We start from the raw sequence: 72,089 nt of genomic DNA on the forward strand, positions 1-72,089 counted from the left end.
CACTTACTAAATATCAGGCATACATGATAGGTTTCTATTTATGTATTTGATTTGATTTAAATAACAATGAGCCAGCTAGCTAGGAACTTGTGCTTGACTGTTAACAGAGCACAGAAAATCTTAGCCCACCTGTGACAGCATCAACACTTGAAAGCTCAGTTGGCATTTATTTTTCACTTGGAGGAGAGCATTAGAGAGTTCAGAAGATTATCCCTCCAGGATTTGAAATATGTCAAAGAAAGAGCAACTCAATGAAAAACACCTACGCTGTCTGTGGAGGAGAGTAAAGTAAAAGCGTTTGGTAAAAAAAATAAAATAAAAAAGCATTCTCCAACAGGTAACAAAGAGTCTGCTGAAACTTTGCTTTGTCCAAGTCATTAAAACTAAAGTTGCTGGGTCTGCTGGCTAGTTTTTGTTCTGCATTCACTCCTAGCCCCCTGCTTGACCATCCCTGACCTTTTGGGTAGAGCTGCAGGCATGGCACTTGGGCTGTGAAGTGCCCGGGAGAGGAGATGGGGTTGGTCCCTGCTGCTGGTGTAGAAATGACACCCTCACCTAGACAATCCTTTTTCAGCCCTTCTTTCAGTCTCTTACTCTGTGACCATTATTCAACCCGAAGGTAGCTTTGATCCAGCTGGCCTCCATGCACAGCTTCTGGAGCCATTCTAGAAATTGTTGTTAGCCTAATTTTACTTGAGTAAAAATGTCGATGAGTAGGGAGAATGGTGTTGCTGTTCTGATACATTTTCCCAGAAAGTTCTAAGTCTTCCTCATCCTTGAGGGCCAAGGGGGAAGGAGCTGTGCACACATCACAGGAACTGGTTGACAGTTTCCCTTCATTACTTTTATTCTATTTTAAGCTTTTCTATCCTAGGTGGAAAGTTAGTCATTTTTGTTCAGCTAAACTGGGGTAGTACATAGGAGAACTTTTGGGCCTTTATATTTATTTAGAGCTCTTTATTTTGCATATGAGGCCTGGACTTCCTAAGTTAGTGCTTATGGATTTTTTTAATCAATAACTGATTAGGAAATCTTAAAAAAAAAAAGCCAGAAAAATGAGAAGTGCACACACACACACACACACACACACACACACACCCCTCAAGTGGGCGAGGTCCAATAAAATAACAAAATAATAAAATTCAAAGAATGTAAGAAATCCTAGGAGAGAGAGAAAGCATTTTTTATGCATATAAGAGTCAAGATCATCTCTGTTCCTCGGAGCATACATGGAGTGAGCGAGAAAAAAGGTTTGGGGAGGAGAGAGGCTGAGAAGCATAAACACTCCTGTGAGCTCTGTATCAGCAGTCTGTTATGAATTAGCTGCATATCCCTGGAAAAGTCACTGCCTTGGTCCAGTTTTCTTGTTTGTAAAAAGATTATGTGACCTTTAAGATTTCTCCTAGCCTTGGTAATAATGAGAATAGTAATGCATAATAATAACTATTATTTACTGAGATCTACTGTATTATTTGAAATAATTCTCTCAAGCAGCAATCATTGTCCTGATAAACAGAATGAACAGATTGTAGTTAAAGACATCTGGTGCTTATCCACAGTCCTAAATTTTATGTTTTTAACAAGATGCAAAAAGTTAAGAGGAATGCATAACAACTAATAATTAGAAATCCATGAATTATTTCTATATTTAAAATTTGTTGCCTAATCTTATTTTAATAAGTGTTTACTTATGAGGTAGTCATTCAGCAAACATTAAAGTAGCGTGGTGTAAAGCCCTAGACTGGCAACAAAGAGATCTTTCCAGGAATGCTGGGCAGCTCACTCCACCTCTGGGGGCTATTTCATCATCTCTGTGCTAGACCAGAGTTTTTTAATACACACTACAAAGACAGAGTTTGTGAAACTCCAGCTATATTAGATTTTATAAAAGTTTGTGTATGCTTTGTGGAGATATATCTGATATTCTGAGGAGAGAGCTCAAAACTTTCACCAATGTCTAACACAGTGGTTTTTCAGCAATAAAAGTTGAGTACCACGATTTCAGCTGACCTTGAAGGAACTTTCCCTCTGCCTTGGGCAGAGGTATGCAGATTGTCCTGGTTCTCCGGGCTTTGGTTTCTATTTGTGAGCTCTATTCTTCTGAGAGGCATTTTTTTCCAACTCCCTGTGTACAGTGGTTCACCTGGAGGGCACTGTTACCTGGAATTTCAGAAACATTCTTCTAAGTCTTTTTGTAACACTCTTTACAAGCCCACCTGATCTCTATCACAAAGACTTTAGATCAAAGAGGTAAACAAGAACATGCCAACTATCAAGTCTCCTACAAGAGAGAGTACGGCCCACTCAGACAACCTGGTCCTTGTTCCTAGCACAGGGATGAACCATGAGGCACACTCTAGAGACTAGTTATAGAATTGTGTAAAGCACAGAACCTACTTCCATTTTTTAAAAAGACATGGATAAATAAAACTCCCAAGATGGGCGTGTAGCATACCTAGCATATTTGACAATCAGAAGAGATAATTTTAAAACAAACTCTCCTCTATATGGCAAAATGATTTTCAGTAATAATAATGTAATGAAACAAATAATAGAAATAATTTCCAGGAAAAATATTCATTACAAAAAAATAATTAAATGTTAAGTGCAAAAAGGAAAAAGAAAAAGTGATGGGTTAATAATATTTAATGACATTAATGTCTTCTTTGAAAAGAAAAGAGAGAGATGCAAACAAAAAAAAACGTTTCCCAAAGGGTGAAATCTTGAAGGTTAAGAAAATGATTTGCATGTGGCTAACAGGTTTGAAAAACCACACTTTCTAATTTTTTCATCTTTACAACCACTGTAATATCATAGCTTATTTCCAACTACCGCTTAAAAGCGGAAATGGGTAGTACCACAAGGGCTAGAGATATGAATGGAGCCCAAAACAAGTCTGAATAATTCTGATCCCCGACAAACTTATCCTTGTATTGAAAGTGTGTAGCTGAGTCTTAAAGGAAAAGTGTATAATTGGGAATTCTCTATTATCATTTAGTAAAATCTGTCTTAGAATAGATAAGTAATGAAAGTAATAAGTATTAAATAATAATAAATAATAAATATTACTTATTGCAATAAGTATCACAAATAATAAAAACATGCTAACTTGAACTTTACAGATATATTAGTAAACTCAATTGTAGCTATAGTAATTGTTTGAACATAAACCATCACAGTCTTTTTTCACTGCAGAGTATTTTATCACCCACAATGCTTAGCATTGATGGTGCATGGTGATAATAAAAAGCAGACCAATCTTTTGTTTGCTTTATTATTTTAAACTTACTGCAGTCGATGCACCCCTTTAGTTCCTATAAACAGTGTGGACCAATGCCTGCCCTTGATATGCCACCAGGGTAGGAGGAAGAAATTACTCTCAGTTCTTTATAATAAATTACCTTTACCTTAAAAAGGAACATATCATCAATAATGTTCCCAGATTTCTCTTATGCTACCCATGATGCTGGCTTTATGAAGGCTTTTCCAGGAGGAGAATCTATGAAAAGCTTTTGACTTGCTTCCAATGAATATATGGTGAATGTTCTCCTGGATGTCCGAGTAGCTGATTTTGTAGCAGACAATCAATTCCTGCTGTTTAAGGAGGTATCAGATGGAAGTCACAACCATGCCTAACACTGTTCCTGTAGCTTCTCTAAGCCATGGTATTGCAGGCAGTAGACAGAACATTATGCTTTTCTTCTCCTTTTAGGTTTAGAGTTAAAATGAAAACGTATGCTGTGCTGAGCACTTTCTTCTGTTCCATTGAATTAACTAAATGAGGGAGATTAGGTGGGATGAGGGAGGTTAAGAATCCAAGCAGTAAAATTGAGAGACAGCAGAGAACAGCTGCATTAATGGAAACTGTACAATCTGACATTAGTTATGTTTTCGTTAAGTATGTGGTAAGTAATTTAGTGCTGTTCCAGCGCTTAAACCAAAAGATATTACCATGAGTTGTACTGAGACAGTTTTGCCTCTGCCCACACCAATCTCTCCTGAAAAAACAGAATTTCTACCACTGCATTAAAGACCAGAACATAGCTCTTACTCTGACACTTTGAAAAAAGGCCGTTTCAAGCTTTTGCTTGAAGTAGGTTAATAACTGAAGTCTTTGTGGGTTTGGGGAGTCTGAACTATTCAGATGCTTGTTCGTTGTTGTTTTTTGTAATGGCTACCTAGCAAAAACATACCTTAAACTATTTGGAATATTTTAATAGTTTCGATTAATTAGACTGCATAATCACAAGGTGAACACCACAAACAGTTTGTGTGAATCTGAAACATAGAGTGCACCAAGTCTTTCTTTTTGTGAGAGGCTGTATTGTAAGATGGTCTATTCTGTCTGCAGGAAACATGAGTTACATGCAGAAGGATTTCCAAGAGCAAGGAATTTAGGCAATATTGAATTTTTTTTAGGGTAACAATTTTCTTTCCCTCTGATGTTACTCATATCCTTCAATATGTTAATTTGCATTCAATATGCTAATTGCATCTGAGAGGGGGATATGGTATAATGTGTTTCCAAATTAACTACAGAATTCTTTCCCCCCCCACAAAATATCCTTTGGAACTTAGCATTCCATAACCTGCGTGGAGAAACTCCTGTCTCTCTTCACTAGGTCTCAGGTGGAAATCAGGGGAACATGGCAGGTTTCTGCCCCTGAGATCTCTCTGTTCCCCTATGTCCGATTCCAGATTTTCTGGTTAGAAACTTGGGTCCCACATTTTTCTGAGACCACCAGACATCATCTCTCTGCTTGGATCAGATAGCCTCTAAGATGCTCCCTGAGGAAATGTGAGGCTGTGGGAAGACGTGAGCTCGAAATAACATTCAGATGCCTTCGTTTGCTTGTCACACCACAGACACATTGTGAATGTTAGTCTGGTCCTCTCCCCAATTATCTGTTGGAAAACTGCCGGGGCCCGCCGGCAGAGTCGAAGGGTCCTGAGGAAGGGGTGAGGATGAAGAAAAGACAGACACAAAAAAGATGGGATCGGGAGGGCTGCAGCTCGTGCCTGTTGCAGCTGCCAGCCCCGAGTTTATTTTCCCAGCTCAATTTACACAGACACTGTTAATTTTGCTGACTAGCACCCCGCTCCGCATTCCTACCCCTTGAGTAGTTCCTTCAAGGCCCTTGAATGCTGTCTCAGAGTAAACACCCTGCCTCTTGCAGGAGCTCTGACGTTGGTGCCTGTCTTTGTTTCGGCTTCTAATGGGAACGTGCGGGGAGGATTGAGTCCTTGGCTTGGTATGTGGCTTGACTGTCCTTTAACCCTTCAGGCCGGGACCAATATCCTGATAAGCTTTTCTGGAACTTAAGGCCACAAGCTAAATTAGTATTGCTTTGGTGCCTCAAGGACTGGGTCAGGGAGCAGGAGAGCACCTCTGCAGCTCACCCAGGCAGCTCCTCTGTGCCTGGGGCCACAGCAGCTCACCCACATCTCCCAGGGAGCAGGAGAGCACCTCTGCAGCTCACCCAGGCAGCTCCTCTGTGCCTGGGGCCACAGCAGCTCACCCACATCTCCCAGGGAGCAGGAGAGCACCTCTGCAGCTCACCCAGGCAGCTCCTCTGTGCCTGGGGCCACAGCAGCTCACCCACATCTCCCCGGGAGCAGGGGAGCACATCAGCAGCTCATCCAGGCAGCTCCTCTGTGCCTGGGGCCACAGCAGCTCACCCACATCTCCCCGGGAGCAGGGGAGCACATCCGCAGCTCACCCAGGCACTGTGCCTGGGGCCACAGCAGCTCACCCACATCTCCCTGGGAGCAGGGGAGCACATCAGCAGCTCACCCAGGTAGCTCCTCCATGCCTGGGGCCACAGCGGCTCCCCACAGAAAACTAAAGAATTTTTTATGTTGAATTTGCTTCAAACAGAGTAGATATTGATTACAATCCTAGATCCTCACTAAATGATAATTTTTCTTTCGTATTAGATGAAGACATAGTAAAATGATTCTGTAACAAGACATTCTCATTTACAAGGCAAAAGCATTCAACAGGCATACAACAGCCAATAATACCCATGAAAACTGTTAGCACTAGCTAAAGGGGTGACTCACAAGAGAGATTTTGAAATAATAGGTGACAATTTGACTTAGTCTTCATTGTCTTGCATAGGACACAATTATAGACAATCTATTTGAAGCTAGGACATTTAAAAGAAAAATCATGTTATTCAAAAATTATGAATGGCTTACTTATTTGCTGCATGTGTGTTATGTTTCTAGTTTTTACTCAAAACCTACACCCTGGAATTTTGATGAGCATGGCATTTGGGTTTGTCCCAAGCTTTAAGAGGGCTACCCTATTGTGACTAGCATAGGACAGAGCTTGGGAAGTTACACCAGCTATGTATCTCCCACATACGAGGAACATATATGTTCTCTCATTCAACCCTAACAGCAGCCTTAGAAAGGCCTGTTAGTATCCCAGCTTTACAAACTTGGGCCCATGGAGGTTTAAGTAAAATGCCCAAGGTTACTTGGGTATTATGTCTGGGCAGAATCAGGATTGTGAAGCTAGACCTGTTCCCTCCAAAATTCATATCTTTTTCATCAGTAAGTGGTTTTGAAGTAAAAATAGGATTTTATTTAACAAGATACTTTTGATAGTATTAAAAATAGCAAATTTCCAAGTGAATTTAAAATAAGTCATTGCTACGCTGCAAAGTCCATATCCTTTCCATCAATACATGGTCTTTGGAACTGGTTAAAATTGTTAACTTAATTTTACTTGAATAAAAATGTTGATGGGTTAGGGAAAAGACATGCTACGCTTCTAATGCCTTTGCCCGGGGAAGTTCTAAGACCTGGGGGGGGGGGGGGGGCTGTGCACACTTCTTAGAAATTGGGTGACAGTTTTGCCTTATTTGTTTTATTCTGTCTTAAGCTTTCCTGGCCTAGGCAGAATTTTCCAAGTGACCCTTAGATAACTCGTGCTAAGACTGTTATACTTCAGATGGCAGAATCACTGCCAAATTCTTGTTCTTTTTTTAACTTTAATTTTTTTCTATTATAGTTTACATTCAATATTATTCTGTATTAGTTTCAGGTGTACAGCATGGTGGTTAGACAATCATATACTTTACAAAGTGATCCCCCCATATTCCAGGTACCCACCTGGCACCATACACAGTTATCATAATGTTATTGACCATGTTCCCTATGCTGTTCTTTTTGATCCCCCAAATTATGGACGATCAACACATATTTCCATAACAGTCCACAGATAATGGCCACAATGATGGGCCCAAGTGCTGTGTTTGAACATACTTGCCTCTGGCTGATTTGTGTTTTCATTATCTGATGTATTTTATGTTTGCTGATTGAAGGTGACCAAATGAGTGTTATATGAAACCCTCACTAATGGAGAGTGTGGCAGGCTTCAGTTTACTTAGTGTTCATTCTTGCTTTTTTCCCGGGGCCTTCACACGGCATTTTCCTTTCTTTCATCATATTTCCATATCTCAGAAAAAGATTTCTCTTAATTTAAGAACTTATTTCTAGCAACTTGAGAGTTTTATTACGTGAAATAAAAAGGGGAGACAAGAATTATGTACTACAAGAACAAACAGGAATGCTTGTTTAGTGAATCAGAAACAAATTGAAGTAAATAGAGAACATAGAAAATAAAGCAGCATTTTTACAGCACATACAGTGTTCCATATATTTCTGTCACTTTGAAAAATGACTTTTAAAATTTGCTAATAATGTTTCCAGATTGCTAAATTGATTGCAATTTAGTAGGCAAGTAATAGTAATAATAAAAACCTTGCTCACTTTGCAATGCTTACTCGAAGCAAAAGAGAAAAGGAAAAGCTATGCGGATCACCTCTCCTGACGTAAGAATGGCCAAGGAGAAAATATAGTGTCTACTTTCTACCAGCCTGACCTGAAAGAAACTGGTTTACAATTTCTTTGAATAGAAAATAGAAGCATGTGTTCTCTTATTAATACACAAATGCTAAATTAAACATTAATGTGAAGTTATATAAATCATAAAAAAGAAAATATACTGTAATTTTATTAAAACAAGAATGTAATATTATCATATTTTTTTCCATTCTAACTGACAATTTTTTCATACTTTAATATCTCTGAAGTCAAACTTTAATACCAAAAACTGTGGAAAGATCAGATATAGAGTTAGTTCTTATTTGTGTTACTACAGGACTAAGATTGGACAAAGACATGCAGCAGGAATATAATAAGAACTCTAAATCAGTCAAGATTTTCAGCTCTGACATTTAAGAAATGTCAATTTTATTCTCTACTTGTGCTTCTCTAGCTAAGGTGCTAATGTTCTTGAAACTCCTCACTCGTGGAAGTGTCTGTCCTTACTCTCTTGATCTGCCCAAGAATCAGCTTCCATAGGACTTTATCGTCAAGATCCAACTCAAGGGCTCACATACCCACTCATCTGTGATCATTAAGAGCTTCGGCATTTGGCTAAGTCTTCATCTTTTCCCCACTCACCCACATTTTCACTGACCGTGTGGACCAACCACCCTACATCCTTGCCAATGATTTTTGCTTTTACTCCACCCCAGTCACCCACAACCACTCTATTGACATTGCTCTTTCCAAGTCTTTTCACTTTTGAAGGCTTAAACATCTTTCTCTCTGTCAATAACCTTTTGTCATTCCATTTCTCTCATATTTTTGCTCACACTATACCTATTGTTTGATTTCATTTAAACTTCATTCCTTCTTTTTCTCCCAATTAGTCAGTTTCTTACCAGGTTCACTTTTTGATGTGAAATAAAGCCAAGACTTTATCTTGCATATCTTCAATATTTTAGTTGCTAATACTCTCAAATCCCTTATTCCCTGTTCTTTCATTGGCTAATACTATAACTCTGGTTCAATACTAATTTCCATCTTTTCTTTTTTTATATCATGACAGATGACCTCTGGAAAACAAGTCATACAAGAAGTTGGATTGATCATATCACAAACCTATGGCCTCCAACATTTGGTATATAAGTTCTTCATACTTATTCCCTCTGTGCAATTAAACTTAAAAGAGCTTTGAGAAACCTTTGACTTTCTCCTCAGCTTCTACCCCACCAGTTCCCTTTTAGTTTCAATATAACCTATTGTTTTCAATTTCACATACAAAACAGTAGGCATTAAGAAGAAACTATGAGTTTGGCATTCCACTTACAAATTTATTTTACTCCACAGAAAACTCCAAACCTATTCCCATTATCTGTGTTCTGACTCTCATGCTCATTAGGAAACATTCTCTGTTTCTACTGGTTCCTTCTCATCATTTAGATTTGATCAGGTCCCTCCACATTTCTCCTTCTATTTACAGTCAAGTTTTTTAAAACAGTGGCTCACATTAACTGTCTCTGCTTCCTTACCCTTCATTCACTCTGAAACTCAACTAAACTGTTGCTTCTGTCTACACCATTTTGGGAGAAATGTTTTGTTTTGTTTTTGTTGTTTTCTTGTTAATGCCATCGAAGATATTTAAATTCTTGTCTCAGCTGATTTACCACTGAATTAAAATGGTAGTGTTCTTTAGAATTCTCTTCTTGGATGACTTCTTGTTCTGTCTACTTTCTCCACGTGAGCTCTGACTTTCATAGCTTCAGCTGTTAGCTATATATATTAATCTATCTGTTAGACAGCTCTTCTTGAATGTCCCAAAGGACTTTCATGTTCCAAATAAAACATACAGTCTTCTCTCTAACTCAGTTATTTTTTATACAAGATGTCTCCCCAAAATGTATACACACTTTGAATGATTATAAAGTCAGTGTTTATTAACATACAGTTCATTTTCAAAATTTAAAAGAATCTACAGAAATGAATAATTTTTTTGTCAATGCCTGTTTTCAAACTGATGGCCGTTCTGGTCCAGGCACTGCTCATAACACAAAGCAATGGAATCGCAAACATCAAGAATCATTTGTTTCTGTATTTGTGCACCCTCAGTCCGTTGACTGCTGCTGGTTTTGTACCATAAACTCTATCTTTTATGTATCCCCATAAAAAAAAAAAATGTCTATTGGCACTTTAGGATAAATTTTCTTTGTTCAAAGCTTAGTCTGGCTTCACCCATTATTTCAAATCAGTTAAACCTGAAAAAGAGTGAATATTAAGTGAGTTATCAACTATTAAAGTGTGTATATTTTGGGGGGACACCCTTATTTCCTATAACTAGGTTATTAATTGAGTGACTAGATTAATGAAATCTTGTTTCCTTCACATGGTCTTAAAAACTAGAATCCACACTCCTATCCATTCTCTGAGCAGTTTTTGTATTTAGTGTCATTGTTCTTCAATTTATAGTTATTACCATTCATTCCAAGATTTGATCATTTATTATTTATAAATAGTATTATTATATGTACATATAATATTATTTTCTAAATGCTTCACATATTGAATTCCTGACTTTCCACTAAGGCACTAAACTCTTCATATTTAGGAAGAATGTCTAAAATTAACATTTATTTTGTATAGAACTAGATATGTAGTGAGTGCTTAAAAAGGCATTTTCTTATCAGAAATGAAAAGATATATTAATGCCTCAAAAAAGACAAATGATGAGCTTGAATAAATAAAATCAGTCCATTCCTGGGCAACTGAAGGTCTATTACTCAGGTACTGCTTTGCAATATCTGAACAAAAATTAATGTATTATTTATGCATTCTTTCTTCATTTGCTTAATAAAATTCAGAGCTTAGCAATGAAGTGTGTAGAGATATAAAAACTGAGGCCCTGAAAATTTTGGTTTCCCCAAGTCCTCTCAGTGAGTCGACCTGACAACCCAGACCTCCTCCCTCTGGTCTCATATTATTTCCACAATACTGCAGAATCAAGTCACAAGGATACTGGTCTCTATCGCAATCTACATGGCAGCATATCTAGCAATTTTTAAAAGACAAAAGAAAGAGAAACTCAATCAATCTCTTATTCTCTCATATTTAAAGCTTTTGAAAAATGTTACATTGTGCCAGCTACTTTTCCCACTGTATTCAGAAATGAAGTGCTGTTCCTTGCATTTGTGTTCCTACTAATATTACCGAATGGTGTTTGAGAACTTGGTAGTGAACGGGTGTAACCGCTGTGAAACATTTAAGCAGCAAACATGAAGCTTCAGTTTACCCGAATTAGGATGACATTAAAAATATTTAACCCAACTATTTATTAGATTGGTCATAAGTAGCTACCTAGACAATATTTTAAGGGTTTTTCTGATTTCCCTTGTTATGCTTTGAGTGAGGTAATATCTTTATTAGTTTAGTTATTTTTCCAAAATATTCTCTTGTCTATGAGAAATCATGTGTGTTTTCTTTCCTGCATTGATTTTCGTGTGTGTTTTTATTTCTCAACAATTATTCTTTAACTTTTTAAGCTGCACTAATAGCAGCAGTTTCAAGATCTCAGAATAAAGAGTAGAGCTTGGAGGTGGGGCTGGAGGGAGGGAATTTAGCAGTGGCCTATATTACTTCCCTGTGGAACAAGTGGCCCTCCTAACCCCTATAGTTAATAGCATATAATTTTTTTACCTAAATGATACTAGCACTTATAGAGATTTTCAAGTCTATAATATCTACCTGACAAACTTTCTCTTCCTAGCCACATTCCTCTCCTTTCTTACCCAATTAAAATAAATTTAGGTCTAAAATAATCACAACCACCATAGATTATGATATATTACAGGACAACAATTTGCTTCATAAAACGCTTTATGATTTCATTGGTAATACAAAGTCTTATTATATACTTTCAATGATTATATATTAGTGTAGTGTTTATTATCTCTTTTAGATGATAAATTCTTAGATAAGGGTTGCTTTATTTATACTTATGTTTAGTATGGTGCTTACCCTCAATTTTGGATTGATTCGATATTTGGCTCATTCATTGTAACCTTCCTTTATGCTGGTTAACTGGTTAAGGATTGTCAGCTGACGGTCGTGGGTGCAATTCCACGCCAACCAGAGCCCCCAGTTCGGGGAGGGATTTACTCAGCGTATAACCATGACGCAGCACGGCTGGGAGCGCGGCGCGGGCGTGGGACAGCTCCACGTGCGGCCGCCGTTCCCGGCAGCAGGGCCGCGACCCGCTCAGCGCCGCGGGTTCCACGCCCACGGGACGAACAGGAAGCCGTGGGCGCCCCGCCGGCCTCGGACAGGCAGGCGCCGCCCGGCCCGGTTAGGCCAGCCTCCGAGTCCTCACAGTTTGATTGGCCCGGCGGCACTGTCCTGATTGGTCAGAGCTGCCGCAGCTCGCGCGGACTGGGGGAAGCCTCAGTCCCATTGGTTGAAATCAGGCTCCGGGACCTCCGTCAGAGCGGCTCCTGGAGACGGCAGAAGCCGCGGGGCAGGTGAGGGCAGAGGCGTCCCCCTGCAGTGCGGTTTGCGTGAGAGGCCCCTGGGTAAAAATGGCGGCTGGGCTCTGCTTTTTTTTTTTTTTTAACTTTTTCATTTGAGGCCAGTTAGCCCCCGGGAGCCGTCCTCGTCCTTGGGTCCCCGGGATCAGTCTCCTCTACACGGTGAGCGGGAACTGCGCGGTCACTCGGCTGGCAGAAAGGCCGAGCTCGGGAGCGCGAGGAAAAGCGCCTCGGCTGTGTCCACGCTGTGCAGGTCGGAGCGCTGAGGCATCTTGCAGAAACGGACCGATATCTGCAGAGAGCTCTGTGACTATTTCTCGTTAACAGTGCGCAGCCCTGGGTGTAAGAGCAGCCACGGGCAAGATGTGTCCTGGGGCTCGGAGCTCGGCAGCCGCCGGGTCCGCGGTGCGGGGCTGCCACCCGCCTGCTCACCCGCCTGCGCTCCTCCAGACCACGGTCTGCTTCTGGGTATGACTGTGTCTTTTCCTCTCTTCATCCCTGTGTTTACTCCAAATGCCTGGCACCCGGTGCTTTTTTTCACAGGAGCTCTTTGGGGCTGAGTAAATGCGCAGAATGCCTGCTTACTTATGAGGAATCTCTTCTCGCGGAAACAGGTCTCGGCGGCGTGGCTGTGCCGAGGGGCGCGTGCGTGTGAGCCCGCTCGGCAATGAAAGCACGGGCGGGCATGCCGAAGATGATGCCGCTTCCCGACTTCGTCAGAACCTTCATTGCCCTTGACCTCCTCATGACCTCGGTTCCTCCTTGTTACTCCTGAATTCCATAGGCACTCATTGTAATCACACCCTTTCAACCCTCCTCATCCCATGCCTCCTCTTGGTTTCACTTGCTGAACCGCAAGCCGGGTTAAATCCATCTCCCACCCGTCCCATGACTCCACCCACACGGTTAAAGGTGGTTGGAGTAAAACGCAGAATCAGACAAATGAATTTTTCAGTGCATAGTCGTTAAGCTCCAGGGTGTCTTTCACACTATTGGGCACTCATACTCCACTTCCTCATGGTATGCACTTTCCCACTTGCTGGGATAATTATTTCACCTTTTCTCCACTCCCCTGGAACTTTCAACAGTTCTGCTCCATTCTCACTCTCAGCTGAAGGCCATGTTATTATCAACTTCCAGAGGAAATGGGAGCACCCAGAAGAGGACTTCCACAAGCTGCCACTCACCTGTCCTCAACCAACTTTTGTGACATTCACTCTTCCTCCTGTTGCTGTGGGTGAACTGTTGGTGCTGCTTACTAGAGCCCAGACTGCGCGTTCCCTTATCACTTATTCAAAAAGTGCAGCCTCAGTCTCTCATTCTCTTTCCCTCTCTAGTCATTCTCATCAAAGAAAACAAACTGTTACTTTCTCTATTTTAAAAATAACTCTTGATTCTATCTTTCCCTCCACCTCCCTCACCATTTCTGTTTCATTTTACAACAAAAGTCCTTGAAAATAAGTACAAACTTGATGCCTCCAATGTAATTCCTCCCCTACTCTCTTAAGTCACACCAATCAGGTATTTGCCTCTATCACTCCAGTGTCACAGGTGACCTCCGTGATACTAGCTCCAAAGTCAGCTCTTAATCCTCATTTTCTCTGATATTTCAACAACACTTGCCTTGGAGAATGTTGTTCACGTGGTTTTCAAGACCCCATATTTTCCTGACTTTTCTTCTGTGACACGGGCTCTTCCTTTTGTATCTCCTTTCCCAGTTCCACTTCATCTCTGACTGTTAACACTATTCATTTCCTTGGCAATTTCATCCAGTCTCGTGGCTTGAAATGCCTTGTATATGCTGATGACATCCAAAATTATACCTCCAGCTCCTTCCTCTCTCCTCTGGACACCCAATCCCTATATCTAATTCTTACCAACATCTCAGTTGGATGTCTAATAAACATCACAAAAATAGCATATCCAACACAGAATTTCTGATTTTCCTTCCAACCAAACCTGTTTAACCTATAGTCTTTCCCATCTCAGTTAACAGAGATTCCTTCCAACTTTTTTCTTTCTCTCATACTCTACTTCCAATTTGTCAGCAAATCCCGTCAGCTACACTTTCAAAACATAACCAGATATGACCAATTTTGCCTTCTCTTTTCCTTCCACTCTGGGTCCAATTCACCAAAATAGATTGCCTTGGTTACTGAGGTAGCCTCCCAACTCATCTCTCTGCTCCCATTCTTGCTTCTCTTCAGACAGTTTTCAACACAGCAGTCAAAGTGGTCTTTTAAAAATGTCATATCAATTCTCTGTTCCTTCCAGTGGCTCCCTATCTCTCACAGAGTAAAAACCAAGGTCTTTATAATGGTGTCAAAGCCCTATATCATCTGTCCCATCTTATCCCCTCATGGATCTGATATACTACCTTCTTCCAAGTTCACTTCATTCTAGCCACAATGACCTCCATGTGCTTCCTGGAACACAACAGACTTCTGTCTCAGGACCTTTTACTTAGAGCTCCTACTGCTAAGAACACCCTTCTCCATGTACCTCCTTATGGCTCACTCCCTCATTTCTTCCAGGTCACCTTGTCAGTGAGGTCTTACCTGCCTCCCTGTATGAACTGCAGTCTCCACACTCCCTATCCCTCTGCTCCTACATTACTTATCACCTTCTAATATCCCAAATACTTTTAAAAAATCACGTTGTACTTTGCCTCTTTTCTTCTAGAATATAAGCTCCATGAGGATAAGAGATTGATATCTGTTTGTAACTAGGTACTTTGAACAGTGATTGGCCTTTAGTAGATGCTTAATGCATATTTGTTGAGTAAAGGAAAGATGGCTGGCAACAGCACCAAAGAAGAAGAAAAAATAGGCCAATTCCCTGAGCACTTAAAAATATTAAAAAAAAATAGCAAATAGGGAAAAACTTATGGTAGAGAATTTATCTTCACCAGCAGGACATTTATTTTAGTTAGAGAAGTAAAAGTCACTTAATTTGTAATTGTTGCCCTTAAATGCAAAAGTTTCAGCAAATGGGGTTAATTATAAGGACAGAGCTATCCTCAAACAGCAGATCCTAACTATTTTCACCACCAATATAAAGAAAGCAAAGTGAACCACATCTAACTCTCATATGATAGGTGTTAAATAAATGTTTGTAGGTTAAAAAAAATTAAAGAATAATCAAGTAAAGCAATTTATTTGGTATCACTTCCTGGCCTTGGGGAGAAATATAATGAATAACTAAGATACACAATCTTTTCTATGCTGGCAAACCCCTAGGTAAAATTCTACTTGGATTCTTTATTTTTAAATGGTCTTTTAAAAACAATCAAAACACAATTACAAAAAGCAGATTTGGGGGGGCAACTTGTTCTTCATAGTCTCTAGGACTTGATAAGAGAAATCTTCCTTTTCTTTTATTCACACGTCAATTCTTAGTCTGGCATAAAGCTATGATAAAAACCAAAACACTGTTCTGGAAGCATCTATTACAAGTCTCATAAAGGTAAAACTTCAACAGAGCTCAGCTAGTCACTGGAATACTTTAGGCTGGATTGATGGCAATGTTATCAAAGCCTCATTTCTGGTTACATACAAGAATAATAACTTCACTGCTCATCTGGGTACAACAGCTAATCTGTTTGTATTAGTGAAAGATTTCCCCCTTTATCTTTTCCTTTATGAACAAAAACATGCCCTTTAAGCACGATCTATTTGTGAAAGTATTCTAGATTTAACAACTTTGTGAGGCCTGTGTACAAATTTTCTATTTACAAATAAAAACCAATGTATTAGATATATTGGATACTTGGGGCATCGAGCAGAATGAACTTCACTTAAATGATTAAATTTTCATGTTTCATTCATAAATGTTGATGACATAAAACTTAGCCTAAGCACTCTCCTCATGAATGAGGTTTCACTTTTAATTGAATCTTATATAACATTTATTCTCATGAAACCAATGAATGTGAGCCCCAACACCATACTCCATATACTTAGTAAAAAAGAATAGAGGTTTTGGAGGTCTTAGCAATAGAAAATTTAGTCCTATCAAAGAACTTCAGTTCAATTTAATATAAAACATTTTATTTATATTCACTAAGGAATATGTACTGAATATGTTGCTAGTAATTTATGGCCTACTTTGGAACCTTATTTCAATGTTTTGAAACTTTATAATCTTGCCTGACCCATGCAAGATTGTATGCATAAAAGAAAATCAGAATTTTGCCTCACACCATGATGAAGTAAATGTACTACTTTCCTTCCTGCCATAAGAAACTATACAACTACAAAATACATAAGACAGCTGCTCTCAGGGGTTGAGCACAGACACTCAGGACTGCTGTCATTGAGAAAAGCAAAGCAAGATGAGCATCATGGTCTGGTCTCCTGCCTGGGGAATTTTCCAGGGAACGGCTCAGGGAGGTGGGCCCAAGCAGAGACGATGGCCTTATTGAATGCAGGAGGCAGGAATAAGGGTTTGAAACTACAAAGCTGCTGGAAATGAAGGGATAGAGTACTGATGTGGAGGGATCTGTGTGGAAACGGTGCCCTGTAAATCCACACAGGAGGTTCCTGGCTGAGGGTTTGGTTGCACATGTGTGGGGAGAGATACCACTTGGCCTGGCAGAGGGTCGCTGTTCTGGGACTGAATTTTCCCACACCAGAGATTCAAAGGGTCTTGAAATGCCAGGAAACATTTGAATGCCATGCCAGCCTCACTGTGTACCTCAGTCATTTTGTTGGAGTCCCCAAAAGGCCACATCTAAGGAATAGGACTAATCTAGAGGAAGGGACACGCTTGAGAACTAAGAAAAAATAATGACCATAAATTTCAAAAATTTGGTAAAAACATCAGCTTACAGATCCAAGAAACTTTGGAACCCTCAAGCAAGATAAACATAAAGCAAACCACACCCAGGCACATCATAGTCCAATTGCTAATGGAGAGGAAAATACCAAAAGTACTCATAGAAAAAAATACATATTACATACAGACAAAGATACAAATGATGACTCAGTTTTTATCAGAAAAAATCAGGTCAGAAGAAAGTGGGATAATATATTTAAAAAGCTAAAAGAAAAACATTTACCAGAGTTCTATACACAATGAGTATGTCCATCAATGTGAGAAAGAAGTAAAGACATTTTTAGACAAGTGAAACAACAAAAATTTATCTCACACATCTGTTCGATAAGACATGCTAAGGCTAGTGGGAACTGATGCCGTATGAAACCATGAATCAATCAGAAGGAAGGAAGAGCGCTAAAAATAGTAAATATGTGGTGATCTTGCTCTTCTTAATTCCTTTAAAAGATTACTAGCTGCTTAAAATAGAAATAAAGTATATTTAATCGGGCTTATAATGTATTAAAAAGTAAAAATATGGTAACCATTGCACAAAAACCTGTGGAATAAATGGAATTGCACTCTGGTAGGATTCACACATATTACATGAAGTGGGACAGTATTAGCTCTAAGAACACTAGTTAAGTTATGGATGCACGATCTCTAGTGAAATGACTAAAAAACAGCAATACAAATGGCTTCATTCAAAGTCACATCTCAAACCTAATAAATCTGCCTCAAGGTTGTCTTGAAGATCAACTCTGGTAGGACAAGGAAAGATCAGACTGAACCAGGTACCATCATGGTGTCGCTTTATCATGAAAAGTTGATATGGGTTCCTAACCTCAAATTGTGTACGGCTTTTTTTCCATACAAAAATAGTTACGGCTTTCTAAGTTATTCCTGCAAACTGCTCTTCTTCCTAAGAGTGAAAACCATATCCAAATCAACTTAGAATGAGAAAGGGCTAAAAAGAGTTATTGACAAACAGAGCTGGGAAAGAGAAGACTCTAGATGGAGATTGAATAATAGACTGAATGGTATGTTCTAAGTGATTATGTGGATTTAACACTCTTGTTAGACTTAGAAGAATTAGGCCAGTGGTAATCATTTCTACAGTAATTTTTCTAACACCTTGAAGTATTTTATACTTTGGTGGCATAGTGCTATTTTAGATTCTCTAGTTATTTTAAATAATAGCAAGGTTCACCTTTCCTAGGGCTGTACTTGTTGACAGAATTGCAGCCTGGGAATTTGTAACATAAAAGAAGTTTGGGTATATCCATTTAACTCTGATCTTTTAGTCACATTCTTTTATGTTTTCATTTCCAGCTATTCTTTTATTTTTGCAGTGGCAATGAGAGAGATGAATGGTTAGAATAATTCTGTTAGTCAAACAGGTAAGATGACATCAGCCTTTGAGAGCAGTTTTAATCTTCTTTGTGCTGAGGTAAATGAGATGCCTGTCAAGCCAGGGCATGTTTTACAAATTCATTCACTTTTTTTCCCTTAATAGAATATGTATTGGTTTAGGCAACAAACCCTCAATTTAGAGAACTATGTCCTTCTGAAGTTCAATAAATCTTTGAATGTATTGTCACCCAAGGCAAAGAGCAGGGGTGCTTTAGAGCAGTGTTCTTCTAGACTTTTCCACTGATAAAATGAAAACATTTGCTCACCGTAATTCTTATTTATTTATTTATTTATTTATTTATTTATTTATTTATTTATTTATTATTGTTGACAGTATTATAGATATCCCCCATTCTTCATCTTTGCCCCCTCCACCCAGTCTGAGTCTGTTCACTGTAATTCTTACTTACTTGTAGGAACAAGAGAAGTTAAAAGACTCATGTTCCTCAAAAAGATTAAGTAAAACTATATTTACCAAAGCAAGGCACTAGAAGCTACCATACTGTGCAGAATCATATCAAACATAGAGAGATTCATTCACTCTTTTTTACATCCAACATGAATTTATTGCACATTGCTTGGTCTTTGATCTCAAGGATCTCACCTCCATTGCACAAGACACACATATAAACAAATAGTTACACGACAATGTGAAAAGTCAATCATCAGTACAATGCCCTGTGTGCCCAAAAAGAGATCTAACATTGGCTCTTGCCTGATAGGAGTGCCTTTGTTTGCCTGCTGGCCTTGGGAAAGTTAGATAAATAACAATGTGATTTAAGGTAGGCACTTCAGGTCACATAGTATTAAAGTTGTGTGACATAAATTCCTGAAGGACTGGAGTCAGCTATGCTTATGTGATGAAGCCCCAGTTAAAATTCTGGACACCAAGACTTGGGAGAACTTCTCTGGCTGGCAATACTCCATGTGTATGATCAGGCATCAATGCAAGGAAAGTAAAGCTGTCCATGACTCAGTGGGGAGAGGACAACTTGAAGCTCTGAGTTTGAGCCTTCCCTGGACTTTGCCCTAAGTAATTCTCCCCTTTCCTTAATCTGTACCCTTTCCCTACAATATGTCATAATGGTGATTATAACAGCTTTCAGTACGTTATCTGAATCCTTCTAGTGAATCATCAAAGCTGAGGATGGCTTCGTCAACTCCTTGAATTTGTAATTGGTCTTCGATGTGAAGGTGGTCCTGTAAACCGGGTTCCCTCTAGCTGCAATGTCTTCTCAGATCTTCACCTGGCTCTGACTGTGACCTGGCTTCTCCTGAGAACAGTTCTTCCCTGGGAACCCTCTCCACTAGAGGCTGTTTCTCTCACACTTTCTTTTAACCTCTGGACCCAGAGCCAAACTCGTACCGTTTGCCACCTGACAGCCAGTGAGTCGAGCGATATGATGTTGGGGTAAGGAAAGCGACTACACTTGGAAAGCCAACAAGTAAAGAAGTTAGTGGACTAGCATCCTAAAGAACCATTTAAGAAAATACAGAATGCAGCCTTCTTTTTTATCAAGAGAAGGGGGAAACAAGAAGGGTTTAAGGTGCCTGCAGGGGTCCGAGGAAGATTGCTTTGTTCTTATTCTGCTGTCCCTAGCTTATGTGAGTTTGGCCATGAGGTTCCTACAAATCTTTGACAAACAACATATACTTCCTTGATCTCTAGATACAAGCCTAAACAGAAGCCATTGATCCGAAGGCTTGGGAGCAAAGCACACGTGAACAAAGGGGAGGCAGAGAGGCCAAGCATTTCACTCTGTTACATGTGGTCTCCATTCTCCTCATTGCCATCTGGACCTTTTCCCTCGCTGCTTCAAGAAAGCGTCCACTTCTGAATCTCAGGCTATCACTTACTACCACCCACCACCCTTCAATGTTGGAAACATCTACCTCCCCATGCTCCAGATCACCTTCCTCTCACAGTTACTACCTGGCCAAAAGTAACTAATCACTTTAGCTTTCTCTGGAATGTGCGACTTTTGTTAGAGAACTACCATCCTGACTCCAATAATCTGCCCAACCCAGAGTCTCCTTACACCAAGTTGATGTTTCCATAGACCTAAGGTCTATTTTCTTTAATGTGATTTTTATTGAATTCTTTGGGGTTATTTGACCAGGCCACATGCCAAAGTTTTGGTTTTATAAAACTCTGCAGTTTTGGGTTTTTGTTTTGTTTTGTTTTGTTTTGTTTTACCTTTTAGTCACTTCATGAAGCGTATCAGTGGTCAAAGACCATTCCTGAGAAAACCTTAATGATCTATTCATTTTGTCGTTTATAGTGCAAATAGTTATTAAGCCCTGCTATGTGCCCAGGAATGTGTTTTATACTTGGGAATCAAAGATAAAAGACATCATCTTTGTCCTCAGTAAGATTACTGTCCAACTGGGGGCAGAAACATAAATATACTTTGTAACACAATGTGATACGTATCAGATTAAAGCTTTTGGAGCACTAAGGAGGGAGCATTGATGGACCTATCGGTGGTGGGGAAATCAAAATCCTGCACAGAGCTGGGCAATCACGGAAGGATAAAGGTGTGGTTTTCAGCTTTAAGATAACTCTTAGTTCTGCCCATTGGAGCACAGCCAGGGGAGAATCTGAAAAGGGGAGAGGGAATTAAATCATGCTAGTCCAAAAAAAAAAAAAAAAGAAAGAAAGAAAGAAAGAAAGAAAGAAAGAAAGAAAGAAAGAAAGAAAGAAAGAAAGAAAGAAAGAAAGAAAGAAAGAAAGAAACCTTAAGCCCGAGAAGGAGACTGAGTGGAAATGATAGCTGGGTTCAAGTGTGAGAAGTGCTGTCATTTAGGACAAATGTGTTTCTTGGTCCCACACTGCAAAATTTGGAAATTATCAAAGTAGCAGATTTCAAATCATCTGGAGAAATTTTGTCTTAATTAGTGTCCTAATATGCAATAGCTGCTTCAGGAGGTAGTGAGCCCTCTGTTACTGGAGAGACCCAAGGTGGTTGGGATGAGTCATTCTAGGGATGTTGTAAAGAGAATCAAATAACTGTTTGGTCATTGGACTGGGTGGCTTTTAAAATCTCTTTTCTTTCTGAGAGTCGAAACCCTGAGTCTCTCCTGGCTCTCTGTCATCTGGTACAACCCAGAAAACAAATGAGAGTGGGGAATATTGCTCTTGCAGAGGCGACACACTTAGTTTGCATGGTCTTTCCGGCTTGTCTCCCCTCTGTGGCATTTCTTCCCTAATCTACACAGAGCATATGCAACCAGCAAATTTAAAATGTAGAGTTATTTTAGTGCAGTGGAAGAAAGTGTCAGCATAAGTAAGATAGAGTAGGTAGGTTTTAAGTTCATTGTCAAACATTATTTAATTAGCATGGCAGGGATTTAAAGAATTAAACTGTCTTGCAGATAATCCCTTTTCACCTTCTTTTATTCACTTGGTTCCTCTTCTGTATCACGAGGGCTCTGAGTGCTGACAACAGAATTTTCTCTGACTGGTCTAAGGAGAAAATGGATTTATTAAAAATAGTAAAAGCAGCAAATTTAAAATCTGGAGTTATTTTGGTATAGTGGAAGAAAATGTAAAAAAATGAAAGAATAAAAATATATTTTAGAAAAAGAAAGGTTGAAAAAACTCACCTTCTTTATACAAGTCCAATACATTCCCAGAATATTCTTACTTTATTATTAATTTTTTAGGGCTGTTGTAACAAGTTACTACAACTTGGGGACTTAAAACCACTGAAATTTATTCCTTACAACTCTGGGGCCAGAGACCAAAATTAAGGTGTTCTAGGGCCACACTCGCTTTGAGGCCTATAGTGGAGAGTCCTTCTTTGCTTCTTCCTGGTGTTCCCTGTCTTGTAGCAGCATCACTCCAGTCTCATCTCTGCCTTCACAGGGCTTTCTTGCCTGTCCCTATGTCCTCACTTTTTCTTATAAAGACACCAGTAATTGGATCTAGGACCTACTCTAAATCCAAGATGATTTTATCATGACATCCTTAACTATTTACATCTACAAAGACACTATTTCCAAATAAAGTCACATTCTGAGTTTTGGAGGCAGTGTCCAACCCACTATTCTTGCCACAGCTGAAACTGGGCCCCACCCTGAGCACCTTGAATTTCTCTTCCTTGTCCTAATTCCAACGTGTCTTCAGGGGACTCTTTTTATTCTGAAGGAATACTTTTTCCTCAAACCATATTCTCTCAGTGAGCTTAGGCCTTACAGAACAAAATTCAGGAAGCCAGCCATATACCACACTGAGGCAAGAACCAACTAGTTTGTTTCCTACAGTGCTGGGGAAACAAGGAGAAAAAACATTAATTCAAATATTTAAAACACACACACAATACTTTAAAGGATGTGCTTAGTTTGCTTATTATATTATAAGGGGGAAATTTATATATACATGTTACCGAGAGCTGCCGAGTCAGAGGGGGCTCTCCCCTCCTCTGCTCTTGCCACACTCTCTAGAAAGAATTCAGATGAGTTACAGAAAGCAGTGTTGAAACAAAGCAAATTTATTAAGGAAGCAAAACAAGCAAATTTATTAAGAATACACTTAGCATAAAGCACAAGCAGGTAACTCAGCTAGTCTGAGCCCCCCACCTGGTAGGAGTTTAAAGGCTTTATACTTTTCTCCCTATAGATTTTAAGGTTCCCCTGCTGGATTTCCTGGGCAACAGAATAGATTTCAAGGTCCCTCTTTTACATTGTTGTGACTTTTCCCAGAATTTATGATAACATTTGGTGATTTTGTCTTGGCAAGTCCCAAGACTGCTGACTTTTTTGTTCAGTGGGTGAGATAAGCTCCTCCCCTCCCCCTCTTCCTGCCTTAGCAGCTATCTGTCCTGCCTAACGTATTTACTCAAGAGTATAAAAAAGTTTATTTATTGGCAAAAATGAATTAGTCATTTGCATGCAGAAAATTACCTCTGAAAATAGTAGAAAGGAAAGGGGCTGTGCTAGAACTAGCACCAGTGGTCTTTTCATTCTGTTTCTCAGTTCTAGAAACAAAAAATCCACAAAACTTCAGGTGTTAAACTGAGTATCAGGAACACCTCCATATGTTAGCAGAGGTTAATCAAACTTTGGAGAACACGTTGCATCTCAACTCCTGTTACAGAACTCTCTCTAGAGATTATATTCCTTTTTAAAAGTTACTGGAATCTTGATGGCATTGGTGTCTTATTACTTGATACAAACAGGTGATTTGACAGACTAGTGTGGTGTTGGTTATCCAAAGATTTCTGCAATAATATCATATCTTCCCAAATGAAACAACTTGTCTCAAAAATACTCCTGTATACATTTTTAAAATTTCTTCTTTCATCATTTTTACAGAGGAATGCAGTGTGACTCTAAGTCTCAAAGCTTGCCTCAATGAACTAAATTAAGGTATTATACATCAGTGGAAACCAAGAATTACTGATAGTGTACATAGTGGCAATAGCCTGAGATTACTCTGTCATCTGATTCTCTCTCTAGAGACATAAGATCTGATCCCATTCACACCCAACTCCCCTCCAACAGACTCACTCAGTCACCACGTGTATTCTCTGACAAGACTGAGCAATATTTCATTGGTTCTCCCTAGCCACTCAGTCTTGGTTTTAATATAGCTGGAACATTTTGAGTAGATTTATCAAGATGTAAACCTTATCATCAAGGCTTAGTTCAAAATTTAAGTTGTTCCAGCTGTCAACTGAAATGCAATTACATCAAATCTAAAATTTTCTGTTGAAGTTTCAATGTTAAAATCTCCCCCTGGTGGATTTTTAAGAGCATGTGTTTTCACAAATAGAATTGGGTAGACTTTTCCAAGAAAATAAATAGATGCAAAAATTTTGTAGATGTGTCTGGCCAGCATGGCTCAGCAGTTGAGCATTGACCTATGATCCAGGAGATTGCAGCTCGATTCCTGGTCAGGGCACATGCCTGGGTTGTGGGCTCGATCCCCAGTAAGGAGCATGCAGGAGGTAGCCTTTCAATGACTCCCTCATCACTGATGTTTCTATATATCTCTCTCTCCCTCTCTCTCCTTTCCACTCTCTGAAGTCAATAAAGATACATTAAAAAAAAAATTGTAGATGTGAGTATCAGATCTCTCACTCTCTACATTTAGAGAAGAAAACATTGAAATTATTTAAACTCTTGCCATAAAAAATTCTAATGCTAAAGTAGAATCATTTCAGTTTACTCTAATCTCATGTGCAAGTATGAATATTGAGTTTTACAATTTTTTCTTATGTCACTACCCTCTAGTGAGTTAAGGCATTTTTATGGACTAGAAAGGCTAATTTCCCATTTAATTGTTTAGTGAAGAGAGGCATAACATTTTAATTAGGAAAGAATGTGCCCCCACCTGAATGAATCTGGCATCTGCACATTGTCATCTTTATCACAGCTGTCAGTCAAATCACTGAAGGACCATGTGCAAAGCCCCTAGAGCACTTGAAATGTGCATGCACTTGCCCTAAGGAAGGGGAATTTATTTTTAATTGATTTTGTTTCAGCAGCACTCCCCTTCCTTTCCCTGTGAATACATTTTGGCTGTAATTTTGTTACCAGGAAACCCCGGTGGGGTTCGGGCTGCCTGTCACTGTGTCCAATTCAACAGAGTTGAATCATATAAGGCATTTATTGAGAAGGCCAGCCAACCAAGAAGACAGGGAGCATACAAGCATCCAAAACCTGTCTTAAGGAATGACCTGAAGGATAGGATTAGATAGGAAAATGGGGTAAACCGAGGCTGGGAACAGAATGCAGCTATGTGCAGCCCCAGAGGTCCACAGGCCCCAGTCATTGTTCTTGGTCATCTGGTGATGTCTCGATAAGATGATATCTCGACCCCTGGTTAGGTTGGCCTGTGCATGCCTGTTCAAGGATACACTGTGCACACCTGCGTCACCTCCTTCATTGCTTCGTCCAGGATCAAGGGAAGTGTACGGGCGCAAAGGCCTAGGAAAAAGAAGCTTAAGGAAAAAGAAACTTAAACTCCTGTTCACATGAGTATGTGTGTTCTATAATTTATAAGTGATATAATTATATTTCAGATTAATTCAGTCACTTAATCTTTGGAAATTGGAAGTGCCCCTATCAATTTCATGGGGTCAGTACAAATTTCAAAGCAGTCCTTAGTCCTTCCTCCTCTATCTAGTAACTGTGCAGACCCATTGCTTGCTGTACATATGCCTGAGCTGGGGCAAAAGTGAGGTCTGACAAAAACACAGGAATAAAGCAGAAAAAGAAAACGACACAGAAACACACATGCAAAGAAAGTGCTAAGCTACCTACAGTGCTGACCATCACATGTTTAAAACTGAGAAATGGTGGTCAGCAGTTAATAGAAAGTGCATTTTCTTTGGTATAGATGTAACAATGGCTCATCAGTCTTCAATTCCTTGTTATAATATTTTACTAAGATTATGTTTGTTTCAAAACATATTATTCAAAAATTTTAATTCAGGTCAAATGTGTAACTTTTAAATGATTAGGCATCATAAATAAAGGAGAAAATTAAAGTAATTACTGGATTCATTGAGGAAAACATGTCACAGAAAGGACAGATTTGCTGTTTATGTAATTTCTTGACATCAAAGCTACCCTTTAATTGAGTGAGTTCAGTGAGAGATAAGACCTCAGCAATGTGACCTGGTGGTTAAGAGCATAGATTCTGAGCTAGATTGTTAATCAAATCTGAGTTCTGAGGGGGTTTTTTTTGAGCCAGATATTTTACCTCTCTGTGCTTTTGTTTCTTCATTTGCAAAGTAAAGATAGTAGCTAGAAACTTCTTCATAGTGTGGTTGGAAGGGTTAGATACTCCAAAACTGTAGGTGGAAGGTCTTAGTACACACAGGCCCTATAACTATTTACTTACTTTCAGATATTAACAGTCTCATTTTCAGACATTATAAAAAGCATTTCTTTCTAAAAGTGAAACTTCAATTTCTCATTCAGTTTAAAGCTCCTTGTACCTGTCCCAGCTTGAGCCTGACTCATTCTCGGGCTCTATCATAGGGCAGAGGGGACTGGTTGGATTCTTCATTATTTCTTTACATTAATTTTTCACTTTACTTCACTCACTCCTTTCTCTGTCTTTGGCTCCTGCAGGGGAGAGAAAACTCTTCCCTGATTGGTGCAATTATAATTGTGCATTTGTGCCCTCTGGGAGTGGCTTTTCCTCTTGCAAAGTTCTTTAGTGGGTTCTTCTCATCACCCCCCCACACACACACACACCCCTTGCTGGAGACCTCCCACTGAGCCCTTTGAGGCCCTGGCCAACATCTTCTGCCACCTGGCCACATTTACCTCTCAGTTCCTCCTGTTACATAAACTTCCTGCTGAGGTTGCCTCACTCTGTTCAGCAAGGTTCTCCCACCTGTCTGCGTACAGTGCTGTCCATTCCAGCTCATGGGAAATATCACCTCTGCCCTACTTTGTGCTTTTTCTGTTCGTTCTATCAACCAAAGAAATCCCAGCAGGTCTCTTGCCCATCTGTAAATTTTCAAGTAGGAATCTGGCGCTGGCTCTGTGTCTTACCAACTTCAGGCGACACCTCACAAGCTCTCCAAGTGGTTTATAGACTAGGTAAGATCCCAGTTTCCATCTTCCATCTTGCACAGCACTCTGAAAACTCTAGGGAAGCAATGTCCATCAACTTTCCTTTCTACTCTTACACAGAGACTAGAGCTGGGTGGTGGATTGATAGGGGTGGACTAACACCTCTCTTTAGAATACAGATACATTTTTCAATTATGCTTATCAGTTTGGGAGCTGGGGGGGTCTCATTGGAAATTGAGACAAAAAGAATGTTACAGCAACTCAAACTATGCAGGTGTAACATTAGAACAATTGGGCTATTTGAGTCAGTGGATATAGTGGTTAGTCCAAATCCTTATGATATGGGTTGACAGAATTCACTTTGGTCTGTTGTTGATAGAAGTGATCAACATTTTAGAATTATTTTAGCTGAATGTGTGACATGTACTAAAAACCTGTGAATGGAACATAGTCCACAGTGCTGGATTATGAGACTGTACAGGCAGGAAAGAAGAGGTAACATGCACAGAGTAATTGCTCAGTAAATATTTCCTACACTGAATAAGTGAATGCTAGAGGTGATGAATTAAGTTCATGAGCAAGAGGCAAAAATGAATTTCTTAGATTCCTTTGACGGATTCAAAAATAATGTTACATTGTAACTCGTACTTTAGAAATTATTTTATAATAGCTAAATACTTATATAATGCTTACTGCATGCCAGATACTATTCTAAATCATTTGAACATACTTAATCCTTTTAACAATCTTATCAGGTAGATACACTACTATCTTCACATTATGAAAGAGGAAACTGAGGCACAGACAGCTCAAACACCTGCACAAGATTAAATAAATGGAAAATATGTGAATTAAACCCAAAGTTTGGCATTAGACAACTGCACCGTTCTTTCAGAAACATCATGACCATAGTAATTCCAAGAGGTGGGCATAGCTAACTCAAGCACAGTCAAGACCACTTGGTCACAGGGCTATAGAGGTTGCCTGGAAGAAGATAAAACAACTCCAGCTCCTGTTTCAGTTCCTTTTACCACCTTCTGCTGAGTACATTTTGCTTGCTATTTAATTTGCATCATAATATCTTAATTTCTAGAATAAATTTATTAGTGTTTTTCTGAAAGTAAAAGTAATTAAGGAGGCAATAAATCAGTGAATGCTTCATTATAGAGAGCAAAAACTTTATGGCCTGGAGTCTTCTCTTAAATTAACAATGACAACAAAAAGCTTTTATTAATTTATCTTACTTAAAATAAAGCAATACACACTCACAGCTAAAAATTTTGAAAACCTCTACTGTAATATAAAGGGAGATAAAAACATTTATAATTCAATTGCCTCATGTAAACCACTGTTAAGATCTTAGTAGCCATCCTTTCTGGCCTATGTGTATACTGTGTATGCTTGTTTGGGGTGGAGGGGGGTATTTAATGGTCTCATATAGTATTAAAATAGGCTTTTCCCACTTAATGTTGTTTTGAATGATTTTATGTGTCAATAAAAATTCACCTGCAACATTAGTTTTAGTATTAAATCACTATTAATTGTATTAACTACAAGAAATGTATTTAATTCCTCTTTTGCTCCATCCCATTTTTCATTGCTAAAGATAACAGCCAATTGTTCATTGGCAAATTTGGGGCTCAAGTGTCATCAGGCTAACCACACTTTCATAATACCCCACTCTCCACCTTTTTCTTCAAGGGCTTGAACCACATTTTGTGCTGTTACTTGTTTTGTTATTTACATAATATTTTGTTTTTGGCTAGAGGAAGAGCAAAGTTTCATTTTGGAATGGGGAAGGGAAGATGGGCAGAAAAGGATCCAGTGGCTGGTGTGACATCCTCTCTTCATCTTCTATGTGGCCTGGGTCAAACATCTGTGCTGAAAGTTTTCCCAAAGATCCAACTGTTTTGTTTGGCTGGCTTACACTGAGAGTTATAAGTCCTGCTTACAATCAGTTAAGTAAAATATATTCCTATCATTTTACCTTCATTATGACCTGGCAAGACTGGAATTTACACTTGAGCACTCCTCACGAGCTGTGCACTGTAACCTGCCCCACCAGCAGCCCAGAGGACTGCAGCTTCCATCACTGGCTCTGTCCTGCACAAGATAGAAGCCTTATGTACATAAGTATAGATACCCGTGCCCCCCAAGGCCAAAATCACTCCTCACCACCTCATCCTCCCCAAACTATCACCCCTTGGCCTCCCCTCCAGTCTAGAGCTGTTCATAACTGCCATGTAGTCAGCTCACACTGGACTTCCAGACAGGGAGTCACAAGGTATGTGCTTTCCAGGAGGTGTGATTAAAAAAGAATTATTAGTTATTTACACCTGGATCTTTGTAATTTGTGAGTGAATTTTGTACTACCACCAGTAAGAGAAATGTGTGATGATTGAAAACCAGAATTCCCCCAGCCCCAGAATGGTTATAATAAACAGTTGCATAAAAGGTAGAAGGCAACACTTCTCCTACAAGTACATGAAGCTGTCCCTCTCCACAAAGCCTCTTCCCTAACTAGCTTTCTTCCTTCCAGTTCTTATGATCAGATTTACTCATCTGTACACATTTCTGGTCTAAGCAGATCCTTGTTTTTGTTTGCTTCTTAAATCCTAGTGGTGGGCAAACCGGTGGGCTAACCAGGGGGCACAGTAGCACCCATTCTCATGGAAAAGCTCTTCTCTGATGGATAAGGCAGAGCATGAGTGGTTGTATCTCACCGCTCAAGAAAAACAAGAGTCTTCCCCAATTCTCTAAGAAAAAAATAAGAGCATTTTTAAAATTTTCTCAGTTTTAGGTTGAGCTCCTAGCTTTTTTCTCCCTTGTCTTTTAACAGATGCCAGGGTAGTGAAGATACAACCCAAGAGGAGAAAACGTTGCTAAGGAGCACTTTACAAAGGTGATTGTTTACCTAATCTGCTTTCCTCTGGCTTGGAAATCTTAACTGAAATAGTCCATGGGGTCCACTGGGTTCAAAAAGCAGTCTAGATGAGATCTACAGGTGTTCTCTAAATCATTACTAATTTTTTATTTTTATTTTTTAAAGACTTTTTGTTGATTTTTAGAGAGAGAGGAAGGGAGCAATGTGAGAGTGAAACATCCATCCACTGTCTCCAGTATGCCCCCTACCGGGGATAGAGTACAAAACCCAGGCATGTGCCTTGACCAGGAATCAAACTGGCAACCTTTCGGTGGACACCCAGTCACCTGAGCCATACAGGCCAGGGCTAAGTTATTACTACTTTAGAAAGCCAAAAAAACAAAATGAACAAGGAAGGATGCACTGTGTAACTTAAGCATGTTGGCACCTGTGTCAACAGAATCACCACTGCTTCACAGGTGTGACTGGAACGTCCTCCCCAGATGTGGGCTCCTTCGCATTTGGGGCTGCTCAAGCACCGTCTCCTTCCCTTTCCTTTCAATCTAACCTAGGTCAGATACACTCAGTCTCTCCGGCACTCTGGTCCCCATTCCTACTGTTTTTCTTATAATGTATCATGAAATGCAATGACATTACCCATATGTCAATGTTTACTCTCTTTCTGCCTCACTAGAATTCCACAGGAAACTAGTTAATCTTTGCCACTGCATCTCCAGTGCCCAAAACAGTGCCTGCCACTCAGTGAACACCCAATAAATGTGTGTTAAATTAATGAATAAATTATTTGGTTTTGATGAAAACCACCAATGTTAATTTCCAGTTCTTTTTTATTAAGATATGGGGGCAAAAAGTGACCATACATAATACCACTTGGAATTAGATCTGTCCTATTATAGTCTGACTTTTACTTCTATGAATTTTTCTTTTTTAAATCACAAGATATAGTATCAGAAGCCAGTATATACGCAGTAAAATTTCAGTTCACCCAGGCAGCCAACAAAGAATAGCGATGTCCTAATGTAGGCCAGGAGGCCCTACCTGGACTGTGCTACCTTCTTATCTCTGTCTTCTGACAGGAAAGGAAAGGTCAGGCTGTCAGAGGCTGCTTCCTCAAGCACGAAGTAAAGCACCGACCTGTGCTGGGTGGGGAAGGAAGAGCAGACGCAGAGGCGGGGGCTGGTCAGCCTGAGGCAGCCCCATCAGGAGGAGAGTGGGCGACCCAGACCTTCCTTCCCAGGCTACCTCTAGTGGTTCTGAGCCCACAGCTCCCAGACACCACTCCCCATTCTTCCTAGTGCCCGCAGAAGACAGATGCATCTAACACAGATCCATTACTTACCAATTCCACCTTAATTGTGGAAAAGAAGAAAAGATCAGTCACTCAAGTCTCTTCATGCCCTCTAAATAGAAGTGTTTGGGCTGATGGAGCATGTGCCTAGGCTCCCGCCTCATTGATACTTAAAATGGAACAAAGAAGCCGTATCACCATGGCTCTATCGATTCCAATCACTCTCTAATTATATGCCTTTTTATAAAAAGTATAACTTTTTACATTAAAAAAATAAAGATGATTACAGAGCTTTCATCTGCAAAACCGGCTTTGTTTCCCACATCCAGCCCTTTACTCACTTTGGGCTTTTCCTTAGCTGGTGAAGCTGACTGACAGATATAGCCTAGACCAAAGGAACAACCCTTTTTTGAAGGAATGAGTTATTTGTTGTACGTGTTTAAATGTTCTGCTGAAAACTGAGCATCAATCAAAGGAAAAAACACATGGTTTTGTAACTTTGAAAGCATTTTTGTAGTTTCTGCTAAAAGGAAAAAATGTCCTCAAAATGTTTTGGCAAAATTGTTAGAAACTAATGCAGTCAATCTTGAAACCCTTGACTAACAGAGACTACATTGCAGGAAAAATGTATTACTGGGAAGGACTATTCAAAATAATATGTGTAGCATGTGGTTGCTTTTGTTCTACTTCCATTTAACCATTAGTGATAATGAATACTTTCTTGTAGGTGTTGAATTATTGTTCTTAGAAATATTATTTAGGAGTAGAGAATCCACAAGAGAAAAATAAGTTGTCGCACTGCGTGTCTTTTTTGAAGGCACAAAAAGACTCCGTGGTGCTGTTTCACAGAAGAGGCAATAGGAAAGTCAGCAGCGGGGCGAGCTTGCTGAGATTGGTGGTGAATTCAAACACAGGATACAGGCTGCTGGGAAGCGATGGGGTGACCGTGGGAAATGAAACCCAGGATTGTTTCTCAGCCCTATAGCCACTTTTTTCACTCTGGTAACTTTCTTATTAGACTGTCATCATGTTAACTGCTTAGTGGCAGGTGGTCCTTAAGTGATACACACCTCTGCTGTGGGCTGTATTGTTGAGTGGCACTGCCCCGTATAGCCCATCTGCCCAGACAGGTGTTTGTAAACACAGCTCTGATGGTGCGGTGCACACTCTGTTCCAGGAAATGCTCCCTTTAATCCCTGGTGGCAGCCAGCCCTTTGCCTCTTGCATGGATTCGAGGAGCTCATTTGAGGATCACCATAAGCACCAATTGGAAAAATTACATTAATAATGATTTTGACAGATGTGGAGTTTGAGCTCCTGATAATTACTATTCCACCGAACCAACTGAGACTTAGGACTGCAATTAAAAAGAAACAATCTTCCATGTATAATGGCTTTCACACTGCATGATACTATTAAATAACCATCATTAGCTACTAAAATATGTACTACCCATTTTCTAAAGCCCATTCTCGGCCAAGAAATTAAAGACCAAGATGATCAATGAATGAGTCATCAGCATGAAAATTGTTGATACAGGACATGCAAATTGAAATTATTCAGAATGATTTAAATGCATAAGGTATTATTACAGATGATGTTATTACACAGATATTAAAAGATTTTCTTTCAAAAGGCCCAAAGTCAATTTCTTTGCATTCCCAGTTATGGATTAGAAAAAAGAAGGTACTATTCATGGAATGCCTTGGAAACATAAAACAAAGAGGTGTTGAGCAATTTTCCAGGTGCTATGCTGAGTAGTGCTGGGGACAATGATAAGAAAATATAGCCCCTCTTCTCAACCAACTTACAGATTTAGAAGGGGAGACAGATAAGCACACACAAAAAATCACCACACAGTGTGGTAAATACAGTAATCAGACGTGCACCTGGTACATGATAGCACTGGGGAGTGTAGCTTGTAAGAAAGAATTGCGATGGGGGAAGAGAATCAGTGCTTAAGAATCTGCAACTTCTTAATTTAAGACTTTCCGTTCTCCCCTCTTGGAAGCCATCGTCTTTCCTCTCCCCTATTGAGAGGTATTCCTACCACAGAGGCAAAGGAGCGATAGTAACTACAGAGGGAGGACTAGAGGACTGACTAGTAACTGTCACGGAGAAAGCAAGCTTATGCTAAGCTTTTCAAGGCTTTAGACACTTTAGATATGTAAATTTTTAATAGAAGTTTTTAAACAAGACATGGAGATGTGGAGGCCTGACTTCTCACAGGTCACATCCCTTCCACGTTACAACAATCCCATGCCTATATCAGTGTGCCTGTTTCATCAGGAAATGAAACATCAAATTGACGTCTAAGGGGAAGGAAGATTCTTAGCCGGGTTCTTGCTCTTAACATAATTTAAAAACACCTGCAACCCCAATCACACATTGTTTAGCCCAGAAATGCTGCCTTTTGCTTGATTGTTTTTGCTTGTTCATGGATTAGTTCTCAGACACATCATTAAGATATACATGACTGAAAAGATTTTATAACACTGCATGGCTCACATCCATCTCAATCTCTCTCTCTTTTTATTGAAGTAAAATTCACATGACACAAAATTCATAATTTTAACCACTTAAAGTGTGCAATTCAGTGGTTTTTAGTACACACACATATTGTGTAATCACCACCATTGTCTTAATTAGGAATGTTTTCATCACCCCTAAAAGAAACCCCCTCTCTAGGAAACCTCCATTCCCTCTCCCCCTCAACCCCTGCCCGCCTCCTGCTTTGTCTCTAGGGATTTGCCTCTTCTTGACATTTAATATAAATGGAATCATGCAATAGATATGTGTTCTGGCATCTTTCACTTTGCAAATGTTTTCAAGGTTCATCTATGTTGCAGCACTTTTGGTACTTCATTCTTTTTTACGGATGAATAATCTATTGCGAGGATATATTACATTTTGTTTATCCATCTGTCAGTTGATGGATATTTGGGCTGTTTGACTTTTTGACTATTTATGAATGTCCAAGGATAAGTTTTTGTTCAGACATCTGTTTTCAGTTTTTTTGCGGGGGTGGGGAGTTGTAAATACCTATAAGTGGAATTGCTGGGTCATATGGCAGCCCTATGCTTAACTTTTTGAGGAACCATCAAACATTCTAAAGCTGCTGCGCCGTTTTTTATTCCCACCAGCAACATATGAGGTCTCCAGTTTCTTCACATGCTTGACAACATTTGCTATTTTCTATTAAAAATATATTATAGCCACCTTAGTGGGTGTCAAGTGGTATCTCATTGTCAATCTCTTCATGGATAGATAATTTATCATAGAAACCACTTCAGGAACAAAGAAGCATGTTCAAGTCAGCTCTTAAGTTTTCTTCGTTTATATATGAGGCTACCAGTAAATTGGGAGCTTTCCCTAAGATGAGCTGCAAAGTGAACATAGGAGATTCTGAACAGCAGAGCTATGTCTTACCGGCTCCCATCACCCACTCTCCCCAAGAGCAATGGTGATTAACAGTCTGGTGTCTACATGATGACTGTTGAAATATCAACCCCCTGAGAAATGGCCAAGTGTCTTTAGTCAGTGATTGCCAAAGAGGCATCAAAACTAGTATAAGGCTTGGCTAGTAAAAAAAAGCTTTTTTGTTGGGGGGGGGGGAGCCATTTTTAAAAACCCAATGAACATTCTTTTTTTTTCTCCATATGTGCTATATATATATATATATATATATATATATATATATATATATATATTTAAATACAACTAACAACCAATTGCACATTCCATTTTAGATAAAGCAATTTGTTTAAAGCAATGAGTTAAACAGGTTGGGCCTTATGAAATATCAAATTCCTTCCTAGCACACTTCTCACTAATAATTCAGTGTCCATAGCACATATTCCTATGAGAGTCCGTCATCGTTTATTTTACCTCTGATTGTGATAATCAACACACTGCAAAAGCTGTTGTTTTCCTTGCTGGAGGACTTGGTTTTGAGAACTGAAACATGCGCAAATGATTACCCGGTAAAACAAGGGGGCATTAGGAATTGTGTGTTTCCCCCCCCATTTCTGCATCCATTTCTGCATTCTGGACTGTGGCACAAATAGCCTCCGGAGGAGCCGAGTTCCTGTTTAAGTTCGCCTCTCCTTGGAGAATGCTGCGCTGGCGGGAGGGGAGCTGGGGCGGCGCAGTGGTTGCCCTCCGGCTGAACCGGCGGGGGAACAGAAGCCCGAGACGCCGCTAAAGCTTGAGGGGTCCAGCGCTAGGTTGCTGCAGGTCAGCCTTCCCCGGAGCCTTCGCGATTCACATAAAGATGTGAAGGGACCTTGCAAAGGAACAGGGGAGCTGGATGGAGTGATTCTTCCTTGGACTGAAACAATTGGAAAGCCAAAGGGAGCCTAGACTAGAGGTGGTGGGAAGCCCCAGAAGTCATTAAAAATCATGGTAATCACACGCAAAATCAATTCCATTCCTAACTGCAGCGGGCGAGCTTTAGGCTTGCCTGAATCCATTGATTTTTGTGTCTTAGAGGTTTAGGCACGTGAACTGGAGCGGGGTCTCTTGGCCAGGGCTCTCAGAAAAAGCCGAGAACCTAATATTTCATTGGAAAGACTGCAAGGCCGGCTGCCATTCCTGGGGTTGATGACAGGTCTGGTCAGCTGCGTGCCCGGCCCCTCCTGGGTTTAGAGGGGCTGGCATCCCTGCTCGCCCAGGCCTTCACACGATTCTCCCGCGGGGCCCGCCAACTCCCCCGGGTACAAAGTACAGCAGAGACGCGGGCGGAGCCTTTCCAAGCCGCGCAGCCTGTCTTTGCGCGGTGAACACCTACATGGATTTCCAGGACCGCGCCTGGCACGCTCTGGAGGGAGCCTCGGGCTCCTTCCGCGCTCGCCGCCGCGCCGCCTCCTTTCTGCAGGGGGCACTCCCTCGGGAGGCGCAGGGGGCTCTGGACGCCACGGGCTTTAATAAGAGATTCCAAAAGGTTTACCCAGGGCTTTGAACACTCCAGCCAGCGAAGGGCTGCCTGCGGTGATGCAACGCAGACGCCCCTAACGCACAGCTGTCCCTCCTCCCAAGGCTCCCGGCTTAGGGTCAGCTCCCGTGACTGGAAGAGTATGTGAGTAGGTGCTCGTGTTGGGGTCCCGCCCAAAGAAAAGAGTTGAGCCACACGAACGTCACGGCGCTAGCAGATCGCACGGGCACTTTGCGCCGGCCATCCGCGCGGCCCGGCGGGAGCGCTCCCCAGGTGAGTCGGACCCGGAGCCTCCGCGGCCGGGCTGAGAGGCAGGGCGAGGGGGCGGGGGCGGGTTCGGGCCCCGGACGATTGGAACCGAGCGGAGTCAGGGGTCCCTCAGGGAGGGCAGCAGCTGAGGGCACCTGAGATGAACTCCAGACGCCTATGTATGCTTGGGGTCCGCTTCAGTCTTTGCCTCGGGTAGGCACCTGGTGGGATCTGGCAGAATCTACGCCTTTGGTCCCCACCCACCCTCCGGGAAGGCGGAGAAAGTCCCCAGGTCCCCCAGAGGGATGGGTGAAGGGTGCTGCAGGGGAGCCCCGGAAGCAACTGTTCGGGTTGAAGCGAGCGCAGGACTGGGGAAAATAAAAAATAAAAAAATGGGCGAGGGGTGATAAGCCTCCTATATTGCCTTCCTCCCTCTTTCTCCCCCCCCCCTTCCCTTTCGTAGCTGCTGACGCGCCGGTGGTGCCTATTAATCATTCACCAGCCCCGAGCGCGCCAGTTAATGGCTGTGGGGCTCCGGGCTCCAGTCTCCCGGCTTCCTCTCTCCGCGCTCGCGTGTGGCCAGGCGCCCGGGAGCGGCAGGCGGCGGCAGAGCGCAGGCGGCGGGAGGGCGATGCGCGCTGCGGGCGCGGGTCCCAGCCGAGCTCCCGGCGGCCGCTGTGCGCTCCCCGCAGGCGCCGGGCGGCAGTGAGCTCCTGGAAGGCGGCCGCGGTGCCCAGCGAGGGCGCAGGAGTGCGCCCCAGCCCCGGCAGCCCCACCGTCCGCCGTCAGCGGAGATGTTCCCCAATGGCACCGCCTCCTCTCCCTCCTCTCCTAGCCCCAGCCCGGGCAGCTGTGGCGAAGGCGGCGGCAGCAGGGGCCCCGGGGCCGGAGCTGCGGACGGCATGGAGGACCCCGGGCGGAATGCGTCCCAGAACGGGACCTTGAGCGAAGGCCAGGGCAGCGCCATCCTCATCTCTTTCATCTACTCGGTGGTGTGCCTGGTGGGGCTGTGCGGGAACTCCATGGTCATCTACGTGATCCTGCGCTACGCCAAGATGAAGACGGCCACCAACATCTACATCCTCAACCTGGCCATCGCCGACGAGCTGCTCATGCTCAGCGTGCCCTTCCTGGTCACCTCCACGCTGCTTCGCCACTGGCCCTTCGGCGCGCTGCTCTGCCGCCTGGTGCTCAGCGTGGACGCGGTGAACATGTTCACCAGCATCTACTGTCTGACTGTGCTCAGCGTGGACCGCTACGTGGCCGTGGTGCACCCCATCAAGGCCGCGCGCTACCGCCGGCCCACCGTGGCCAAGGTGGTGAACTTGGGGGTGTGGGTGCTGTCGCTGCTGGTCATCCTGCCCATCGTGGTCTTCTCGCGCACGGCGGCCAACAGCGACGGCACTGTGGCCTGCAACATGCTCATGCCCGAGCCCGCCCAGCGCTGGCTGGTGGGCTTCGTGCTGTACACGTTCCTCATGGGCTTCCTGCTGCCCGTCGGGGCCATCTGCCTGTGCTACGTGCTCATCATCGCCAAGATGCGCATGGTGGCCCTCAAGGCCGGCTGGCAGCAGCGCAAGCGCTCGGAGCGGAAGATCACCCTGATGGTGATGATGGTGGTCATGGTGTTCGTCATCTGCTGGATGCCCTTCTACGTGGTGCAGCTGGTGAATGTGTTCGCAGAGCAGGACGACGCCACGGTGAGCCAGCTGTCGGTCATCCTCGGCTACGCCAACAGCTGCGCCAACCCCATCCTCTACGGCTTCCTCTCGGACAACTTCAAGCGCTCTTTCCAGCGCATCCTGTGCCTCAGCTGGATGGACAACGCGGCGGAGGAGCCGGTCGACTACTACGCCACCGCCCTCAAGAGCCGCGCCTACAGCGTGGAGGACTTCCAGCCCGACAACCTGGAGTCCGGCGGCGTCTTCCGTAACGGCACCTGCACGTCCCGGATCACAACGCTCTGAGCCGGGCCGCTCGGGGGACGAGGAGGCGAAAGGGAGGCGGGGTGGGAGGTGACGGTGTCCCGGGGTCAGGGTGCCGTGGGGCGAGGCGGGGGCAGGACGCTCTTCGCTCCGGGCCCTCGGGCTAGGAGACCTGGGAAAGGAGCGCGACCAGGTGGGCAGGCTGGCGGGCGCCCGGGACACCGGCCCTGGCCCTCCCGCCTTCCGGCGCTGCGCTTGCCCTTCGGCACCCTCTGCGCTTCCCGCTCTGTAACTTGGGTCTCTCCTTGCGCCCGGTCCTGCGGGTGCAGATCGGGAACTCCTCACCATCGCCAGCTCGGGCTGACCCTCGGCCCCGCCAGCTTCATTCCCGTGGGTTTAAGCCCAGCCTCGGTCTCGGTCAGGGGCTTCCCCAGGGGTGAGTCCCCCGCGGGCCCTCAGCCCCGCCCGCCGCGCCCCTCCCCTGGCTAGATTCTGCCGCGAGCCCCCGCTCCCCCCTTTGCGCAGCGCTACTTTAAGGGAAGACGGACCTGAGGGTGAACTGGGCAGCTGGTCTTTCCTCCTGCGCTCCGGCCAGGGGCGTCCTTCCCGGAGAACCTCCGGCCCTCCCGCTGCACCCAGAGCGGAGCCAGGTGCTTAGTACAATCGGTCCCGCGCTTCGAACCCCCGGCACGGCGCAGTTCCCGTCCGAACCCCCATTTGGAGCCAAAAGGAGCTGAGAACAAGGGCCGCGGGGTGTTTAGATTCCGAGGTTGGGGGCGGGGCGAGGGGTTGTAAGGAAGCCACCCTTCCCGCCGGCTCACACCCGCGCTTCGGGGGTCAGGGGCTAGCTCTGCCCGGCGCGGGTCTGCGTTGGGACACCGGGGGCCGGGCGCATCCCCCCGGGCCACCTGGGAGCGCGGCGGCAACTACAGCAGGTTATACCCCTCACGCGGACGTCCGGGGCGCAGACCCGAGAGTCACAGCGGACTCGTCTCCCGCTCCTGCGGCGGGGTCTCTCTAGGACCAGGCACGGGGCGGGGCTCGGGTGCGGCCCGCGGAGCCCGGGCCAATCCCGTCTGTGTCCCTGCCTCCCGCCGGCTGAGAGTGGGCCCGTCAGGCCCCGAGGGTTGCCCCTTTCAAGAGGTGCCTAATAAGTTATTTTCTTGTTAACATATTTATTTATTTATTTGTGGTGTTTGAAATTCGTTCTGCCTTCCTTTCCTCTATTCTGCAAAGCCCAGGGCTTTTTCTTCAGGACACGGAGGGTGGGTGGGCGGCGAGGCTCTTTCCCTCGGACCCTCTCAAAACCTCTCCTCTTTGCTGGGTCCTCTTTTCTTATCCTTTCATCCAGCCTTTCCATTTTTGCTTGTATCCAGAGAGTTTGGAGATTTTTAAAAATACTTTCCTTATGTAGTCTCTTGTTTGTCTTACAATAAATAAATGGTTATGTGGGTTAGCTCCCTCATGCAGAGTGAAAAGTCCTGTACTCTTTGCTTTCAACATCACTCTATATATGATTTGAATATATATATGTTCACATGTTATATATATATGTGCATATATATATACATATATACATATATACATATATATATTATTTGATATTGCTCCATTGTCATGAGCCATGAAGCAGTTCTCTGACAGGCCTAAGGCTGGCGGAAACACTTTCAGATCAGGGGATTCGAGCAGCACTCAAACCTGGAACTCAGAAATCTGATCCAGACAGACTTTAATCCAGGTTGAGGATATCGCTGGTTATGTCCCTGCTTCCTCTCATTTTCAGCACAGATGCATCTAACATACAGTCTAGTTCATATCATTATTCTTTTAAAGACATTGAAAATGGAGTAATTTGTGTCTGTTTAATCTTACAAACTACATTGGAAGCCTGAGCAGGGCAAGGGCCAGCGGTTTTACTTCTTTGCATTTCCTGTATTGCTTTAGTATGCTGGCTTGTACATGGTAGGCACTAAATACATGTTTGTTGGTTGATTGTTTAAGTAAGTCTGAGTGTATTACAAGTTTCTATAGGGAGGTAGTAAATCGGGGCTCTCAGGTTCTATCGCTGACATGGTACACAGTGGTTGAAGTCGCCATGGAAAAAGATGTTTCTGTGTATTTGCTTCAAGAACATTGTGCTTTCCTGAAAGCAGTAACCAAGAGTTAAAAACGTCCCTTATGTTTAGTTTAAATTAATGAACAAATATGCTTTTGGTCCTAAATCATAAAGTTTAGTTATGTCCCTTATTAATAATACTCCTTTGGAAAATAGATTTTTAATGGTTAAGAACAGTGAACTTTAAAAATCAAAATCTTGATCATTAAACTCATAAGAGGATACAAATCCAGTGCTCTTAACCTGTTACCATTGTAATAGTAACTAAATAAACAAATGCATTATGTTGTTTCAAGTTGTCTGACTTTGCCATTTGAATTTTACTGTTTCAACGGATTACCGAAACACACACACACACTGATACACATGTGTGCACACACACATTTGCTCAGTTGCTTTATGTTCCACTTAGATTTTTAAGAAGAAAGATTTCAGATCACCTTTGGACATTTCTACCAAGATTGAGGTTACACATTGAAATATTTTTCTTTAAGAAAAGTCTGTTAGTTTAGAGAGAGGAAACAAACAAACTTTGAGCCAGTGTGAATAGGAAACAGTGTACTAAGTTGCACTCTCTATGCTTTCATGTTGTCACCAAACTAACTAGATGCCATTTCAATCTCTCACAGATCAAATCACTGTCTGCCCATATTTATGATAGCAGACTTTGGTGTGGGAACTAAGTAATTGCTGATTTACATCCTAAGGAAAGATAATGGAAAGAAAAAAAGAGAGTTTGCCTAAAGGTATTACAGAGGGCAATGGGTAAAAGAAATAGAAAAAAATCAGATATCAACGTAAGAGAAGAAAGACATATTTTATGCTTTGTTCAAGAATGGCCATTTCCATCCCTGGAAGAATTTTTTTTTTTTTTTGAAAGCAAGATAAAGCCACCTTCTTTAATAAGACCCATGATCCTTGTGCCCATATCAATCAGATGACATTGTCAAAATACATTTATTTCTGTCCTTTCTTCCCCACCTCCCCTGCCTTCCCCAGGATAGCAGTTCCCCCTCCCGCTCTCTCCCCTAAGTTTGCTTAGCTCCTTTGATGAGGTGGCACGTATCCTTAGTGCTCATCAGTGTAAGGTCTGCTTTGTTTCCTGTGTTTCACTTCCCTGCTCCCTGGCACCTGGCTGAGGCCAAGTGACAGGTTTCGGCCAACGAAAGTTCAGTGGGTGGTTTCTGAGCTGAGTCTGTGAAAAGTTTTGTGCACTTCCACAACCTCTCTCTTCCTCTTTCAGAAAAATCAGAGAGAGGCATCACCTGGAGGCCAGAGAGCCACACAATGTACATGGCTTGATGTTTGAGAGGCCTGCCGAGGCCAGCTTTCCACACCCTCATTTTTTCATCAGTTTGATGGAAACACTAATTGTGTCTACCTTCAGGATCACTGTAAAAATTCAGAGTGGAGGCCAAAGAGCCAAAGATGCCTCTGGTCAAGAATTTCTTTCTTGACTACCTCACTTGGAGAGCAGCAGCCACATCTTTACAAGGGTGATAAGGTGACCGATTGGTCCTGTGGGATAACTGGAAAAGCTCCAAACCGGAAAAGCCATCCCTGGAAGAATTTTTAGGAAGGTACTAGAGGAGTGTTTTTTTGTGTTTTTTAAAATACTTAAGATACTTTTTAGGGCAGTTTTATTTTCATAGCAAAGTGAACGGAAAGGAGTATTTTTAAGGCAGGCAACACGAGTGATTACAGAATCAGAGGTGCTGGTGAGGGAGGGGGCGTGCATGACCTTCAAATACCGTCAAATGTCCTATAATTATAGGCTTCATAGTTCTATACATTATCTCAATATGAGTAAAGATAGCTGGATTTCTTTTCACGCTATTTTTAAAAGCTATAGCATGGTGGCAAATTGAACTCGGAAGTTAGATGTGCAGAGAAAACATTTTGTTATTTTGGTTTTAACTAATCTGAACATTATTCCAAGCCCCTTCCAACTAGCTAGCTGGGATAAAAAGTTAAATAAATATTCAAACATCCAATTGAACTGATACTTTAAATAGCCATTTTCAGAAATTTACAAAATTTCATTTAAATAAGTTTAGACAGTCTCTTGGTTGTCCCCTTCCTCTTTCATCCCTAAAATAGCCTTAGCGTGAAGGAGAAGAGGCTTTATGCATCCCAGGGCAGGAGGGCATGAGGCGGGGTCCTTGGGAAAGGGGCCTCTCTGCCCTCTGCTCTCTGGGAACAGGTCATTTGTACACCTGGGTGATTCCTGGCTGCAGTTTGTTGAAATCTGGAGCCTGTGATCGGATCTCTCAGCTCCTGTGGGGGTCAGCCTTCTTAGAGTCTTCTACTGCCCTCATACAGCCTGGTGGCCTACCCCAGCCTCCGCCAAGGCGTGACCTCACCTTCCTGCAGGCAGCCCCACGGTGAACCTCTTAGCTCAGGGACTAGAGGGGATCTAGGGCAGCTCTACACTGGTGACCCTAGCATCTCCTCTGTCTGATATCTCTTTCTGTACCTCTGGCATAGGTCTTTTGCATCTCTCCTTACCTTTGTCAACTTCACTTACTAAAAACATTCCACATACCCTACATCTCCTTTGCACTAGAGGAAAAGCATACTCTTATCCTTCAATGTGCTGAAGCAGGAAAAAGGGATTTAGCACATTTCTGTGCAAACCCATCTGTACCTCCTCGCCTGACTTCCAAGCCTTCTTCTGTTGCTTAGCACTGAAGACAAGCCCTCACTTATTCTAAGGTGATGAGCCTCACCTCAGGATGAGAGACTGCAATGACATGTGATTTATTGATTAAGTTAAAATGTATCAATTCAGTGTCTATAAACTATTATCTCGCTTACTGGTGACCTGTGTTCCCAGATACAATCTCTCAGGCCATCTTCTCACACAATACACCAAAAAAGAGTACATTTGAAAATTTTTGATCCCCATCCACTTTAATCCTGACCATTGTACAAAATGCTGAATGTATGGTTTTGGCCTGAGAAAGAAGGCAAGGAGTTCTCTTGGAGAATATTATGGAAGGTACATTTTAAAAAATTGTGATCTATTTACAATTTATTTGAAACAAATAATGGAGATGTCATACTTATATCAATCTTCTAAAAAAACCTTCTGTAATATGGCTATATTTTGCAAATCTTTCTCACTACTTCCTTTATTCCAATTACCACATCAGAGAGGTTAGGTACTCAACTAAAATGATTGATAGATGTTTACATAATTGTTACAGTGGTGTATGCTTTAAAAATAAAGTATTGCAAAGTCTACCCTGCTCCCTTGTTGCACCATACACTTTTGAGCCAATGCAAAACTCTTCTACATATTCAGATGGATAGCTTGCTTTTAGTTCAACACATTTCAGTTTGTTGAAACATGTTGTTCTTTAAAAGAAGAAAGAAAGGCTCAACATTGTTACCTGGTTTCCCTAGAGAAAGTCAGGTATAGATATAATGTATGTGATTATTTACTATTTTGTTCAATATCTGGACACAGAGTATTATAACGAGTACCTAATGAAAGGACTGTGTTAGGGATGATCAGATATAGTCCAGCTTCTGATTTCAACTATAAAAGAAAGGAAGGTTTTTCTGCAATGATGACAAAGTTGAAGAGGCCTGTGAACAGAAATAACCAGTTCAAACTAAAATATAAAATACCCACTTGTCAAACTGTTGGGTAGAGAGAAGCATCATCTCTTAAATCTTATTAGCTAAAAGCTGGAAGTATACATGCATTCAAGAATGGGACTATAGGCATGATCCCAAAATTCTTCGGAATCATAATAAGCTCAAAACTCTAAAAATAAATATCTCTTTAAGCCAGATTGATTCTGGTCTTCAATTCTGAGTGGACAAGAAGTATAAAAGGAGATGAGAAGTGGAGAATGCTACCAGCTAACATCTTACCTCTGCAGCGGAGATCAACTCAGTGCCCCTTCTCAGGTCTACCTGCCCAGACCAGTTACAGATGAAGACTTCAAGTACTCCAGCCCTCCCCCCTTTTTTTCCTCCCTTGATTTTAAAGTCAAAGTTCATATCCAGTTTTCCTTCTACTTTTATGTTCTTTAGTCTCTTCTGAAAGCTTTTTCTCCCACTTACCTCTCAAAGGTTGGTGTTTCCAAGGACAAATTTCTTTGTTTACTTTGCTAGAGCAATTGATTCTGCTTCCATGACTAACACCTGCTGTTGTAGTAACTCAGAGCATGAGCTTTGGTGTTTTACTTGCCTGGGTTTAAATCTTGGCTCCAATGGATATTACTTGTGTGACCTCATAGGGTTACTGTGAAGATTAAATAAATTATTTGAAATATTCTTGGAACCATCCTTTTAATGTAATATATGCTTAATAAAATATTCGTTTCATGAAAAAATTTTAAGAAAGACTTAGTATGTATCAGAGTCCAGTTGGGGAAGGACACATGGAGACACTATAGAATATCATATACAGAAATAGTTCTGACTTTCACAATAATACCTCTATCAAGAGACAACTAATACTCCATTTAAATTTAAAGATAGAAGGGGGGAAATCCAAGACATGATAGGCAAGCAGGAAAATATTTTACAATGACTCATATGACTTACATGACTGTTCTGAGACTGGCTGTCTAAATATTGATGAACAATAGCTCTCACTGAGTTCTTTCTGTCTCTATAACCCTTGAACAATTCATTAATCTAGCTAATATTATTAGCAGTGGCAAAATGTCTATTTAAAGTCAATAATTAAATTAAACATTCTCCTTCCTATCCAATGAGCCACTGTAACTAGCAAATCAAGCAGATGTCTATATGCTTTTTTCAAAGAACTCTCAAATTTTCCTATATATAAACTCTGTGTGGGATCTGAACTTACACACACATACACACACATCTTAATTAAGCAAAAGGAAAGCCTTAGGTAACAATTGGTGAAATAGAACTTCAAGACTGTTTCCCCCTTTCCCTTTTAAGTTCCCATTTCTTAACCCTTCTGTCCCCAGCTAAGACCCTTTGTTTTCTGACTTCTCCCAATAGAGGTCTTCTCAGAACAGGATTTCTTTTGGTTTGTAGTTTACATCACTGGTGAGGCTTCAAATGTTATCTTCCAAAAACAAGGCTTTCAAATAAGGACATAGTACCAAGATGTCAGGGAGCAGTGTTCTTAAAATCACATCTTTTTCTAAGGCAAATATTTTTTAACAAGTGTGCAGAATTATCCAAGAACATATAAAAATACATATTCTGTATGCTCCACCATAGAGATTTTGATTCATTAGGTCTGAGGTTAGTCTCAGTGTTTCAAAAGTACACTAAAATTTGAGAACTAATAATTTAACTGTTAAGAGCATGGAGTTTATCATCAGCAGACATGGTTCTGCTTTATTCATTGTGTGATACTGGGCAAGTTAATCTCCATGATGAACATTTTGCTCATTTATATTATCAGAACAATAATACCTCCCTTATAGTGCTATTGTCATGATGACAAATGTCATCATTTGCCAATGATGACAAATCCCAAATCAGAACTCTTTTAGTTGTGAATGAATGAAAACCTCATTAGCTTACATAACTGAAAATTCTTGCATTAAGATCTGTCTTCAGGGTATACTTGATCTATAACTCAGTATGACCTTATTTTTCAGTCAACTTTTCTCATCTCTGACTTTTGCCATGTTGGCTTTATTCCCAGACTGACTATTCTTTTGTAATTACAATACAGGAGCAGAAACTGAAACCTGACATTTTTCTAGGTTCAAATTTCAGGGGGAAGAGTAAAAATTATTCCCTCCATAAATCTTCTATGCCAAGAATATGAGACCCTGACTACTGTTTATCTGGATTATTTCTCAGGGTTGTGTTCACAGCAAGCAGTCTTTAGTGATCAGGTAATATCTCTTTCAAAAACAAAGAGAAGGCTTGATATAAAGTGGTGGTTTCCCTAAGATTAGTGTCCCTCAGCTGTGTGACGAACTTACTGCTGAACAGCGTTCATCAAGGCTTATACTTCATTACCCCCATTAGAATGAGAGGGAAAAGGAGCTAATAGAAATCATGTTGCTTACTGGCTGCACAATGAATAATAGAGTCCCTTGTTTCTGACCCAGAAATCCTGTATCTTCTGCCAGCATCTAGAAAACACAGACTAGCTTACTGGCCTCTACATAGGGTAAACTCAAATTTCAGACACTAACATTTTCTACCACTGAACCCATTAACAAGGCCAGGAGACTGTGGTTGGCTGAGCCTGGGTGATATACTCTGCCCTTAGAGCTGGAAGTGTCAACTCTACTCAGAAGTAAGAGGGGCAGCAGAGCGGATCCCAAGATGAAAAGCGAGATACAATTACCCAAAGTAGATAATAATGAAATCATGTTTTCTGGAAGAAAAAAATTCTCATTTTGGCTTTTTATTTCCACTTAAAGAATTCCCTTTAACATTTCTTGTAATGCCAGTTTAGTGGTCATGAACTCCTTTATTTTTTGCTTGTCTGGGAAAATCTTGATCTCTCCAATTCTGAATGATAACCTTGCCAGGTAGAGTATTCTTGGTTGTAGGTTTTTCCCTTTCATCATGTTGAATATATTGTGCCACTCGCTTCTGGCCTGCAAAGTTTCTGTTGAAAAGTCTGCTCATAGTCTTACGGGCATTCCTTTGTATGTAACTTGTTTTTCTCTTTCTGCTTTTAAGATTCTCTCTTTATCTTTAACTTTTAACAATTTAATTATAATATGTCTTGGCGTGTGTCTCTTTGGGTTCATTTTGTTTGGGACTCTCTGTGTTTCCTGGACATGGATGTCCATTTCCTTTACCAGGTTAGGGAATTTTTCAGCCATTATTTCTTCAAATATGTTTTCTATCCCTTTTTCTCTCTTCTCTTTCTGGGACCCCAATTATTTAAATGTTAGTACATTTCATGTTCTCCCAAAGGTCCCTTATGCTATCTTTTCTTTTAAATTATTTTTTCTTTTTGATCTTCCAATTGGGTGATTTACACTATCCTGTCTTCCTGATTGCTGATCCTTTATTCTGCATTGCCTGATCTGCTGCTTATTCCTTCCAGTGTATTTTTTCATTTCAATATTATATCTTTCAGTTCTGATGTCCTTTTTTTATAATTTTTATCTTTTTGTTGAAGTTCTCACTGAGTTTGTCCACTTGTTCACAGAGTTTGATGAATATTTTTATTACTATTACTTTGAACTCTTTATTTAGTAGACAGCTTACTTCAGTTTCATTTAGTTCTTTTTCTGGGTTTTTATCCTGTTTTTTTTTTTTTGTTTGTTTTGTATGTGTGTGCTTAACATATTATTTTCTCTCCTCATTTTACCTGTTTGTTTCTATGTATTAGGTAGGTCAGGTAAATCTCCTGGTCTTGAAAAGTTGACCTTATTTAGAAGGTGTCTGATGGAGCCCAGTGGTGGAATCCCTCTTGTCACCAGAGCCAGGTGCTCCAGAAGTGTTCCCTGGGTGGACTAGTGTGGCCTCCTGTTGTGGCTGGGCCACAACTTTTATGGACACACTGGCAGGTAAGGCTGGTCCCTGGCCCAGTGGCTCTGAGACCTGGCCACAAATGTCACAGGCTCACTGGTGTTCAGGGCAAGCCTGTGGTGTGGTTGGCTGTGAGGTCCAACCACTTTGTTGCAGACATATTGCTGTGTGCTGGTGCCAACTGAGGCTTCCCACTGGATTTGGCAGGGCAAGAGCCACTTTGGAGGAGTTCTAGACTGGGTCAGTCCTCAGGGAAATGCCAGGGTGGGGTGAACAGTGTTAGCAATGTTAATGGAGAGTATCAGAAATGGCACCTGCCAGTGTCAGACCAGCTAGGTTAAAGAAAGGGAGGAAAAAATGGTGTCCTCCAGCACCTCTGATTGAGGAGAAAGTTCCAACAGATCCCTGTCCCTCTAGCACACACCCTAAAATTAGTCAATGTATCACCTTCACATAACACTTATGTGCTTTTCAAACTGCTACCTCTGTGCTAGGACTCAGAAAGAGTACAACCTGGGTTTCCTACAGCCCACTGGCTGTCCCAGATGTGTGCCCTGCTGGTTTTGAAAGCCAGATGTTATAAGGGCTCCTTTTCCTGGTGCAGGTCCCCCAGGCTAGGACTCAGACCCCTCATACTTCAGGCACAACTTCTGCAGTTGTGATATACCTCTCACTTGTGAGTCACCTCATGGGAAGTGGAGGGTAAGGTGGGTCGTGACTAGACTTAGTCTCTACCCCTCCTACTCATTTCAATGTGGCTTTTTCTTAAAACTGTAGTTGTAGGTAATCTATTCTGCTAGTCTTCAAGTTGTTCTCGGAGAAAGCTGTTCCACATGTAGTTGTAGTTTTGATGTCAATAAGAGGAAATGAGATGAGGATCTCCCTTCCTCGCCATCTTGAACTTGAAACCTTGCTCTTGAATGCCAATTTAGCTTGTTTGTTAAATGTCATTCCTTGTGGTTGGTGCACTGACCCCACAACAAATGTGTCTCTAGATGGGATCACAGAGTCTCTGCCCTTCTTCATTTCTTTAAATGTAAGCACATGTGAAAGTTGAGCAAAATACATTTTTATTCATGTAATATATTTTTATAGGATAAAAAATACTAGTGATATTTATCTAGAAAATTCAAAGTGCCTCACAAATATTACTAAAAGATTTCATATGACTTCAAGAAAATTAATCACTCTGCATCATATTCTACATCTTTAAAATGAGAGAATAATTAGATATCAATTCAGGTTAGTAACAATTTATAAAATTCCTATAAGATTAATGACATTGTTTGAAAGGAAGAAAATTTTCCCTTTTGTGACAGCATGGATCGACTTGGAGGACATTAAGCTAAGTGAAATAAGCCAGTCAGAGAAAGAAAAGTACCACATGATTTCAATCATATGTGGAATTTAATGAACAAACTGAACTACCAAGCACAATAGAGACAAGCTTATAGATAGAGAGCAGGTGGACAGCTCGGGCAAGAGGGGTGGGGGTAGAGAGGTTGGGGGTGGGGGGTGGGATTGAGCAAAAGAAAAGGAAAAAAGAGAGAGAACTCATGAACATGGACAACAGTGTGATGATTGTGGGGGTGAAGGAGGATGGGTGGAGGTGGTAGAGGGCATAGAGTAGATAAAGGGTGATAGAAAATAAAATTATATTTAAAAATGCATTTTAAAATAAGGTGAAAAAGGCATTTTAATGTTATACACAACACATAGTTAAGATAACATTGAGATTAGGCACATATATGTACAAAGCATAAAGTGATATACAAAGGTTTGGTTAGGCCAGCTCTGAAGTTACATTTTATCATCAGCAAAACTTGGGGAAAAGTTTGCTTTAATACAGTTTTAAGTGATAGAAATAAGAAATCCCATCGCAGCCAGAGATAGATCTAATTATTAATAAAATAATATTCAAATGTTTCCTTGTGTTTTACTGTGGCTTAAAAACATATTTGTGCCACATATTTGGGGTTTGAAATACCATTGTGAAGATAACCAACTCCTATGAATTAGACTGACAGCTCCCCTCAGATTTCTAGCATTTATATAAAACTGTCAGTAACCAGAGTTTAAAATATAGCAGCAGGGTAGGCAGGTAAAGAAACAGAAGTAACATTTATTCAATACTTACTTTATAAGGGATACATTTTTCTAGATGCTTTAAATGCATATCTCATTTCAAGGAATCTTCCCCAAGATTCCTATGAACTAGAAAACTGTATTTCTTTTACAAGCAAGGAAAGAGATAAGGGGGAAACCCCCCAAAATTCGTTTATCATGTTAAAGGTGGTAGTTGACAGAACCAGGACAAAAAAATCAGACCTATTGAATCCAAGAACCATGATCCTTTTATTGTATCAGTTAAAGTTCTTTTAAATGACACTCAGATTCCATCCCACAAATGTCTTAGAAATGGAAGAAGTTTGATATTGCCTCAAGTTTTACCAATCAGTGACCAAATCCAAAATGTCAAAATGTGTCACTCTACTTGTGGTCTGGACCTAAAGGGGAATAAAGTTAATTATTGCTAAATACTAAAAAAGCTATAATATTTCCCACAGAGATGATCAGGTTGCCTAAGAGAAACACCAGTTTCACCTTTAAGTCAAATGCACCTGTGTCAAGAACTCCATTAATACATCTAAGGCCACACTATACCTGCTTCTTCCTGTAAAGAGGAAGATGCCATAGCAAAGTGATTAAGTAGGTGGGTGGGATCAGGAATCAGAATGCATGGTTTCAAATCCTGGCTTTGATAATCACTGGCTCTGTCACCATAGGGGTTATCTATCCACCCATGCCTCAGACCTCTTAACTGAAAAATAAGAATAAAAATAACTTCTGCCCCATAATGTTAGCAAAGTGACACATAAGTCCTTTCAGTTCTTTTACGTACTTTAATATTCCTTTTCATTTACATAACTATCGTGGACATAGCAATAGCCCAAGAACACTGAAAACCAGAAAGTTTCTTTTTCACTTATGAAGATACAGTAAACATTTTCCAATGGTTAGGCATTAAATAATTAGGAAATATTAAAGTAATTATCAGGGACTACAACTTTAATGGCCATTAGAATAGGAGAAAAACCCAGAGTTCTAGACAAGCAGCATTCATTCAGTCCTACAATAAACAGCTTCTAGAACATTAGTAACTAGTTGGGATTTCTTCCCTCTTTATTTAAACTAGTAAGTTATTCTGCTGGAACAATAATGTAAAGTAATTGAAAAGCATTAAACCAAATCTTTTTATCTAAGTTTCCAATAAAAGATCATATCACTTATCAGGATCCCAATTAATAGAATTCACTGAATTATTTAAGTGAATAGAATATAGTTAAGGAAATATGAGAAAATCAGAAAAAAAATCACCCTTTCCAAATCATGAAAACAGATATTATAAAACTATAAAATAATAATTATTTTTTTTTTTATAAATTCTTCTTGTAAATTATCTCACTGAATCTATGAACAGAAGGAGTAGCATGCAAAGCAAAGAGGTAAATATGTGAAGCACAGTTTCAAACAGCTGTGGACATTTTAAGCTGGGGGCTGGCAAATATTTCTTTTAAATGAGTGCTGTCTCACCTGCAGCTTTGTCTCTCATCTCATTTGCAAACCAAGGCTGGGTCTGTAAGAATAAAGTAATGACTAATTGATTCCTCTGAGGGTTCATTCTCCTATGGCTCTGGCTTCTCCAAAGTGAGAACCTCTAGAATCATCACAGCCAACATCAGGTTGCATTCTATTTCCAAAATGAAATCACACTGACTCCACCCTAAATTGAATATATATTTAAAATTTTCTGAAGAAAAAAAGAGCACAAAACAAGGGGAAGAATTTGGAAAGCTAAATAATTGATTCTTGCAAAGATGGTGAGCTGCAATGAGGAGGCTAAGAGGTCAACCAGGATTTGTTTGGGCAAGACCCTGTTCTTACTCTCTCTTCCTAAAGCACAGATGGCAGGAATCTGATTTCCCAGTAGTTTACCATTAGTTTATAAATTCCATAAGGGCCATTTGTCTTTGATTTCTCAGTGTCTAGCCTGCCATCTAACATGGTTGAAAGGGAGTAGTACACAGTAGGTAGGAGCAGGAACCGTGGAGCTCAACCACTCAATAGCGATGTGACCTCAGGTAAATGATTTCATATCTGCACTTTAGTTTTGGTTTCCTCATCTGTAAAATGGGGAAAATAACAGTACCTGCATCATGGAGCTGTTAGGAAGATTAAATAAGTTAGTATTGTAAAGTACATAGAACAATACTTGGCACATGGTAAGTTTCCAAAACACTGAGCTAACTATCATTACACTACATTGATGGATTTATTAATACAAGGCAAAGCCTTGATTTTGGTATTGAGGCCATTGCTTACCTGTCCTGTTTCTCTTTCCCTGTTTTGGTCTTCTGGAGTCTTCGCTGCATGAGCAACTGACCCTCATGTTAAACTAATTTTTCTACAGTACAATTTATTAATAACTTGAATTACGAATTGCTTAATTTTTATTGTGTTGGCTTTTTAATGGCAGAGAACAACTGTTTCCTAACTTGGCAGCACATCAAACAAACTAGTAAGTCTTTTAAAAACAGACTCCTCATGGCCAGCTTAAGAAACGCTTGAAAAAAAGACCCAGGCCCTGACTGGGAAGCTCAGTTGGTTTGAGTGTCATCTCATATACCAAATGGTTGTGTGTTCGATTCCCGGTTGGGGCACATGCCTAGGTTGCAGGTTCGGTCCTTGGTCGGGGAGTGAACAGGAGGCAACTGATTGATGTTCCTCTCTCACATACATGTTTCTCTCTTTTCTTTCTAAAATCAATAAAAACATATCCTTGGATGAGGATTTTAAGAAAGAGAAAAAAAAAGAGAAAGAAAATAAAACTCTGGCATTATGTACAAACAGGGTTTCCACGGGATACTGATGCAGGTGGTTTCACTAATTGCTATTTGGGGAACCTCAGCTATAGATTTAAAAGATTTCACAAAGGAGAGTACTGCATTTCTGCCAAAGGAATTTTGGTTGCTGTGATTAGTCTATTAGTGGTGGAGGTTTTTGTTTAGTTTAGGTTCGTGGCACCTTCTTTGGCCTTTCAAATTGCACCACGCCATCTAGAGTCGCCTGGAATCCCAATGGCTCCCTAGAAGACTTCTGTAAATCTCCCAAATATAGGACTGTTGTTGCCAACCCATCCTTAACTGTTATTATTTTCAAGGGCAATGGAAAATACTTATTCTGACATTTTTCCTCTTTGATATTCTTCCTGCAAACACTTCTATCCAGGGAACCCAGACTTTGTAAATGTTTAAGCTTCTGTAACTTTCCTTTCCATATTCTTTAATTCTCCTTTGGGTCTTGGTTCATGTTCTATCAGTTATTTAAAATTAATAGTATATGTACCCCTGTGTTTATTGAAGCATTATTTACAATAGCCAATATTTGGAAGCAGCCCAAGTGCCATCAGTAGATGAGTAAATAAAAAGGCTGTGGTACATTTACACAATGGAATACTACTCAGCCATAAAAAGAAAAAAAAAATCTTACCTTTATCGACAGCATGGATGGATCTAGAGGATATTATGCTAAGTGAAATAAACCAGTCAGAAAAAGACTAATGCCATATGATTTCACTTATATGTGGAATCAAATGAACAAAATAAAGAAGCAAACAAAATGGAAATAGACACAGAGAATAGGTTTACAGCTGTCAGAGAGGAGAGGCTGTAAATAGGTAAAGGGATTAAGCAAAAAAAACAAAACTCTAATAGACACAGACCTCAGTATGGTGAAAGAAAGGGGGATGGGGGCAAGTAGAAGAGTGGAAATGAGGGATAAATGGTGATAGAGAAGAACTGGGTTTTGGTTGGTGAGCACACAATGTGGTATACAAATAATGTATTATAAAATTGTACACTTGGAACCTACATAACTTTATTAACCAATTAACCCCAATAAATTCAATAAAATATTTTAAAAATAAAATAAGATGAGTTTACATTAATTATCAAAATAAATAAAGAAAATTAAATAAAGAATTTATAACATGCTTAACCTTAACCTCTTCCTTGGGATCTTTTTCTAGTTATCTCATGTGATTATCATATCCAATATACAAGTCAAATTTGCAAAATGCTTTGAGACTCCTGAGAAAAAGGAGACTTTCTTTCTTGGATGTTTTAGTTCATTAACCATTACAAGTACTAGAGAATATGCTGCGGTCTGAGGAAATTGTGACTGTTACCAGGAGATTAGTATGGTGATGATGACGGTGACCGTTATCTCGATCACTTTTATTATGACCTTCTGGCTATCCACCTGCAGTTGAAGCAGCTAAAAGGAGTGGTTTATTAGTGTTCATATGAGAAATCATAAAGTCTCACTGGATAGTTAAAGCCGTGATAAAAAGAACGAAATGGAAGTCTAATGACTTGGGGGGAAAAATCAAGTAACAGATATGACTATAAAGGGAGCGTGTAGGGTCTATGCTTAATATATCAAAACAGTATTTGGCCCATGTTTAAAAGTACCATAGCTCAACATTCATGAATAGCTTGAATAAATATAGTGTTTCATCTGTTTCCAATAAACTGCATGAAACGAGAAAAATAAACAATGACCAATCATGTGAACAACATTCTGCAAAGGTTTCTCTATAGGAAAGCCTTTGTCTTTTTTTTGGTCAAAAGTATTAGAGAGGAAAAACCAATGTTTAAGAGCCCAATTCCACTTAATTTATTTCTCATAGTCTTTAGTAATACATAATAAAAATTCTTAGTACTGAAAACATTTTTTTTTTTTTTTTTTTTTTACAAAAGTCACATCTATTTACTCCCATTTACTATCACATCTTATCAGTTCTTGAAGATTTCAACTGAGTTAGAAAATATGTACTTTAATATCATATCTAGTAAGTTAAAAACTCAAATAATATTCTTGAAAATCAAAGGTTAATGTTAACTTGACTTCATAAATAGCCTGGTTCTGAATCTTTGTTTCAGTTGCTTGTCCCCAACAATGTTTTATTCTTTTACAAAAATGACAGATTTTAGATGCAAATTCACAGTGTAGATTCTTGTATTAATATCTTGCTTGAAAGGATTCGTTTTATTTCATTATGGGAATAATGCACTGTATGTGGATTAACATCCCTAGACAAGTATATTGGTTAAGAATACTTTCCACAATAGAAATATTATGAGAAAAATTTCCTTTAAAATGTGTTTTTCTTTTAAATTGGGATTTGCTTTTTATGAAACCAGCATGAGTCATCATTCATATTGGCCAAGGAAGGGCACCCTTTGTTCTTTGGGACAGAATATCATTCATTTTGTTTCATAGTATAAATAAATATTCCCATAGTCAGCAATTCTTTGGCATGAGAATGAGAAGATATTGAGAAATATACACTGATTTCACATATTAAGAGAGATACTTGGCAGCACCTAGTGTTGTTATATTTATTAAGCAAATTCCTTGAAGGAGCTGATTTTTTACAAAGGCACTTGAGTCCTTAGGTTTTCATAAAAACTGCTCTAAATTTCATAATTGTATAATGAATGGTTTTTTAGTTGATTTACTCTTTGGTTGAAAAATAACTAAATTAGCCCTAGCTGGTTTTCTCAGTGGTTAAAGCGTCAGAGCGGACTGAAGGGTCCCAGGTTCAAATCTAACCAGGAGCATGTGCCTTGGTTGCAGGCTCAATCCCTGGCCCTAGTGGGTGGACGAACAAGCAGGAGGTAACCAATAGATGTGTCTCTCTCACATCGATATTTCTCTCTCTCTCTCTCTCTCTCTCTCTCTCTCTCTCTCAACCTCTCCCTCTCTCCTTTCCACTCTCTCAGAAGAGCAATGGGAAAAATATACTCTGGTGAGAATTAAAAAATTTTTTTAAAAAAGAAAGAAAAATAACTAAATTAAAAACTTACCCAAGTTTTCTAGATTCCTATTCCAGAATTTGTTTTCCACCTCAGTGTCCAGGGTTCAAGAAAATCATTTATTATAGTTACAAATGAAAGAAAGTATTAGCATAATTTATGAAATAATATAACTTTCTTTGCTCTAAATAATGCCATTGGAAATAATACACAATTGTATTTAAATAAATCTTAATATTTTTAAATTTAAATCTTAACATTTAAATTTTAAACTGAGGCGGATAAAATCATTCTTGTTGCATATTTGTATTTTAAAATTAACTACTGTCACTGTCTTTGAAAAAGCTTTTCTTATTTTGAGTGGGTGTTGACTATAAAACATTAGTATTACAGTTCCTAGGTTAGTATTTGAAAACAGAGATTGAAGTAAATGCAGTAGTTTCTAAACTTTATTGAATTATTTCATGGATGAGTGGAGAAATTTCCACCCATATGTCATCAAATATTTTTCAATGAAGTTAGAATTGTTAATTAACAGTTGTTACTGTGTAAACCAAGGTTAATTTCCTTATTCACATAAGAAATATTTTTAATTGCCTATAACCTAGAAAAGACAGACAAGTTCCTTACTTTCATAGAATTCACATTCTCGTGGGTTGAGGCAAACAATAAACAAATAACTATGAATATATTAAGAGCGATAGTGAACCTAGGACAAGGTGACGTGAGTTGGTGTTTCTGAAAGACTTGAGTTGTCAGAAAATGCCTTTTAGAGGAGTGAGCTTAAAGTAAGATAAATGCCAGAGAGGAGACTGTCCTGGGAAGATAGAGAAGGGGCATTCCAGGATGAGAACCTAACATGGGAATGATGTTTTCCAGGAATAAACTGGAGACTGAGCAGAGAGGAGGATCGGGAAAGAGAAATGGCCAGTGCGGAAGGACAATCAAGAGAAGAAAGTGTTTCTATAAAGAGAAATGGTCGACTGTTCACAGGCTTACGAGAAATCTAGCAAGATAAGGACAGTCATGCGACCATTAAATTTGGCAGGATGTAGGTTCTTGCTGGCCTACGTAGTTTCAGAGAAATAGGAAGGGAAAGGCCCATTTGGAGTGGGCTGAGGAAGGAAAGAAATGGAGAGGAAATGGAGATAGCAACTTCAGTCAACAGTTTTGAAAAGTTTGTCTCCAAAAGAGATCCGAGAAATATGGCAGGAGCTGAAGGAAGGAATCAAGAGAATATGTTCATACTAGTGGGAAAAATTAAGTTCAGAGAGGTAAATTGATGAAGGAAACGGATGAATATTTCAGAAGAGAGTCCTAGGGTAGGAAAAGCATGGCCTTGAGAGCATGCGCCCAAGTCCTGGTTTGGGAGAAAGCAGGCATGAGGCATCTCTTATCATGGAAGGCTTGAGCTAGCGGATGAACAGAAGGTGCTATGCATCTTGGAGGAGTTATACAAACTGTAACATAGTCTCATAGTGGAGCATGGAAAACAAGCATATATTGGAGTATAAAGATAATCAGTATCGAGTATCCAGGAAGAATTTGTGGTCATGAGCTTGAATTGGATTCAGTCAGGAGATGTGCTTTACTCCAGACTTGTTCAGCTGCTGATGTGAAATCTGAGATAGTACGATAACCAGAGTTAGAGGTTTTTTTGGAGGAAAGTAAAATAGAGGACAAAAAGGGCAAGTACATAGATATAATGATATAATATAAAAATATCAGCTAAATAAGGAAAAAATGGAGATCATGAAGGACCCAGAGTAAAGACTGATAATTTAGGGAACTTGGTATGATCAATGCACAACTGGAGTGGGAATGAGAGACAATGATGGGCAGGAAGATTGAAGAACCAGTTACAGAAAATTGTGAGAGCAGGACAGATATCAGTGATAATGAGGTCAAGGGCATGCCAGCGGGAGTGGATAGCTATGGCAAGGTAGGGGAGAAGAGCACTGAAGGTGAGGAAGATCAGGGAACTATGAGGCCATGTAAGGAAGGGGCTTTTCATAAGGATATTAAAGTCACTAATAAAAATGATAGATATTGGAGTAGAGAAGACGACAGGTTCACATACTGAAATCTATGCATAAAAGGACGGGACCAGGAGGCTAGGAGATGCCAGCTACAAGAAAATGGTCCTGCCTGACATGAATTGCAGAGGTGTCTGAAAGTTTCAAGGGGAAGGATGTGCTAGCCAGCAGTGCAAAGAGAACAGACACCAACCTCATTATCAAACCCCAGGGCTTATCTGTAGTAATGACCAAGTTATTCTCTTTACATCTAAATACGAGGTACTGCGTGGACAACTCAACATCTGCTCCATCAATGGTCATAGCTAGAAAGGGGTAGGATTCATTGGAGTTAACCCTCAGGTTTCATTTATATTCTATTACACCAAGATATTTAACCTCATTCACTCACAGAGGCACCCCGGAGAGTAATTAGCTATCATACATAAAGTATTTACAATGATAATAGATTCAATTCCATTACTCATTTTAAAATTTGCATTGTATGGAATAAACTTTGACACCTTAGGATATTGCACTGGAGGGGGATGGAGAATTGTGATAGAATGACTAGAAAATATAAGACTAGAAAGCAGCTATATTCTCAGAGGTAATAAGATTGCATGCTTACACTTTCCTTTCCCCTCTCAAACTGCAAACATAATTTAACACTAAAGAACAAACCTTCCCTCTGGCTGCGTGGAGCTAAAAGTGCAATGTAATCAGCATAACTGGGGTAGAGTTTACAGGAACAAACTTATAATCTGCACCTTTTCCAGATCTTTTGACAAATGTATTGACCTGTTGATACACTATGATAGATCTTTCCTATCTGTTTTTATATATATAATGTGTCTCACAGGGGGATAAGCAGAAAACATATGATACAACACAACTGCTTGTTTTTTCATTTCTCGTCATGATTACTTGACTTACAAATGACATATGATCCAAACCAGTAACATATGTCTGTTCCTGACAGGACATTTTTCATCTTTCCAGTCTGGGTTACATTTTCAGCAGCAGGTGTTGTGAATTTAAGTGAAGTGAAACAGGCTTCTAAATTCACTTCTCAGGTCAACATACTTGAGGGTATTTCACGGGACCATAAATAAAAGGAGCAGTTTTGCCTTTCTAATTTCCAAAGTTTCCCTAAAGCATGGAAGTCTTTAGCTTACTTTTAAACTTTATAAGCCTGGCTAAATCATTTTCATGTAGTGTTTCTTCTTTGGAGCAGAGGCTGGTTACCCTGGCCACCTTTCCTGTCCTCTGCTCCACCCCTTTTCTCTGCACACCTTTGACCTTGTTGGGTCCCAGAAGTGTGGGAGCAAGTCTGGTACAGCAAATGAATGTTCACACCTCCACACCTCTCCTGATGCCTGGAATGCCCTTAGCTTCTTCACCCACTTGCAATATTTCAATACTCCCTTCAAGATTCAGGTAAAGCTTCACCTGCTATATGAAGTCTTCCCAGTCGGCCCCATTTACTCTCTCAGTTAGTCATCCCCTCTCCATTCCTTCTATGTGCATTTGAACATGCATCAGTAATTGTTAGGGTGGCCTTATATTGTATTGTTCAAACCAGGGCACTTTTGCATTGTTTTTAATTACACTGGGACATCAGGTACAAACAGTGACTGTCCTGGCTAACTAGGATATGTGGTCACTCTACTTACAGCGCTGATGGCATTGTATTATGGAACCAGCCACTTCCTGCAAGTGAACTGTGAAGGAAAAGCTGTTTTGTACCTTGTGCAATGGCTAGTGGTATTTAAATATTTAGTGAATATCTACACTTTACTATTACCTTTCTTCTAGTAAAGGTGTCATTAGGTAATCACCTTACCCCACTCTTTGTATGCTTCCGACACCCACCTATGTCATTTGGGTGGAGCTGACCCCCCTCCCCTTTGTCGTCTGTTTTTAAGGACATGACTCAGATTCCACTGATTAAAGTAATACAAGTCACTGGTCAGCCTTCATCAGCCTGCGATTGGTGAAGATCTGCACAAGGGCTGCACAGGCTGAGTCATGTTAGAGCCAATTTTGTTCCATCTGTGGGGAAGGGGAAGCTCACTTTCCACTTTGGTAGCTGTACTGTGAGCCTGGAACTGCCGGGGAACCCTTCATGTCCAAGGAGAGCTATTCATGAGAATGAAGTGGACACTGAAGAAACCACTAGAGACTTTTTCTTCAGTGTGGCCTGAAGCTAGATTTTTTTTAACCCCAAACTTCTGAGTTATATGAACTCATAAATTCCCCTTTTCCTGAAGTCAGTTTGAATTGTGTTTCTGTCCTTTGTAGAAAAAAAGATTCTCCTTTTCCTGACTGATGAGTACAGGGCCATAGGAAGTGCCCAGTGAGTCCTGAGTGAGTGGGTTGAGTGAATGAAGTAGTTACTGGTGGGCAGTCTCAGGACTGTGAATGATGTTCCACCCTAGTGGTGCTTCCTTCAGGGAGAGCCCCTGGGGCAGTCAACACATGATCTCATTTTTGTTTTGTTTCTTTGTTTTTCTATTTTATAGGCACTTTTGCCATCAGTGACTTGATAGTAATTTGGGGAGAGCTGGTGAGGTAAAAGGAGGTGTTTCTTCCAGCTATTGCTTATAAAAGTAACTGGAGATTGGACATACACTGACAAGGCAAAAACCATCTTCTCCCCAACCTTTCTCTCCCTACCTCCCTACTTTCACAGACAGAGGAACCTTGTCCAAGCACACATACACTTCAGAATGCCAGCTTGGTCTTACTTGTCCAATAAACACTGCTCTCACATGTCCTCTCATCTAAGAGGCCTTGTATAAAAATATATGGAAAAAATATATTTAGAGATCTCAGATACAGAGGCCTATGAAACATTTTATGGTAGGGAAGGGTGTGGATATTGTTATTATATGGGCAGCTCAGGAGACTCCATTGTACTCAGCACCACAGTGAACACAAACTAGCTGGGCAGTTTAATCTGGATTCCAGGGGAAGTGGGCCGGTGCGGAGCTGCCTGACAAAATTTGACTTGAGAATCCAGATTTCAAATGTATCTTTCAGAGGGCTGGAAGTGGATAGAGCATAAGAATGCCCTTTTGATGAAACAAGTATAAACATCTATTTGAAATAAGTTGTATTTGGGGGATTGTTGGACAAAAATTCACTTCTGTTTCTCTGGACTAAGCACGGAATCATGTTACATCAATACATAAAATGACAGGTTACAGTTATCACATCCAACCATCAGTTTTTGACCAACTTGGTTCTAATGACCCAGGTAGGTATCAGAAGCTCTTACTAGTGATGATTGCTACACAGGAACTCTGTGGCTACATTCCAGTGGCCTGGGACTCTCTCCATTTGCCTCTGTGGCTTTGCCTACATGGCTTCCAGTACCTCCTGGGGGTATTGATCTTTTATGCCCCCAAGCCTGTTATCCACACAACTAACTTTTAACATCATAAATGAGATCATATCTTTCCTTGAGCTCGAAACTCTTAACCAGATTTTCATTCACTTGGAGTAAATTTCAAATTCTTTGCCATATTCTATAATGCCCTGCCTGCCTGGCTCCTCTGTAGTCAACTCATATGATTCATGCCTTACTCACTAAATTCCAGCTAGACCTTTGTTTTAACACCTTACACATGCTGTGTTTATTTCAGTCTCAGGGCCTTAGCACATGCTTCTCCCTCTGCCTGGAAGGTTGTTCCTTCCCCATGGTTACAACTACCCCTCCACTTTTTCTTACTTTAAATCCCTTCTTGCATTGGTAACTGCACATTGTTGTGCTTGTTTATTTAATGTCCCTCCTCACTAAAGTGTAAGCTCTAGGAAGGCAGGTGGGGACCTGATTTGTTTATCACTCTCTTCACTGGCACATAGAAGGTACATAATGAATATTGGTTGAAATACAATGGAATGAAATCACTCGATGGCACAGAGTTCATATTCCACTTAGCTCGGGAACTCCTTTCCCATTCTAAGTGGCTGTTAGTGACCCCCAGGAGCACTGTCCTCTTTTTGCCAGTCCTGGATACAAGCCTGCCCTAGAGATGCTTTTTAAAATCATAAATATATGGTACACTGGAGATACTCACTTCCAGATGGGAAACTCTAGATTTATCAAGCTAAAGAGACTTACCTTAGGGGGGATCACTTTCCTGCTCCTCTAGGTTCCCTGATGAGGGAATTTTCCCTAAACACTCCTTGTCTCTTACTTCCCCTTGGAGGATGAGTGAGTTAGATGATTCTGAGTTTAAGAGAAGAACTAGGTCTGTGGGTCCAGTCCCTCAGCCCCTTTCACTTAGGGACCCACCATAGGACATGAAAATTCTGCACTGCTTCTCCTTGCCCCAGGTTTTCAGGCTTAGGCTTTGCCCCATGGGAAGGCCTGCAGCTTCTAGCTGTGCTTCTGACTGGGGTTAGTCGGCTTATTTTGCCCACTTCTGGATTTGGTATTTGCAGAGCCATGGTACCTGCACACTTAAGCTGTGCTCTCAAATCTACCTTTTATTAGTTTGAAAGGAAATAATTTTCTGATTCCTCTTTCTGTTTTAGTCCCCTAGGTGAGCTTAGTCCCCTTACATCTCAATGCCAAAGCTCCACAACTGGACACTGTCAAAGTTAGGGACTAATCTTCCCAAGCACCAGCTCTGATTTCCAATGAATACTGTGCTTACCTCAGCCAGTTTCACCGCACCTTCCTGCTCAGCACTTCTGAACTCTCTACTACAGCCAGAGCCCTGACCCAGAGCTACAGGGACAGCACTGCGTTTTAATCCCTGTGTTCCCCGTGCTGATTTTCATTAGAGACATATTTATAATGATTTTACCATGAACATGTTTTGAGGCTAATGAAATAAATGTTTATAGAGTCAACTTACTAGGAAAATTGAGCAATGATCAGATTAATAAGATAAATCTAAATATCTCATAATGAGCTAATCAGGTTAAAATGCATTTTTTATCATTTACATGTTTATATTTACTTTTCCCTAAATTATTTAGTCAATTCTCTAATTTTTGTTTGATTTTAAATTGTTTCATGAAGACTCTTTAAACCTATCATTTCACTCTGACATTTATTTCAATACGATATCAGAATATTAACCCTATTCTGGTTGAAGTATATTTCAGTTAAGCATGATTAAGAGGAGAATTGTATTCTGCTATATTATTACTATAGTGTAGTGCTTGTAATATAATATTTCTAATGAACTACCAGGTGGGCCTTTCTTATGTTCAAATGGAGTATTATTGGGTATGATTATGACCTTACTTGTTGAAACAACTTCTCTGGTCTTCCTGGAAACAGAGGGGAGGAGAAAATCACTTATAATAAAAAAGTGAAATAAACACTTTTTTTGGAGAACCCTTAACCACTCTCTATTGTTCCAACTTAAGCAAAAAGCAAAAGAAATAATATAAATAAAGTAACACTTAAGGAGCAAACAAACAAAAGTGCTTCCCATGTAGTCATACTCTTTCTCTGTGGTATTCAAAAGGGTAAAGTCATTTCACATTGCGCATTTGGAGGAGCAAGGGATCAATGGATGCTTTTGCCTAAGTATCACTTCCTTTTCCGTTAGGAGAATGACCGTCTAAACCTTTTTCTGTGTCAAGGTGGCACATGTCCTTCTCAGTTTGGAGGCTGTGTGCTATATTTCAGAGATGCTTGTATCTTTTGTATAACTAGATGTAGAGCTTGATTTCTCATATTTTTGTTTCGTCTTGACTCTCTAGCATTTGTTTCCTCTGCCATAATGACCACAAAACACATGTTGATGCTCCCAAAAAATGCAGGAATCCTGAGTGAATGCAAAGAAGTCCTCTGGCTTGCAGCAGATTTTTGCGAGCAACAACTAGACTTGTGCTGTTTATTTCACAACATAACCTGTCCTATCCTGACTATTACAGCAGATGGTGTGGACATTGTACACATTATTTCCACCCACATTTTATCAGAGAGAATATAGTCACATGGATAATTCTGGTTCAGGGGCTAGCTGGGGTGTTGGCACTCCATTACTATGGAAACAGAGGGGAGCAGATAGTGGAGGGGGGACAGTCGGCCTCACTTCCTTGCCTCTCATTCCAGCGTTGCACTGCTTGCAATGCCCTCCTCCCACTTCTCAGTCTGTGCACATCCCACACATCCTGCAGGGCACAGCTGTCTGCAAATTCCTCAACATTCCGATTTCTCTCTCCTCTAAATTCTGATTTCTCAATGTTTGCAACGTTTTGTTAGGTGATTCATTCATTTAAAAAAATTATGAACTGCTTACCTACCTCCAGGCATTGACTTAGGCAATGGGTATAAAATGGTGACATAATCTCGGACTTCCCGAGCTTGCTTAGCACAGGACCCTACCCAAGTTACGTGGTTAATACATGATCTATGGTGGAATATGTGAATAAGTCAGTAATATGATGGCATGTGATTACATGTTAAGTGGCAGAGCACTATTGGCAGATAAGGGAAGGAAGAAAATCCTGAGGTAGACTGTAGGGTACATGAGGGCAGGGATCATGTTTGTCTTGAAGTCTGTCTTATCTCCAGTGTCGATTCACTGAGTCTGGCACAAAATAGGTGCTTAAAATGTTTTTGCTGTTTTCATGGAGAACTGTGAGGCAAGTGGCCTGAGAGGGGCGTGTTGAGGAATCTTGGGACATAGGGGACCAGTACACAGTGTAGAACCAGATTTTGAGAAGTCAGTCATGGATTTCTTTGGTCTTTATGTGCTAGAAAATGAGAAGCATATGCTATTTTTCTGAAAATGGGGAGGTTGTAGAAAGATTAAACAGCCTGTTAAGAGGGTTTGGATATAAACATTAAAGTAAAAAAGATAACTAAGGGAAGGTTATATGATGGAAATCTAGGTTGGGATGGCAAAAGTGAACCTCAATAAAAAAGGGCCAATCTAATGGACATGTCAAAAGGAAGATAAATAGGAATTGTCATAGAATATAAAGGTTAAGATAAAAAAATTAGATTGAAAAGGGCCAATTGAGGATTCCAGCCTGGAATTTTGGAATGAGAATCATACCATTAAAGAGATAAGTGTTACAAAAGGAACCTGTGATGAGTTTAATTTGTGGTATGTTGTATTTGCTGTGGCAGGAGGAATGGGGGGATATTGAGCAGGCAGCTGAGGCCTGGGGAGCAGGTGTTGTCGGTGATGAAGATGTAGTCTTGGGAGCCTCGTTCTGTGGACATGCAAGACCTGAACAGACCTCTGTTCAACTCTTATCTTTTCCAGCATATGTTAAGGTAAACAGGAGCAATCTTCAATCCAATTGTCAAGTGGACCTCCCCCTCTTGTGAACACTTTCCCTGTCAGTGGAGTCCCTGGACCATTTGTAAATATCAATGAACAATAAGGGAGAGAAAGATGCCAGATCAGCTAGCAGAAGGGTAGGATAGAGGATGGCTGGAGGGACAGAAGGTGGCAGAAGGAACGCATTCCAGAAAGAATGGCATGACTGGGAAGCTCAGAGGTCCAGAGCAGAGGCACATAGGCAACTTCCATAAAGATGTGTGTGTCTGTATGTGTGTGTACATGTGTATATACGGTAAGATGCACATGTGTTCAGAAAAGATCAGCAAATGTGTCTCCACCCACCAACACTTCCCCTGAGTTATGTTTCAAACCACCTACCTGTTCCTCTGTTTATTCAAAAGGACGTAATGCCATTTATGTGCCAGACACTGTGGACATGGAAAAGAATCAGGCAGATCTGGTCTCCACCTTCAGAGGCCCTATATATTAAAGGTCATATAGATGGTGAAAACATAAATATTAATTAATTCACTAAAATTGTAGTAAGTGGGAAGGAGAGAACTATGTACTCTTAATTCTATCAATCTTGCCTCAAAGCAAGAGAGTTTAGGTAAAGATCTTCAGAAACAAGAGGTATTTGGGTAAGATAATGCTTTGAAATAGCTCATCTGAGAAGATACTAACCTGGAGAGGAAGGCCTGAGCATGTACACTTGGAGCTATTGCCACCTCGCTTGCTCCCAAAATGCAGGCACCTAATCCAGAAGACAAACTCAATGAGACTGAAGGCTTACTTTCAGTTTTGGAGTCTTAGAAAGATCTCTCCAGCATTCTCCTTACTTGCTTCCAATTTCAGTCTGTAGATCTGTCTTTGGGTTCACGATACAAGGGACACAAAGGTGGCAGAAAGATGATACAAGTGGGCTATCAAGAAAAAGAATGGTAATGGTGGAAGTTTGGGGTGAGGAGGGAAGGACTATAGCTTTGTAAATTATTTTTAACTTAATTTGCATTTTCTCTGTTTTTTTCTACCCATTTCATCATAAATTTGTTGTATGACAGAGTCTGGACTGTATTCCTGGTTGGAACTTCTGGAGATTGTAGTTCTACAGAATAAAGAAGCCCGTGTTCCCAGAGACCCCTGCTCTCCTTGAGTTACAGCTGAAGGAGTGGGGCTGACCTATTGAATAGGTTCTTCTACCAGGCAATTTCATTCTCAGGGGCACAGCCCATTGCCATGTGTCCTTCAGCTTAAGGCTCACTGCCTGCCTTGGATTTGCCTCCAACTTTCCCTTCCAAACAATGGCAGCCCAGTAAATTGAACTACTGCTTTGAGCTGCCAAGACATCTGACAGTGGTCCTTAGAGAGGATGACTTTGAGTAGAGCAGGTGGAGAGGGCAGGTGTTGGAGGGATTTGGGGAGAAATAGATTCTATGAGGATATCTTATTTAAGGATGTTTTTTGTAACAAAAAGGTAGCCTTGGGAAGGAAGAGTGTCTCAGCTCTAAGCATGTAGGAGGGCACCTGTGGGTACCAAAAAAGTTAGACTTTCAGGGATACAAGCCAAAGAACTTTGTTTTATACTTGTCTTACTATGTACATATCATGAACTGAAAACTTATATAAGATATACAGCTACTAAATTATTTTTAAGGATTTAAAACTATAGAACTTGATTGTTTAGTATAAAAATTAATATTTATTTGAATAACTTTATTCATTTCTGTATATTATAATTTATTTTAAAAAAACAGCTATTGATATCTTGCAATGTAAAGGCAATTTGTTTTTTTACAAAATGTGTAAGGTATAGTTCCTCACTTCAGCAACATGCATTGTGGTGGAGAAGTTGAAAAAATAAACACCAGTTGTTATAATAAGAGATTTAAATAAAGTGATGTGGGATTTCAGAGAATTGCTTTGAGTCTGAGGTAATTGGGGATGATATCTTGGGGGAGGTAGCATTTAAACTGGGATTTGTGGTATAAACACATATTGGCATGCCAGGTGGTGATGGATGGCATTCCAAGTAGAAAGATTGCATCTTAAAATTATGGAGCCACAATAAAGCAATATTGAGTAATTCAGTTTGGCAAAAACACAGGGTATAATATGAGACGAGTGTGTACTAACCCGATAAGGACTTGGAGGGTCCTCAGCCAGGCTCAAGAGTGTGGACTTCACATAATGGGATAACCTTGGGATCCCTTTGAGCAGTGGAGTTGAATGATGGAGTGGCACATGAGGATGGTAAATCTGTTACCAGGCTGGGGTTGATCACCAGGAGAAGAAGATAAAGAGTCAAAGGGAAAAGCAGAGTGATGAGATTTCTGCTTGTGATAGTGGTTTTGGATGGGCAGACTTAATGGATATATAGCCCAAAGGGAAGAACAGTGCAGACAGGAAAATTAAAGGTAAAAATAGACAAAGTCTCAAATTATGGAGGAGAATCTTAACACTCTAAAAGGAGGACTAAAGCATTCCACCTCTGCCTACCCTGAAATAGGGAGAAATAAATGTAAAGGTGGGCTGGAGGGGAGAGGTGCCGATTGAGATACTAACATCTGAGAGTGAGGATTCCCTAGCATTGGTTTATATCTCTTGAGTCATTTGCCAAATACAGGAGAAAAGTGGATAAGAAGTTTTAATTCCGCCTTGGCTTTCACATAGACCTGAATAGTTCAGTGAAATGGGGCTCAGCCTTACGAACATAGAAATATTAATCCAGCCGGGCTGGTGTGGCTCAATTGGTTGAGCATTGTCCCATGCACCAAGAGGTCACCAGGTGATTCCCAGTTGTGAGCTCGATCCCCAGTAGGGGGCGCGCAGAAGGCAGCCAATCAATATTTTTCTCTCATCGATATTTCTAGCTCTCTCTCCCTCTCCCTTCCTCTCTCTGAAATCAATAAAAACATATTTTTAAAAGAAATATTAATCTATATAAAATTGCTTAGCTTCTTATCTTTTCCAGGAGAGGACCTTTTGTTAAAATTAAAACCCTGGCTGATCTGTTATGATAGCAGTCTCAATTATTCTGCAAGGCCCAGCCTGGGAAGAACTGTCATAGATGATGAAGATTTCTACCCATTTATCCCTCAACAGTTTCACAGGGATTTTGTGAGAATAAATAAAACAAGATAGTATGTGTAAAAATATTTTGTCTATAAAAAATTGTTATGTGGATCTTTTTATACATCTATAAAAAAGTACTATCTGGATATTATGGCATAAGAGAATTATCTGGAATTATTTTGTTTTGTTCTTTTTAATTATATTCAACTTTTCTACAAAAAAAAAATTAAAGCAGTTTTTTTTATGGTTTTATCATTTTTAAGAGCTTTCTATATATGTTGATGAAGGGAGTAGTGTTAATGAAAACACTTTAAACCAAGTGCACTGCTGTGATAATGATAGTGTCTACCAAACACTATTAAGACTATTGATGTACCCACATTCACAGCACTTGACAGGCAGGCCATCTGGGGCCTGTCCAAGCAGTAAACTACAATTACTGCCTTCTGAGACATTGTAATTCCAGGAGATCTTACCTATTGAGGCAGGTCATTGAAAGAACATGTTCCTACTCAAGGCTGTGAAGAAGAGGCTTTATGGCCACTTTAAGTGTTTATCCATTCAATACCCATTGGCTGATACAATATACTCCCAGTTCTGCTATTTGAAAAAAGGAGAAATGTGGAAATTGGAGAGGGATAATTTTTTCAAATAAAGAATATTACTACTAACTCCCATCACATCCTCATATCACATAACAAGTTAGCATACTTGGCAAGAAGAAAAAATATGTTTAGCTTAGGGACATTGTCTATCCTTGGACATATTTAAATGCTTTGTTTTCAGAGTTATGGACCAGTAGACTTGTTTTTGTGTTCTCAGGACTCTTGAATTATGTTCACTAGTTTATAATGACATTAATACGACTTCCTAAAACACTGAATGGGTGTGGTCTGAGTGGTTTTTAAATATCATGATATGAACATTTCATAACTTCCCTCCTCAACCTGTTACTAAGGCATTTGGCAAGTGTGACTTTACTTAAGGTCACTGTAATAAGTTTCTACATTCATTTTCGTATAACAATTTTATGAGGCAGTTAACAGTACCTCTATTTTACAGATAAAGCTAAAAGCATGCATAATTTTTCTAAGAAAACAGCTAGTAAAAAGTATGTACGAATAAGAATTTCTTTTTTTCTCAATAACAGAAATCAGCTTTTGAGCCTCATTTTTACTTTTGACAAAAAACTTATACTTGCCACATCAAGGTAAATTCAGTTTTTTCTGATTTTCTTAGTGCTTCCTGGCTAACTGATCACTCTAGGGTTCTCTTCCTCTCACTTCCTCACTTATTCATAAGGATGATCGAAGTTCTAGGAAGTTTACATATTTCCCTGGTATTGGGGCTGGATGCCCAGTTCCATGGTTCATGGTCACTAGATCTGTCTAATCTTGTTTACAGTGGCACATACAATTTCCAGGACTTTTGACTGTCTACATCTGTGGCTGTAAGGTACAAGTTCCCCTTTGATTTTTGTGTGTTGGATCCTTTTTGGTTATTTAGTGTCATGATAACTCCAACCTTAAGGTTTCACAAGATCCACATCAGACAAAAGAAATTTTAGCTTCTCTCACACTATTCTGCAATGCTTCCCTCTGGTCCTTCCACTCAGATACCTCTCCTAAATATTGCTACTTAACAGCATCAATGCCATGTGTGACTGTGGTTCTCTAAGAGGTTTTCAGTTTCCCTGGGCCATGCCCTGAGAAGCAAGGTGCCGTTTCCTTTATACTCATTATTCCTCAGTCTATCCAGCTTCTGTCAACACTTCACCCATCCCACTGGGGGTTCCTGCCAAGTGAGAAGGTGAATAAATTTAAGGGTCCTCTAAGGCACACTCACCTATATTTACCTTTATTGTATTTCTACATATTTGCTTCTCTCTTTTGCTGGTAGAATTCTATCTTATTTTAGAAAGTATTTTACTTTCTAGATCTAGCTTCTGAAAAGGTCTAGAAACCATGACCAATTCTATAGAACCCAAATTGCAGTCTTGAAATATCATCTTGACAATATATAATGACTGTATATAAAATCAGCATAGATCATTCTGATGGTGAAGTAGGTATAGAAAGAATAGGCAGGGTAAGTTGCCACTGAGGCAAGCCTGTGGCCACAAATTAATTGGTGTAATTTGTGGAGGCCTATCAGACTCTCAGAGCTGCTCCCACCCTTTTCCTTATTATCCTATTATTATTCTCCCCCAGCCCTGAAGAAGCCTTGAAAACCAGAACTGCAAGCAGAGGAGCTATGAAAACAATCAGCTTAGTGGCCACTGAGAGACACAGACCAGGTTTTGAACTTTCAAAGACCCCCACCCACAGAAAATTATCACTATTTACCTGTCTATAATTGTGTCTCTACAAAACATATATTTAAAACTATCTTCTAGTACCTGTGAATGTGATCTTAATAAGAAATAGTATCTTTACAAATTAAATTAAAGTCAAATGAATTGGGATGAATCTTAAATCCAATGACTTGTATCTTTATAAGAAGAGAGAAATTTGGACATAGAGACAAATAAGAGACACACACAGGGGTAAGAAGGCCATGTGACAATAGAGGTACAGATTGGAGTAATACAGCTGCAAGTCAAGAAACACCAAAGATTGTATCAACCACCAGATGCTAGGAAGAAGCAATGAATGATTCTTTTCTAGAGACCTCAGAGGGATCAAGGCCCTGCCATCACCTTCATTTCAGACTTCTGGCCTCCAAAACTGTGAGAATAAATTTCTCTTGTTTTAAGCTACCCAGAGTATGGCAGTAAGTTATAGTAGCCATAGGAATCTAATACAGGTGGTGGTGCCAGTGTGGCAAGCCAGAGACTGAACAAAAACTAAAAAGGAAGGTTTTGGGGAAAAGATGTCCATAGAGGGTTTTGCAAAGCTCTAATATATTCTTGGGAATCTAGGAAGATAAATGCATGTATAATGTAAGGCTGTGTAGTTGCCCAGGAAAGATTCAAAAAGGCCCTAATTTCTCCAACTGAGTGATGCTGAGTCCCCGACAAAACAAGAAGTGAAGCCTAAGAAAGAATTTTTAACTGTTTGATTACTGAAGTCCTGTTCCAACATACACACAGAGCCCCTCCACAGAGGGTGGAAGATTTATTGGTCCAATTATTTAAACAAATTTATTTTTAATCATTAGCTAACCACTGAGCAACTGAGCAGAGATAGAGTTAGTTCAGTGGTCACACATGACATGGTTTAATCAAGAAAAGTAACTACACAAACAACAACAAAAACGAACTATGGTGTGGCTATTGGGGGATGGATTTACGGAGCTGCCACATTATGTTATTTAAAACATCTGACTTTCAACAGAATGAATGAGCTATACAAAGAAACAAGAAAGCAGTCACACAAAAGAAGCTTAAGAGGAAAACTAGTCAAAATGTGCAAAAGACCCTCAATAAAATTACTAACTATGAAGCCAGAAGGCAGTGGGATGACTTAAGCAAAGTGTTAAAAAGAAAAGACTACTAACTAAAAAGTCTATATCCACCAAAACTATCCTTCAAAAATGAAGAAGAAATTAAGGCATTCTCATATAAACAAAAATTGAGAAAATTTGTCACCAGCAGATATTTCCTACAAGAAATACTAAAAGGAGTCCTTCAGAATGATAATAAAAGATACTAGCCAGTAACAAAACCACACAAAGATAAAATGAGAACTGGTAAAGGTAACTAAATAGGTAAATATCAAAGACAGTATAAATGTAATTTTTTCTTCATAACTTTTTATTCTCTTATGTGATTTAAAAATAACTGCATAATAAAGCAATGATTATAAAACTGTGATGATGGGCTTAGAGTGTATCAAGATGTAATTCCATTGGCAATAATAACACAAAGAAGGAGGTAAGTAACAGACC

General features: G+C 40.4%; 1 protein-coding gene across 1 annotated transcript; it reads left to right on the forward strand.

Moving 5' to 3' along the window:
• Window positions 1–37,267: 37,267 nt before the first annotated feature.
• Window positions 37,268–38,467, forward strand: SSTR1 (somatostatin receptor 1). The gene has a single exon (XM_016198459.2). The coding sequence runs from the start codon at window positions 37,268–37,270 to the stop codon at window positions 38,438–38,440; it is 1,173 nt and encodes a 390-aa protein (XP_016053945.1). The 3' UTR covers window positions 38,441–38,467.
• The last annotated feature ends 33,622 nt before the right edge of the window (window positions 38,468–72,089 follow it).

The sequence above is a fragment of the Miniopterus natalensis genome, chromosome 1, assembly GCF_054644295.1.
Source record: "Miniopterus natalensis isolate mMinNat1 chromosome 1, mMinNat1.hap1, whole genome shotgun sequence".
Classification (NCBI taxonomy): domain Eukaryota; kingdom Metazoa; phylum Chordata; class Mammalia; order Chiroptera; family Miniopteridae; genus Miniopterus; species Miniopterus natalensis.

Excerpts from the sequence above, each read along its gene's own strand:
- SSTR1 (XM_016198459.2), top strand. The coding sequence starts at position 37,268 with ATGTTCCCCAATGGCACCGCCTCCTCTCCCTCCTCTCCTAGCCCCAGC.